The 72,089-nt window shown below is 33.3% G+C and overlaps 1 pseudogene; it reads right to left on the reverse strand.

The window, feature by feature from the left end:
* Positions 1-25,828: 25,828 nt before the first annotated feature.
* LOC149539378 (universal stress protein PHOS32 pseudogene) lies at positions 25,829-34,339 on the reverse strand (annotated as a pseudogene).
* Positions 34,340-72,089: the final 37,750 nt, after the last annotated feature.

Raw genomic sequence — 72,089 nt, forward strand, 5'->3', positions numbered from 1 at the left:
GATAAAGCATGCTTATAAACATTATAGAACCTTAACATATAACTTTTGTGTTAAATAATTCAAATTGAGAGTTCACATGAGAGTGGAAGTCAAACCCTTATCAAAACTAAAATTATTTTAAAATGGGATAACCAAGGGGTGAGTTTTTGAGATTTTGGAATGTCCCCATTTTTGAGGTAGGTCAAGTAATGCCAGAAACATGTCCCTAGGTAACACTAAGTGCCTCATCATTTCGTACTGTTTACAAGATGAAAACCCATTAACTTGCTCTAGGTGATTCATCTTCCTAGACAACTGCTTGAATTTCCAAGGAGCAAAAACTCATTTTTGTGTCAAGTGTTGTCTTCCTTCAATCAAACCTTTGATAATTACATAGAATTCTTGGTCAATGACAATATTTATGGCTAGTCTCATTCCATTTTTTAGATTTCCACAAATGTAGGCTTCTCAAAAAAGTGATGCATACCTTTGCCACATTAAGCCATTCTTACATTTAGTGATTGTTATATAAGGAGATTGAATTTGATGAGCTAGAACTACTGCAAGCAATAGGAAAGTAGTGTATTGCATTTGAGTTTGAGATAGAGCCTGTAGGCATTTGCAAATACTATTTTTGTTTGGAAAACCATGATAATATCCATTCTAGTTTCGTGCATTGCCATTAGACAACCAGTGATTATGCTTATTAATGGTGGTGCTCGCCACAACATCATTAGTGAAGGCTTTTATATTTATCATTTGCAAAAGGTTCTGTCTAGGCCTTTATGTGGTATAATTAGGTCTCAAATTCAGTAGTGAATCACTCTTAAATTTAATTTGTGAATTGGTGTTAAGAGTTAAATTTGGATAAAATCCTATTACAAAAGACCAACATAAAACAACCAACCGTATTCAAAATAGCCAATAATAAAAAAATAAAATTGACTGCTCTGGTTGTTATAACCTGGGTGCATAGTAGTGCCAAATTGATTTGGATCAATCCATATTGTTTATCGTGAAAAAAAATCCATAGAGCTATACCTTTATTGACTAAAACTATGGTTCCATCTAGGGATTTAAACTTGTGTGCATGTTCTGAGAGTAAATCAAAAGTGACTATTTTTTTCAAAATGTTAATGCAACATTGCATTCTCATAGCTATTACATATTTTTGAAGAGTGGTCGCTATTGCAACTTTAATTTAGCATAAGCTAAAAATTCTGGTAATGGGTATGAATAGTTGAAATAGTAGAAATTCATTTTTATAGTGCTGAAAGGTATGTTTTTCTTATCAAATGCCACTAAACAGTAAAATAATTTGGGTGCATATATGTACGCTATAGCTATGTTCATCCATCTTATGCAAGATTTCTAAGGAATACAGAAGAGGAAGAGGATGCATCTAAAATGCAAGGGAAAGTGGAGGTTCCTCTGTCTCACAAATTTCTATCAGCTGCAGTTGCTTGAAGAGCATGAATAAACTAATGTGACAACTTTAGATATTTATAGTAGGTTTTGTACCTTTAACAATCTAATGTGCTAGTATGTTTGAGCATCAACATTGATAATTGGGAATGAGATTCATTTTTTGTGGCCTCACTGATTTATAGATCTAGGTCAAAAACATTTCATGTATTGGAAGAGTGTTATGCGAACATCACTGGTCACCTTCAATGCTCTAATGTGCTCAAAGGTTTGAGCATTGGTATTGATAATTGGGGATAAGGTCCCTTGTTTGTGACCTCATTGATTCATAGCTTAGGTCGAAAAACTTTCATGTAAGGGAAGGGTTCCATACTAGCATCACTGATTACTGAAAAAGTTCACCAACATTTAAAAGAAAAATGAAATTCAAAGTTTGGTATAGACCTAGTTGTTAGTGAAGGAACCTCAGAGTTGAGGAGAATCATTGTGATCAAGCAAGCTTGTAGTTATGCCCCTAGGGACAATTTTTTATCATACTAGATTTCCTATCTTTTTCTTCCTCAATGGATTGATCATATGAAACTTGGATGGATGATAGAGGTTCAGCTTAATTTGATCATCGTTCTCTATTTTGGCAATGTGTATCTCTACTGTCTAGAAAATTTTCCTTGGAGTTGATCCATCCGACACCCTATGCTTTGCCATCTTCACCTAAACAAAGGAGTTTTCTCTACCATCAATATCCATGTCCAAGTATAATGTGATGAAATGTTCATGGATAACACCAATTATGTAAAGAATCTACAAATACCAAGAGAAAGAGAAAACCATAGGAATTTCCTGCAAATAGTTTATAGACAGCATACATATCCAGAATAGCAATCAACTCATTCATACATGAAGGTAAAACTAATTAAACAACACAAAGAGAGTGAGGAGATGAGAACAAGGAAATTTCATTGATTCTGAGGCATTGAACTAGTTTCACTAGATCAAAAATAGCAACAGAATCAAAGGAATTTCTCCTTTGTATTTAACTTTCAAAATGAGAAGGAACCTCTAGAAAATGAGGAATATGGATCTTTTATTCCCCTTGAGACTGGTGAGGAGGCTTAAAAATAACAACATATTCTGGAAGAATGTGTGTATTCATGTGACTACTCCAAATAATGTAATACTTTGGAATGGCGATATCGTTAATGCCAGACTCAAACTTTTCACAACTCAGATGAATTTGAAGAGAACCAAGAGGAACTTCCTCAACATTCCCCAAAATAACTCGGCACAACACATCATATTGTTCCTCATTAATGTCCAGGTCTGAAAATGGAACACTATAAAGAATAAGCAATAATAGTAAGTCAAACATTCCTTCTTAAATAAATAATATGCGTATTAAAGGAAAGAATATTCTAGAATTCAAACATTTAAAAAAATCCCCACCAAGACATCATCTTTGAACATAATCTTTCATACCTCAGGTAGGAGCAAGATAAACACCAACACCATATGCCAAACCACCATTCATTAATATATTATTGCTAAAACCATGTATTATAATTGATGATATACTTGTGAACATAAGACTTCAAGTATCAATAGATAAGTCTCGAACTAAAAAATTTAGAACCATGTACTTCATAATTACCATAACAGAATAAGTAGACTCTAGCAAAAATACTAAGAGCATTTTACTCTTGGAATATGAGATGAAATAAGTACCTCAGTAACATCCTAAAAACTTCTCAAATATAAACATTAAAATGGATCACAAATCTCAAGACTCATAAACCCAAGGATGCAGACTGCTCTACTAGTTAGACACACCCTCTGGAAACCAGAGGGCAATTTCTTTCTTTGCACTTTCCATTCAATCACTACCATGGATGACATTCCTGGAAGCATTGCATATTATTGAACAATAGGATACAATTTTTTAAAACAATCCAAAAAAGAGTTTCCCAAATTGTTATAAACATTGAACCTGAATCATTTCCTACATCAACTAGATATCTACGATTATACTTACAAGATCCATCAAAAAAACTTGATTCCCCATATTTACTCAATCATGTTTGATGTGTGTTCCCTTAACATTTTTTCATTTATGAATGCATATTACACTTGCAAACTAAAATTTGGCAAAGAAAAAACTAAAAATAGAAACAAATTTTGAAAATGACAATCCTCATTATCAAGCTTCCATATTCCATATCAATAGCATTCTATTTTCTAGGTTTAATTGTATAGTAATCTTAGTATCACAGTTTGGGATCATCTTAATTAGTTTTTGTTCACCTCAAATTTACAAAGTTGTGATGTTGATATTTAGCTATCATCCATTACACATTTACAAAAATTGGGGTTATGGCTCATTTTCACAGTAAGTGCTTTATTGAAACTTTAGTGAAGGAAAATCTAACCATTAACTCTTCTTAAATTTTTAGTGGAAGAAACATAAATATGAGATAAAATTTGACATTCAAATGTGTAAAGTTGTGCCTGCTTGACTTTATTAGCATTGACCCAGCTTCAAACTCAAGCTGTGGTTGCAAATGATGCAAGGTGTAAACTCAAAACTTAAAGACCTGGGTAAACTTCACATCATAGATGTGTCCCTTCTAACAATCCCCTACCCAAGGGAAAACACACAGTCATTTCCAAAAGAGTGGGTTCAGATCTTCAAAGTGTGTGTCGATGACTACAATAAGTAAAGCCCTAGGCAAATCTCACCACATATTCATACCCCTCATAGCTCAATCATTTACCAAAATAAATGGAAAGCACTAAAAAAAATGAGGTTAAAAAAAACCCTCAATATGGGTGAAGATGATGGTGGGGTAAAAGTCCTCGTAAATTCCACAAAATAGATATCCCTCTTTTAACATACCTACTTAGCGAAAGAGCAACATATACCTAAGTCAAGACGATTAAGAGTTGGCCTTTTAAAAAGGTTATAAAAATAGAAACAATGACATCATATGAAAACTTGATGCATTGTTAAAACTTGGAAGACATGGTTTGGGTATTTTAATTTAATCAATGGCATACAAATGGCACATCATAATCTAGATAAGACCATAAGAACTATGCACACAACAAGAAAAGTGCATTAAGAATTGATGAAGCTAAAAAAAAAAAAAAAAATTCTATGCTGCAATTTTAATTAAAGTAACATGAGCAAGAAATTTATGTTCTCTTATATTCAGGGTTTTGTTTTTAACCTTCCTATCTCAATTGCATAATGACCTCTAATTGGTCTAGGGAAAGAAGCCAGAGGATTTTTTGCTCCTATGATTGTTTGGCCAGTTACAACCAGATTTTTACCCTCCCAGACCATAGCAACCATTGGGCCAGATATAATGTACTCTACCAAACCACCAAAGAATGGTTTTGGAGACAGGTCCTCGTAGTGTTTCTCGGCAAACGATCTTTCCACAGAGACCATTTTTAGACCTAACAATAAGTTCAATGCATATTAGAATTGTTACATGATAACAATAACTTACTTTTCCTAAGGGATCCATCAAAATAATATATTGTGTTATTGCTAAGTTTGATTACACAAAAGGGTTTGATTCTTACCTTTTAGATAATATCCCTTTTTCTCAAACCTTGAAATGATTTCAACCACCTATATACTTAAGGAAAGAATCATTATCCACCCAAAAATATTCCTTCAAACTCTTGCACAACACATAGTACAAAATTACAAATGAAGACATATAGAATTAAGGAAAGAATCGTTATCCACCCAAGAATATTCCTTCAAACTCTTGCGCAATACATAGTACAACATTACAAATGAAGATATATAGAGGAAGAAACCAGTAGTTCATCTCATTTAGTAAAGTTCAAGCAAACAAACCAAAAAAGTGATACTATCAGACACATTGTACAATGTGAGTCCACTAGCGTAAGTAGAATTTCATGAACTTTTATGAATTAAAACCAAAAACTTCCACTAGGAGTCAACATTAACAATAATAGCAAAATAGATCACAAATTGCACTATCAGTTACATGTAGACGTCAAAAAACATGTCGAACATCTCTCAATTTTAAACATATTACCAATTTAATCACAAATAATTTCACTCATTGAAAATAATACAAACTACATCATTAAAATTCATTATAGGTTTGAACACTTACAAACATTAGCAATTTAGAACAACCCATTTCTATAAGGTATAACATAAACAGAACAAAGGGGTCATTCTAGTGGTATGATAGTCTAGCCAAAAGGGTATGGGATAGTGATGCTTTGATAGTCTAAATTATAACTTTAATTCATTAACTGTAGACAACATCTATTGGTATTCCCCACAAATAGTCATACAACAACTTGAAGATTCAATGCTTCTACATATTGGTGGTGATGATCTTGACAAATCAATCAAACCTAGGCAGGCCAACAGATTATGCAACATCTAATTACCTAATTGAACCCACAAATCCATCTAGTTATATTAAAATCTAGGCAGGCTATAGCTGTATATCTATAAAGGAGAGTTACATATATCTTGAGCCCTCCTCTTGTACCTGTATACAAGAATTAGTAATGCAAAGAACACTAAATATCAAATCAAAAGTATTCAAAAAACTAAATAAACATAACTTCAAGATAGACTAAGATGAGCTCTCAATTGAGAATATGAGCCATTAATGAGCTCTCTCAATGAGAAACTCTCTTGTTGAGTAGCTTTATCTAATTAGATAGGATGTATGCTCGATTCTCCAAAGGCTTCAATGGTGTTCTTGATGGATTTTGGCTTGGGTGAATGGATTTGATATAAAATGGCTTCTCAAAAATGGCATTCTGGCTTTACTTCATGATCAAAATGGTATTACTTTGTTACTATGGGTGATTGTGTTAAAATGGCTTGGGAGAGGATTCTTTAAATAGGCAAAGGGCTTGAGGGATCAAGCGCTAGGATGCAAGGATGGGAGAAAGCTTATGGAAAGTTTAGATTGAATGAGAGGAGAGCACATGGATTGTGCTTCCTTATAGCCAATCAGGGAGTGACACATGTCACAAGGTCATTGGTTAGAGCAAGAGCGGTTGTAGGGTCAACAAAGGAGGCTCAAAGCTCATAAAGACCCTCATAATGGCTTGTAAGAGCAATGAATGGGCTTGTAAGAGTCATTTATGGCTTTGTAGGCTTCATAAAGTTTTATGGTTGGGATATTTGTGAGAGAGTTGAGATATTTTGACTTGGGTTGGATTAAGAAAGTCTTAAGCTTGACTTAGGAATGTGCAAATGATTAAGGCTTAGATTTGGCTTGGGTTAAGATTAGATTAGGCTTGTTAGAGATGGGCAAGTATATGGCATTTAATGAGGGTGGGTGAAGGAGGAGATATTTGTTGGCTTTGGCTTGGGTTAGCAAGTCTTAACCCATGTTTAGGGAATGTGACAAGGTTAGGAGGGGGATTAGGATTAGGGTCAAAGATAATGATTGACATCTTCTAGAAGAGTCTAGGCTTTGGATGAGGATAAAGACTTTCTAGAAGAGTCTAGAACTTCTTAGGATGAGGATAAATAAGGTTTTTAAGAAATAAATAAAGTTTTACTTATTTCAAGGGTTTGGGTTAAGGAGATATTTATTAAAATATTTTTAATAAACACGAGGATTAATATTTAATCTAGATTAGGGGTAGGAAATGATGGGATTAGCCTTTAATCTAAATTAAAGAAGGATTAGAAGATTTTGGAAGAGGTTAGTGGTCTTAAGGAAATTGGCCAAGCTTTGGGCAAAAAATAAATAAATTATTTATTGTGAAATTTTTGGTCTGTTTATTAATTAAATAATTAATAAATAAGGAAATAATGTTTAAATAAGATTTAAACATTTTTGGGAGGGATTCCTTAATTAAATATTTTTAATTAAGATTAAGGGATTTAATGGCATAAAAATAAATAAATAAAATAAATAATTAATTAATTAATAAATGATGATGTCATCAGGGACTTTTTCATAAAATTAAAATACTTTATTTCCTAAAGGATTTTTAGGTGTCTACATTTTGCCCCTCTTTGACATAGTGTTGAAACAACACTATTTCAAAAAAGTTTTAATATAAATGACATGAGGAAGATGTTTTAGCAAAAAAGTTGCCCTAGTCTTGGATAAGAAGGAGAGACTAGACTATGAGATGCCCCCTCAAGAAGGCGGCAGGGAGAGAAAATGAGGTACAACGGCTTCTTGAAAAATACAAGAATTCAAGATAAGCAAGGGACTCAAATTGGCAAAGAGAAGGGGCTGAATTAGCTCAAACTCTCACTATGGGAGAATGATAAACGAGAATCAGATGCACAAGAGGAAGCAAGCTTAAGACTTTAGGGAAGGTGGAGGATGAAGGAGCGGAGCGCTATAAAAAGGAATCCAGGATAGGGATATGGATGAGGGGATTATAAAGCTGATGCAACATGATTTCAAAGAGTTAGATTGGCAGAATATGGGTTTCAGAGATCCCTAGGACTAGGATTGTGGATCTCGAAAGATGAGGCTTGGTGGATTGATTGGATTGATGGATCCCTAAGACTAGGATTGTGGATTCCTAAAGCTAAAAGTGAAGATTGATTCAAAGAGATACTGATGCATAAGCTAGGGTGGGAGAGAAAGATGTTGGATATGGATGGGGGATAATGGAGATGAAGGGATTCCATTGAAGCTTTTTGAGTAGGGGGATACTTCAAAGAGAAGTACCACCATGTAGTTGAGCACTAGATTTTCTATAAGACTATTGGTTAATTGCCAAGGTTACCAAGAACATCAAGACCATGTCACCAACTATCTAGAGGACTGATGGACTGACTCAAAACAAACACACAAGGATTGCCCCAACATTGCACATGAAACCTGAAGGAAACAATGTGGAACTGACACTAGGAAACCCACAAGCAAAAAAGAAACAAACAAAAGACTTGATCAAAATCATATGCTCAGAGTGCTCCATTCACAGCATACCATAATATGGAAGATCATGGCAACCTTGAGGAGGGAACAAAAATATTACTTGGAAAAGATACTTCAAGACCCAAAAGGGAAGATTCCAAATCAAAAGAAAGCCAAAATTCAAAAGAGAACTGTTTGCCAATGAGATGGGTAGGACAAGGTACTAGAAGACCAAGATAAAATATGAGGAAAGCTATATCGTGCAAGGATCTATTGAAGAGCATCTAATTTGGTGGATTTGGATGAGTGATGCACTAGGCAAGCTGAACTGAGAAGGATAACACTTTGATGATAGGAGATCTAGCTAAAGGATGCATTGGAATAGCTAACCAAGATTTGTGCATGAAAGCTGGATAGATACAATGGTACTAAGCTAAAGAGGATCTACAAGATGATGGACCAAGATATGGTACAAATGTACAAGTTGTTTTGGACAAGATTGGATATACAAGCTATGATACAAGCATTTGATACAAGATTATTTATAAGCTGTACAGGAGCTCTGGATGATAAGATAGCAGGATGGCTCAAGTTGGTGCAAGATACAGAAGTTAAGGATGAGGTGATAGTGAAAGATATGGATTTGGCAGGATGCATCTAATGATGATGATAGATGTGTGACCAAGGATGGGGACAGTGCTAAGGTTGGTGGTAGCTAAGCTGATAGATGGCACTAGAGTGAATGACTAATGAGAGGATGACATTGGATTTGCATGAGGATAGCCTAGTTTGAGATACCAATGACAAGGGAGGATGGACAAGACAAGATCTCCAAGGAATACAGTTCCCCTAGTCAAAAGATGACATGCAGAAGGAGGGCTTATGATGGGTGTGATAGGATTGAAGCTAGGATGGAAATGTTAGGAATAAGGTGTCTCAACCTTGTATAATTCCTATTCTTATTATTTGTTTTGTAAATATATTTCTTGCAAATAATGTTGATGTGTCGACATCTTGAATTATGTGTAAGGAGATCATGACTAAAATGGTTATGACGGATTCCTATGACATGTAAGAGCTATGTTAGGAAGATTCAATGACAGGTGAAGACATGTGGCAACTAAGATATTTGAGTACTGTACACTCTACCCCAATAGTGGGGTTTGAGGCATCAACCCAAAAAAATTTTTGGGGTTCCTATTTTCTCAGAGAATGGTAAAACCCTAATATGATTTACCTTTTGGGAGTAGCCCTAAAGTTAAGTGCATGTTATAAGCATTTTTAGGGTTGCGAAGAGATGCGAAAAAGGTGTATTGTTGGTACTGCGAGTAGCTACTGGAGTCTTCTATTGTTGATGTTGAACTTGCATTGCAAGTGTATTGTAATCTTGTTTTGAAGATAATACATTGTGCATGTTCTGAAGGGGTGGGGTTGTTCTACCGAAAGGTTTTTCCCCACTGGCAAATCTTTTTGTTATGTGTTTCTTTCATTGTTTATTTTCTGTATGCATGGATGGCTGCAATATTGTTGTTTACATGATATTGAATCTATAAGTGTAGAAGATTTTAATAGGATTTGCATCATACTTTCCTTATGAAATTAGTGTTGGGTAGGGTTTTTTGAGCTAATTTCAAGTTGAGTGGGAGTCTTGTGCAGAGCATCTTGAATATTATTTGTAGATTGTGATGGCGAGTTCATCATATGGAAGAATGGAGGTGGAGAAATTTAATGGCACTAATTTTGAGTTGTGGAAACTCAAGATGGAAGACATGTTGGAAGATCATGACCTATGGGAAGCAACTACAAGTGCTACAAGACCAGCAACTATAGCTCAAGAAAATTGGGATATCAAAGACTGTAAAGCTAAGGGTCTCATAAGAATCTGTTTAACAGATGCAATCCTTCTGAATGTTCTAGATGAGAAAACCGCATATAGTTTGTGGGAGAGACTTGGGGCCGTGTATCAGGCCAAATCTTTGGTGAACAAGTTGTTCCTGAGGAAGAAGTTGTATTCTCTACAAATGGAGGAAGGTGGATCCTTAACGGATCATTTAAATGCATTTAATCTACTGGCTACACAGTTGACATCAGTTGGTGTCAAGTTAGAGGAGGAGGATCGTTGCTACACACTTTTGTGTTCTTTACCGGATTCATGGGACCATCTTGTGATGGCTCTCGAAAGTACATTAGTCACTTTCAAAATGGATAATGTGGTGTCTTCACTGCTATTAGAGGAGATGCAGAGAAAGGCTTCCATTTTTGAAAAAGAAGCCCTTGTTGTTCGTGGGAGATCCATGGAAAGAGGAAAGAAAAATGACAATAAGTCTGACAATAAGGGTAGATCCAAATCTCGTGGGAAGTCAAAGACTTCCAATAAGTCCAAGAAAAAATGTTGGAACTATGATAAGACTAGGCACTTTCGTAAAGATTGTAAAGAGCCTAAGAAGAAGAAGAAAGCCTCAAATTCTAGTTCTGAAAAATCTCAAAAAGATGGCGATGCATTCATCATAGCTTTGGCAGCCCATGTATCTAATGATGTGTGGTTGATTGACTCGAGTGCATCTTTTCACATGACCTCTCATCGAAACTGGTTCTCAAGATATGAAGAGTTCAATGGTGGAAAGGTGTGCTTGGGTGATGATTCTCACCTAAAGATAGTTGGACGCGAAAGGGTCGCTATCAAATTTCCTGATGGATGAGTAAAGGGAATCAATAGAGTTATGCACATTCCAGGTTTGGCACAAAACCTATTATCTATAAGTATGCTGAATGATGTAGGTGTGCAAGTTGCTTTTTCTAAAGATGGATGTAAGATGATGAAAGGAGCTATGGTGCTTGCTAAGGGCACTAGAAAAGGTACTTTGTTTCAGCTTGATGCACGCATTTCTCAGTGTAATAGTTCTTCTATTTCAAAGAAGAGAGTAGCTATCACTTCATCCCCACCATCTAAATGAGCAGTAAAGAAGACTGTGGTTAGTGGTTCTAATGGTAGTGCAACAAGTGTACCTAAGGGTTAAAACACTTTGGAAGGAAAGCTTCCTGCAAAAAAGACAATGTTGTGGCATTTGAGATTTGGTCACATTGGTGAGAAGGGTCTCAGAACCCTGAAAAAAAAAAATCTCGTTGAAAGGTTAAATGATTGCAATCTCAAGTTTGACTTCTATGAACACTGTGTATATGGTAAAAAAAATCGTGTTCAGTTTTACTCTAGTTGTCACAAATCTTTTGATGTTTTGGATCTTATTCATTCTGATGTATTTGGTCCTGTAAAAGTTCCTTCAATCTCCAAGTCTATATTTTTTGTATCTTTCATAGATGATTAAAGTAGAAGGACATGGATTTATTTCCTTAAAAGTAAGACACAAGTCTTTAGTCGATTCAAGGAATTTAAAGCCCTTGTAGAGAATAGTAAGAAGATTAAGTGTGTGAGAACTAACAATGTTGGTGATTTTTGCTCAGCAGAGTTTGAACAGTTCTGTAAAGAACAAGGTATTAAGAGGCATAAGACAACTTCGTATACCCCATAATAAATTGGAGTTGCAGAGAGAATGAACAAGATACTGATGGAGAAGGCTAGGAGTATGCTTAGTGGAGTTGGTTTAGAACAAAGGTTTTGGGCCGAAGCTGTGGCCACTGCTTGCTATTTGGTTAATAGATCTCCTACATCAACCCTTGTTGGTAAGACATCCATGGAGGTGTGGTTTGGTAAGAAGCCTTTAGTTAGACATCTTCATGTTTTTGGTTGTGAAGCTTATGCACATGTTCCAATGGAGAAAAGATCTAAGTTGGAAAACAAAGCTGCTAAATGTATTTTCATTGGGTACAGTGCTGGTGTGAAAGGATACAAGCTTTGGGATCCTGTGACTAGTAAGGTGTTGTAAAGTAGAAATGTTATTTCTAGAGAGCTAACATCTTCTCCTATTGTGCTACAACCAGATGAAAAAGAAAAGGAAAAAGATGTTGTTCAGTTGCCTCCTACCCCTGAGAAGACTAAACAGAGAGACCATGTTGGGTCTAATGATGAGGAGAGCTCTAGCAGCTCTGATAGTTCAGAAGAAGAGGAAGAACAACCTCAACCTCAGCCCTTGAGGAGATCCACAAGAGAAAGAAAGCAACCAGAAAGGTTTGGTTATTCTATGTTAGATTCCATTTGTGCTTTTTCTTTGATTACTAACACCGATGACCCTAGATCTGTGAAAGATGCTTTGGGCATGGAAGATGCAGGTTCCTAGATTGAGGCTATGGATGATGAGATAGATTCATTAGAGAAAAACAAAACATGGGACCTTGTACCTTTGCCGAAAGGGAGAAAATCCATTGGCTATAAATGGGTGTTCAAGAAGAAATTCTGTGCAGATGGCAGTGTTGAAAGGTACAAAGCTAGATTGGTTGCAAAGGGGTATTCACAGGTAGAGGGAATAGATTATGGTGAAATATTCTCTCCTGTTGCAAAGTTGACATCCATTAGATTTTTGTTATCTCTTGCTGCATCATATGATTTAGAGATAGAACATATGGATGTGAAGACAACTTTCCTTCATGGTGATTTGGAGGAAGAGATTTATATGTCATAGCCTGAGCACTACATTGTTAAAGGTAAAGAATCCTTAGTTTGCAGATTAAAGAAATCTCTATATGGTTTGAAGCAATCTCCTAGGATGTGGTACCTTAAGTTTGATGCCTTTGTGTTGTCAATTGGATTTGTAAGATCAAAATTAAATCATTGTGTTTATTTCAGAATTGAAAATGATCGCCTTCTTATTGTTGCATTATATGTTGATGATATGTTGTTGTTCGGGAAGGGTAAGGGTATGATTTCTAATTTTAAATCTCAATTGTCAGCACAGTTTGAGATGAAAGATCTTGGGGCAGCTAGGTACATCTTGGGTATGGAAATCAGTAGAGATAGGTCTAACAAAAAATTTTGGTTGAGTCAGAGTAAGTATGTGAAGTCTGTGTTGGACAGGTTCAGCATGGCAGATTGTAGACCACTATATGTTCCTATTCCTGTGGGAACAAAGTTATATGTAGATGATTGTCCAAAATCTCCTAGTGAGGTGGAGGACATGAGTAGAGTACCTTATGCTAGTGTAGTTGGAAATCTTACGTATGCTATGGTCTGCACTAGACCAGACATTGCCCAAGCAGTGGGAGTCCTGTGTCAATTTATGGCTAATCCTGGATGGATACATTGGGATGCAGTTAAGTGAGTATTCAAATATTTGAGGGGTACATCAGATTACTCCATATGTTATCATGGTAACTCTTCTAGACCTTAGAATTCAGTTTGTATTCATGGGTTTGTGGATTTAGATTGGGCAAGTGATATTGATCGCAAGAGATCCACTAGTGCTTATGTGTTTACTATGTTTGGTGGTGCCATCAGTTGGATGAGCAAGCGACAACCTGTGGTTGCTTTGTCCACTACAGAAGCTAAGTAGATGGCTACTACTCATGCTCGTAAGGAAGCCATTTGGCTTAAGAGATTGTGTTATGATGTTGGTGTTGATGTAGAACATATTACTATTTGGTGTGACAGTTAGAGTACTATTTTCCTTACGAAGAATCCAACTTTCCATGCCAGAATGAAGCACATTAATGTGCAGTATCACTTTGTGAGAGATATGGTGGAAGATGGAAAGGTAAATTTGGAAAAGGTAGATACTATGAAGAATGTTGCAGATGCATTAACGAAACTAGTGGGCACTGAGAAGTTCAGATGGTGTTCGGAGTCTATGGGCCTTTTAGCCTATAGTGGTTAGTTCCTATTATGTTCCTATTGCTCTTACAAAGTGTTCGACAAGTGGGAAAATGTTAGGAATAAGGTGTCTCAACCTTGTATAATTCCCATTCTTATTATTTGTTTTGTAAAATATATTTCTTGCAAATAATGTTGATGTGTTGAAATCTTGAATTGTGTGTAAGGAGATCATGACTAAAATGGTTATGATGGATTCCTATGACATGTAAGAGCTATGTTAGGAAGATTAAATGATAGGTGAAGACATGTGGCAACTAAGATATTTGAGTACTGTACACTCTACCCCAATAGTGGGGTTCGGGGCATTGGCCTGAAATTTTTTTTGGGGTTCCTATTTTCTCAGAGAATGGTAAAACCCTAATATGGTTTACCTTTTGGGAGTAGCCCTAAAGTGAAGTGCATGTTATAAGAATTTTTAGGGTTGTGAAGAGATGCAAAAAAGGTGTATTGTTGGTACTATGAGTAGCTACTAGAGTCTTCTGTCGTTGATGTTGAACTTGCATTGCAAGTGTATTGTAATCTTGTTTTGAAGATAATACATTGTCTAGGTTTTGAAGGGGTGCAGTTGTTTTACTGAAAGGTTTTTCCCCACTGGCAAATCTTTGTGTTATGTGTTTCTTTCTCTGTTTATTTTCTATATGCATGGTTGGCTGCAATATTATTTTTTACATGATATTGAATCTGTAAGTGTAGAAGATTTTAATAGGATTTTCATCATACTTTCCTTATGAGATTAGTTTAGGAAGCTGTTTTCGCACCTGAGTTTCCTTATAGGAAAAGCTGAAGGTGCTAGGGAGATGGATGATAGTGGGGATGATGGGTTGAGGTTGTAGAAGATAAATGGATAGTGATAGATAAAAGTTGCAGTATGAAAGATAGGTGGATAAATTGGAAGATGGAGCTGGATGGCAAGATGTGACCAAAAGGATGAGGATGATAGGCTAAGCTGGGGATGGCTGGATTATGCCTGATGCTTGTCTGCCAATTTTTCATCATGGTACTTGTCCAAGGCACTTGAATTGCCAAGTTTTCACCTATGGATGCTTTATTTTTCTTTTCCTTTTTGACTTTTTGACTTTGGACTTAGCTGGAATTATTTTGGCTTTCTTCAACTATTTTTGTCTTTTTTAGGATTTTTCACTGGCTATTTGAATGTTCAATTTTGTTGCTAGTTGTTGGTACACCGGATGTGTGATTTATTCAATAGATCGGATTAGATGGGATTCATGGTAGGAGATGGAGGGATGAAAAGTCTAGAAAGGAGCATGGCATGGGGATGCTTGCAGGATCAACATTAGCACGTGTTGGGATGGTTGTGAAAAGAGCATATGAGGGATAGATGGTAGATGCGGGCTTGATGGAGGATTTGTGGAAGCCTGCTTGGGGATATAGGCACCCAAGATGGAGTTAGGAGATGGGGGACACGAGTCACTAGATGGGGGATTAGCAATGGTGGATGCCATTATGCATTGGGTTTCAACTTTTTTCTTTGGGATCCACATGGTTTTGGATTTTCTTTTCATAGGCTTTTGCATTGTTTTGCATTTTTGATTGGATTTTTCCTTTTTGTAGTATGTCTTTTAGAATAGACATACGATTGCCTAGGATGTGGAGTTTTAGCTTTATGCATTTTGAAGTTGGCATTCACATTGTTGTGGTAAGCTTTGGAAAGATGGTTAGGAGAAGCTTTGTGAGATGGAGAGGATATGGAAGAGCATGTAGGGGGATGATGATGGATGATGTGCCTTGATATGTGCCTTTTTTGATCTTGCATAGTAATGGAGGGAATAGGATTTTTATGATGGCTGATAGGAGGATGGAGGATGGTAGATTTTGGGACATGGGGACCCAAAATGGATTTAGCAGATGAAGGGGGGATATGGTAGGTTGTTTTGGGTTGCAAAGATGGTGGAGGGGGGATCACATAAGATTTTTTGAAGGAGTGATGGGAGGTTGGCATGGTAGGCCTGGAGATAGGTTTCATTTGGGGATGGCGTGTACCAACACTTTTAGATGGTGAGCCTTTGGATACATATCCAAGACCATGAAATCCTAGATTCTTTTGTGCAATAATATGCTTTCTTATTCCTTGCTCTTGTGGTCCCAAACCTTGACCTTGATAATGCCATCGATTGAGCATTTGAATGAGCTAAGGAAACTTTTTGCTTGTAGAAAATGGTAGCAGTGCTTTATTAGATGTACTGCAATGGGGGGATATTGTTCTTAATTCTTTTGCTAAGAGGGGGCCACCATGGATGAATGTAAGTGAACCAAGAGGTAGATTATAGATGGTGGAATAGCTTGGATAGGTGGTAAGATGGAAGCATGGAGTGGAGGAGATGGTAGGATAGGATCTTGATTTAGCTGATGGGATGAAAAGATATCCTACAGTAGAGGAGGTATGGCTTGAGGTTTTGGAGATGGAGGGGATGGTGACTGCACTATGGATGGAAGACATGGTATGATGATATCTTTTTTTATGCTTTGGGGGATGTCGACATGCTTTTGGGTAGGATCTTGATATGATTGGATTGGAGTGGATGGTGTGATAGGAGGTGAAGGGATGGATTCTTCAAAGGCAACAGATGGATAGATGGGAGATTCAGTAGTGGAGATGGGTTAGTAGAAGATGGATGCATAAAGGTCATTATGGGAGATTTGGGAAATGCTTGGAGGTGATATGGACAGGATTTGGAGGGATTTGACAGTTGGTGGGATTTTGACGCTTGCGAGAAGTGGAAGGATTTTAAGAAATTTGATGGATGGTATGGGGATGATAGCTATGGGAGATGGAGGTGATATTATAGATGGGGAAGCTTCATCACTAATTACTTCACATGGTTGGATTAGATGACATGTTTTATCGACTGTTGGAGGTGTCTTTTCTTGTATTTCCTCTAGGAGATTCCTGGGAGACTCGTGTGTCAGAGGTGGAGGTGGTGGATTGACAAGAATAGCTTGTGTGATGGGGGTGGAATATTGGAAGCTTGGTTGATTGGGTGATGGAGGAGAAGCTGGGATATGAGATGGCATGACTAGATAGTTTGGAGGAATGCTTGGATTTTGGGGAATGGTTGATGGAAGGCATCTAAGGCTCTCAAGATACCCTTCATAGTCAACAAGATTTTCATCATCATTGGAATAGAATGTAGTGGGAGAAAGAAAAATGTGACCAAACTCATCATGATAGGGTTGGGATTTCATGTTTTGATGATGAGTTGGATGGGAATGGGGTCTTGTATATGGATGAATACGAAAGCTCATGGTTGGATTTGGATTAAGCGCAGATTTTGGATTGGCTGATGAAAGATTTCCTAGGGAGAGTCAAAGCTGCATGACAGACCTAAAGAGATTGGCTAGAGATTTTTGGCTTTCATGTGGATGGAATACTTCAAGGGTATGCTATCAAAAAGTGAGAGTCTTGCTTTCCTATGTGCAGGATTGGTAGCTTTTGGTGTCAACTTGAGGATAGGAAAATGATCCTATTGGGCATGACACAAGATTGACCACTTGAGGATCCCAAGCTTTAGCTTAAGGTGATGAGGGATGACAAGTTACAAGGCTAGATTACCCTAGAAAAAGCTCTGTCAAAGGGATAACCTTGGGGTGATTGAGGGATTTGGATAGATTGGTTGGATAGCAAACTCTGGCAGAGTAACAACAATTCCTTGAAGGCTTGGATGATTTTGGATTGGGTTGCTAGCTAGCTGGGGGGATGATTTGGATGGACTTTGGATTTGGGATTTTTCTAAAGCAAAGAACTAGATAGATTTGGTTGCGGTGGGGGAGCTTGGATGATTTTATCATGAGGCAGTGACTAAGCTAAGTATGCCTTGAGCTGGGAGACTTTTTCTATTCTAGGATTTTGACCAAAGTTGGCAAACATTCATTCAAAATATATGAACAAACAATCAAACAAAATTTTGGAGCAAGCACGTCAAACACACCAACATCCTAGGAAGCTTTCTACAAGGATGAAATTTGGGTCAGCTAGGGAGTCCTTGATATACGCAAGGTACGTGAGGCCATAATCTGTAGATGAAATCAAAAAGATGTCAGATAGTCAAGAGGAGCGGTAACCCACTTCTCCTCTTTAACTTCTCAAGGGTATAAGGTTCCTTGAGGCTTAGCTCCAGAGATAGAATTTTGATCCCAAGAGAGGTGTCTTTGGATTCACCTCCCGATCTTTATACTCTGCTGGAACACTGGAGTCAAGGTCATCCTGAGGGGTGATGAAATCCTTGAGAAGGCCTCCTAAAACTTAAACAAGATTTTGGAACATAATCTTATGCACCCAAGATGGCCTCGAAAGATAACAAGGGGAGAGAAGACTTGGATGATCTTGAGCTAAAAGATAGAGTTCTTTTCCAATTGAAGCTTAAGTTTTCTGATCTAGACTTTTTGAAAACACAAGTGATTAAGATGCAAAGGTTCAATTCCAATTTGAAATGTGCCAACAAAAGAGAAGTGATCAAAGAATGAATACACTAAGGAGAGTTAGGGTCAACAAGAAAGTAAACCCGCATGCCCGAAGGCCTTCCACGTCAAGTATCAATTAATTTCCTTTAACGCATTCTAGAGTTGGTGTTTGTTCATTTTAAGGCCAAAACAAAGATGTTTGTAAAGCTTGATTTCAAGCGCATGCCTAGAGGCCCTCCACATCAAGATTTGTTCAATTTTTATGCCCAAATGAAGTGTTAGCGAGACTAATGTGCATTCAAGAAATTTTTTATTTTAGAAAAACCAATAAAAACTCAAGTGAGTGGAGTTTGATTTTTGTGGAGCATTTAACACCTTCTTAGGTAGACCCATCTACATATATGGTTTTGATATTGCAACCAATGGTTAGAATGATGGGTGATTAAAGAGGGTGAGTCCAACAACAAACTCACTCAAAGTGTCTTTATCTGTTTTTATAACTTAGAAAGTTTCTAAAATGTGGATTCTTTTTATGCCCCAAAAGATGAAATGTGATGTATGATAATGATTATTTGATCTATGGCATTCAAGATTGGATTTGTTATGCATTCCAATGAAAAAACAAACAAACTTGATTTTAATCCATGGCACTTAAGAGTGATTTTAGCAACATGCATTCAAAGATGAGTGTTTAAACATTCAAGTTCTTTCCTTCGAGAATTCAAGATTGAGATTTTGGATGTTGTTTTAAGAACTTTGAAGTGCTTTGTTTTAACCTTAGATCATTCAAGATTGAGTTTTTTTGAACTAAAATTCAAGGAGGAAGGAATAGGGATGCTTTTCTTTCCAATTTAGATCATTCAAGATTGTTTTAGACTAAAGAAAAATGACTCTTTGGACTTTGGTTTTCATTCAAGATTTTTTGTTCTAGTTTGCATGTTTTAAGCCCAAAAATGATATTCCTAGATTGTTTTGATGCATGAAAAACCTAGGAAACATTCAAGATTTTGCAACAAGACATTTGTTTGGAACAAATAAAAAAGCTTTTAGGACAATTTTGGCAACCATTTAGGACTATTAGTTTTCATGAGATTTTAAAAGAACTTTAAAATATTTGTAAATGAAGTTCATTTTATCCCTCATTGATGCTTTGAGTTTGATTTAGAATTTTCTGTGCACTTAGTGTTGATTTTGAACCTTTTGAAATGGAAACTTGAAGTTCTTTTTAAGTTTCCAAAAATTAAGTTTTCATAACTTTGCATGAATGCATCTAAAACCTTGATTTTGCAAGGATGCAAATGATTGGATTGATTTAGTTTCACTTGTTAAAAGATTTTTTTGCAAATATTTAGTTTTTTAATAGATTTAAGTATGATTTGGGGGTTCATTTTAAGCACTAAAACAAGGTGTGTATGATTTTGCTCCCCTAAACAAAATGGCCAAGATCCCACAAGAAGAAGAAGAAGAAGAAGAAGACAAAATATAAGAAGAATATAGACAAGAAGAGGAAGAAAAATTAAAAGTGCTCCATCCACCTATAAGCTTGAAAATTTTGAAAACACTCTAAATCCCATTAGAATGTTTGCAAAGAACTCTTGCTTCATCTTCTTCTTTCTTCCTTGGATCTACAAAGCCTGATTAAATGCCCCTACCAATTACCAAAACATGAAAATTAGCCAAAGTTAGTACAAAACATGCAATTTTGACTACAAATGATAAGAAGCATGACCCATGCGGGGTCCCGCTGGGCATGCCAGAATGTATACAAGGATTAGTAATCCAAAGAACACTAAATATCAAATCAAAAGTATTCACAAAACTAAATAAACATAACTTCAAGATAGACAAAGATGAGCTCTCAATTGAGAATATGAGCCATTAATGGGCTCTCTCAATAAGAAGGTCTCTTTTTGAGTAGCGTTGTCTAATTAGATAGGATGTATGCTCGATTCTCCCAAGGCTTCAATGGTGTTCTTCATGGATTTTGGCTTGGGTGAATGGATTTGATGTAAAATGGCTTCTCAAAAATGGCATTATGGCTTTACTTCATGATCAAAATTGCATTACTTTGTTACTATGGGTGATTGTGTTAAAATGGCTTGGGAGAGGACTCCTTAAATAGGCAAAGGGATTAAGGGATCAAGAGCTAGGATGCAAGGATGGGAGAAAGCTTATGAAAGGTTTAGATTGAATGAGAGGAAAGCACATGGATTGTGCTTCCTTACAATCAATCAAGGAGTGACACATGTCGCAGGGTCATTGGCTAGAGCAAGAGGGGTTGTGGGGTCAACAACGGAGTCTCAAAGCTCACAAAGACCCTCATAATGGCTTGTAAGAGAAATGAATGGGCTTGTAAGAGTCATTTATGTCTTTTTAGGCTTCATAAAGTTTTATGGTTGGGATATTTGTGAGAGAGTTGAGATATTTTGACTTGGGTTGGATTAAGAAAGTCTTAAGCTTGACTTAAGAATGTGCAAATGATTAAGGCTTGGACTAGGCTTGGGTTAAGATTAGATTAGGCTTGTTAGAGATGGGCAAGTGGATGTCATTTAATGAGGGTGGGTGAAAGAGGAGATATTTGTTGACTTTGGCTTAGGTGAGCAAGTCTTAACCCATGTTTAGGGAATGTGACAAGGTTGGGGGGGGGGGGATTAGGATTAGGGTCAAAGATAAGGATTGACATCTACTAGAAAAGTCTAGGCTTCGGATGAGGATGAAGACTTTCTAGAAGAGTCTAGAACTTCCTAGGCTGAGGATAAATAAGGTTTTTAGGAAATAAATAAAGTTTTATTTATTTCAAGGGTTTGGGTTGAGGAGATATTTATTAAAATATTTTTAGTAAACATGAGGATTAATATTTAATCTTAATTAAATATTTTGAGGTAGGATTAGGGGTAGGAAATGATGGGATTAGCTTTTAATCAAAATTAAAGAAGGATTAGAAGATTTTGGAAGAGGTTAGTGGTCTTAAAGAAATTGGCCAAGTTTTGGGCAATAAATAAATAAATTATTTATTTTGGAATTTTTGGTCATTTTATTAATTAAATAATTAATAAATAAGGAAATAATGTTTAAATAAGGTTTAAACATTTTTGGGAGGGATTCCTTAATTAAATATTTTTAATTAAGATAAAGGGATTTAATGGCATAAAAATAAATAAATTAATTAAATAAATAATTAATTAATTACTGATGATGTCATTAGGCACTTTTTTAGAAAATAAAAGTACTTTATTTTCTAAAGGATTTTTAGGTGTCTACAATACCCCTATCCATCATCACCTCCCAAAAGAGGTTTATGATGTTAAGGAAAATGAATTTGTAAAACAATCGTTGGCCTACATTTCACAGAGGTGAGACATGAAAGGAGGAAGAGATTGTGGATGAAGCAAAATACCAAAAGAACAAAAAATGGAAAGTTGATGTGCAAAAAAAATCCCAATAACAATGATAGAATAAAGAAGTTCGTGAAGGAAAATTCAGAAGTCTCATATGGTAAAAAAAAAAAGGGCACAAAAAAGACAATTATATCAAAGAGTTCAAACCCTTGAAGATCAAAAATAGAAAGCATATATTAAGGAGCAAATATCGAATGCAGAGCTAAAGTGCCCATAATGCAGCTTAGGACAAGTTCTTATCATTTGAGTGAAACAGGTAGGTACCTGGGGAAGAATGATTTAGGAGACAATACTTTGCAACATAGGAGTGGTAGAGCTAGAGTGAAATTTATCATAGAGTTCCCAACATACAATGACATCCACTCCATTTTTTGGGAGATTTTAGAAAGCGCAATTTAGGCACTTTTGAAAAAACAATGAGACATGACAGAAAACCTAGTGATCAAAATTAAATGTCCATGAACACACTTAACACAGCAATTACAAAGGGTCTAATGTTCCAACTAACCTACTTTAGAGTGTTTTCATTACCTAGGAGGTCCCATAGGCTACTTTGGCCACATTGACAACATTTGAGTCATTCATTCAATCATATTGTTAAAGGGCTAATTAATTGAATGCACCACCTTGTTCTACTATTCTAGACAATAGTTTCTTTAAACACCAGCAAACAATAGTTTCTATAAACACCCTATACATTAATATGATATTATACTAAACATAACAAAACATTGCTCATTAGACCAAGAAAAGCATTCTAACTAGAAACTTCGAAGCAGAAAGTTTAAAGGCATCCCCTACCCAAAAATAGCACTCACAACATACAACCATTGTAGAATGAAGCCCCTCCAAATGACAACCAAAAATCTAATTTTCATGTCATGTAGTCCCATATTGATGTGCATAGGGCACCCACAACATTTTCTATACCACAATAATTTCTTGTTATCTCAGCCTATTTGTTGAAAATCTACAGTCGAGCCTATCCCAACCTACCTATATGTAAATTTTGATAAATAATAGTAAGACTAGTTGTGCGTCTAATTTTATTTAGGCTAGTAAGGAAAAAAAATTTCACAGCTACAAACTCTATATTGCAATCCATTAATTTGATCAATTTGTCCCCTAGATGTTCAAATTCATGAGTCACAAAACTAGAATATTGTTGGGATTCAGAAAGAAAATTGTTATTAATCACACCATCCTTAACCTCATCACACAATACTTGGCCATTCTCCAACTGAGTTGCTTATGTGCTTGTTCAAACCTTAGTTGATGGTTTATCAAACAACTGCTTTGTTTGGAAAATCTTCATTGGTAACTCACTGATAGGTTTTGGCTTTGGATCTCTATACAATTCATTTTCAATAGTGGGGATCTCAGTTGAATATTTCTTGATCAATTTAGCAACATTCATTGAAGCCACATCAGCTACAATCTTCGAATTTGACATTCTTGCTCCTTTTCAAAAGGTATTTGTTGTGGTTAGCTACTTTGCTTGAAGCTAGTTCCTTCATTGGGTGCTTCGTTGTCTTTTTTCATTCTTTGTCAAAAATTCCATTAAGAGTAGCACATTTCAATCTTATTATTAGACCCATGATTATGTAAAAACATAAATCTTGGACATAATTATTACACTGGTTGACTTCATTCTTTTATCTGATGAAGAGTCTAGTAGTGTGACCCCGACCTTGAAATTATGAAGTCTTGTTTCATGATTGAATGGAATAATGATCAATATTTTTATAACATCAATGAGACCAAATAGCTTATAGGACCATGATAGCCAACAAACAAATAAGCTTGAAAAGCCCTAAATAGAATGTCCTAATTTCAAAATTGTCTCCATCTTATTGTGATTTATGAATTATGTTTTAAAACAATATCAAACTAGAACCCTTTATAGAACATGAAGGCCAAGAGTTCCTCAGACTGTTATAATAATAAGTGAAGTGAATAATCCTATAGGTCAAAGTAAACTAGCAATATTATTCAGCACATAAAGGATATTCTTCTACAAATAGGAATACATTCTGCTAAAATCAACACTTATCATTCATAGGAGATAAGAAAGGGAAAAAATGCTAGTAATTAAAGCAAACTGGAACATTGTGTGAAATATTTAGCACATATCCTAAGCTCAAAATTGAGTAAAAAATCCAGGGAAAAGATTAGCATGCACATCTCAATCCTATTAAGGATGTGTTTAATCCTTATAAGCCTTTATCATCAAGTTGAGTAAGTAGCCTCCACCTACATGCATTGTGTGTTTCTCAACTTACAAAAATTCATTGAGTGCAGTATGCTTGCAAAGTTCAGATCATTAAAACCATTGTCTTATATAACTGGTGTGCGATAATGAAGATTCTTTTCAAAATTGTCTATGCACCACTTTACGCACTTTTAAAGTTTAAAACTAGTGTTTCATGGATTTCAATGACATTGCAACTATTATACATGTTATTCTTTTGGGAATCTTGTTATCAAGCAACATGTAAATGTAATTGTCATAAAATTTGTTCAATGCAAGGTGAACATTTTAAGCATTTGTCCTCATGCTCACTTGAGACCATGTAGCTTGTTAAATATGCATTCCATTATATCTTGCAAAAGTCACGAGACAAAAAATATATACAACCACCACCTTGTTCTTATAATAGAAGAAAAATATATAATCGTATTCACGAAAACCTTGCTATCAAAAGTGTTTACCGGTGGAAACCTCAAAATCCTCTTTACAAATAGGACAATTGTATAAAGTATAATGAGAAGAACACATTGTAAATAAAAAAGATAAATCGGGTAATGAAAAATTAGATGAAACAAACTGATCAAAAAGCCAAAAGAGATATTATTTGATGCTTTTATCTATGCAAGCAAGAATAAATGGAGGCAATATTTTAGCTAAAAATTAGGGCAATTGGATCATCCAATTCAAAACTCACTTATGTCAGAGTGGTTGGGTTTTGTAGAGCACCATACAAGATGCCCAAGTGTTCTAGCAACAAGTTGATCATATTGGACATCATACATAAGTGATTGAGGTTCATAACATGATAGAGATAACAAGTCACATTTCTCTTTCCTCGTTGAGATAGGTATTTATTCTTGTGTCAATAAGTAGACTACAAATACAACTAAAATTGATATGGAACTATTGATCATGAATTTGACTGGGGCTATTACAAACAAGTTTAACCACATAAAGAAAATCAGCTGTCATAGGGCATACAACAAACATAATCTAGCTTTAGAGATCACTCAACAAAATTGCATATGTATTACTACAATTAATAAGGAGCTGTGATTTTGGTAATATTTCCAAATAAATTAAGGAAATGTACTAGTGATCTCATATGATGACACTAAAATAAACAATTATAGTTACACCATTCATTACAGAAAATCATGACAAAATACCCAAACAAAAATTAGATAATCTCACTATACCCTACCCAAAAAATCAACTTTGCAAGTTTTTAAAAAAATTGTATCCATTTAATGAAACATACACCATGTTTTTCATAATTCAAACCAAAAAAAATTATACCCATTGTACTTTACCTGATCCAAATTGATTCTAAATCTAACCAATCCTATTTACAGCATACATGATAGCATGGCATTCATCCAAACTTGTAAAGCATACAAGCCTATGCCAAAAAAAATCACCATAAACCCTACCACAAAACCAACCTCCCAAAACCCCTAACTTAAACCAAAACATCTCCAAGAGCCCTAAAACAACAACACTAAAACCCTAACTTGGACCAAAAGCACCAGAATTTATAAATAATTATTGGAAAAAAAACAAAATAAAATGCCCACTCTTTAAATTATCCAATACAAAACCTTACACACAAAGTCAACTCCACAAAAATCGCAACACAAAATAGCACAGTCAATCAAAAGCACAAAATTTCAAAGATAAAAAGATAGAAACCTACCTATGAATGAACTTCATCGACCTCATCCTCCTCAGGTACAACTTAATCTCCAACTCAAAATTCTTCAGCAGCTTGGTGGGCTACACTTCAAAAAGATTATACTCCTTCTCCTCATTAGGATACCTGATAACTACAATAGGACAGATGCAGAGGTAAACACAGTAGTCACTGATGCTACCAAGCCTACCCTTTGAGTTCCTCCTGGAAGCCCCAAATCATCGAATCGCCATTATAACTACACTGAGGCCAAGTCTCTTGATGTCCAAATAGAGATACTCCTTCATATCATGATCCTTGATGATGTGGATCTTAAAAGGAATATGGGCATCCACAAGGGGCTGTGCCAGATTAGTGGCCTTAGTAGATGTGAAGTTTTCAAAGTCATCTTCAAGCTTTCACTACGACTCCTCATCTATATGTTTGTCTGCAATAGAGAGATCAATGGAACCCCAGACAACATCATAAAGGACACTTGCAGGGCACACATGAACCAGAATCACATTGTCCCTAGGTTGTAGATAACAAAAGGAGGGAGTCGATGTACTGATATGGTGCCCCAGTTGATGCTAATGTCTACTACCTTCACACTGCAAAGACCTTTTACTTTTCTCACTCAACAAACATGCATTTATCTTCACAGGAAATACAACTTTTTTTATTTTAACATTATGAAGCCTATGTTGGTCAAAATTTTGACCAACACAGGCATGGATTTAAAAAAAAAGATGTATTTCCTTGCATATTCTGATGAATTTGACCCCATTTTAATAGATGGTCAAAAATTTTGGTCTAAAAATGGGGTCAAATTTACTAGTGCAATAATGTAGAAGCTTGACATTATTGAGCTTCTGATGCTTGGAACATACTGTGTTGCTTGGCATCAATTATGTATTCACTCGACATCAACTATGTTTTACTAATGCTTGACACCTATTGTGTTTTCTTGACACTCACTACTTACTCAACATACACTAGAATAAGTTTTTAATCAACACCAGCTGATTTTCTACTCAACTTGAACTAACTTTTCTTGACTCCTACTAACCAACTTGGTTAAGCTTGGTAGACTTTTTTTGAGTAACTTTTTCTTCTAAAGTTTCTAAGTATCCAACCTTTGTAACCTTAAGTAGATTATCAATACATCATATCATCACTATGTTAACTGATCCTTGTTCTTCATTACATAGGCATAACATAACCTTTCCTCTAGGTGCTTTTGTTAACTCTCATTGATCAAATCATCTTCATCAATCAAGTAAGTGATAGTAATTGAATCTTATAAGCAATTGTCTTTCCACCAAATAATAGGTTTGACATCAGTAAAAAAACAATGATTGAAATATAGTTTCTACTTTAACAATCTTCTTTAGTAATGATCCTTCAATTAGATTTCAACAATCTCCCTCTTTGGCATTGATGGCAAACCAAACTAATCAACCAAGTCACCTAAATGATAAAATAATTTATTCAACTAGACTGACTAGATTAGAATAGTAAGTCAATAACACAAAGAAAATGTCTAAATCAAAATTGCTCCCTCTTTTAGTAATTTCATTCTTTTGATTAGGTTACAAAAACTCCTTACTTATGACTTCCTTTGAGTTTCTTTCTTATAACTTACTCTTACTAGGTAGATTCTTTATACATGTGTTTTCCTCTGATCTCCCTTCGATATCCTTTCTAATCAATGTCTCCCTCTTTTTACTTGCTCTCTCTTAGAACAATAAATTAGCCAATCAATAAAATATCTCTCTTTCTCTGTAGCTTTTGATTAGTTTCTACTGGTTCTCCCTTTTGGCTACTATTTCTATCTCTATTTATTTTGATCCTTCAGATTTGATCAGTTTCTACTATTTATCTCTCTCTGACAACAATGTCAAAGACATAACATCTTAGCATCATAATATGCAGATATAGAGTTTGTAGCATATCTAGGTTTCACCCTCTATCACCTTGCTTGTGACTAATTTGGAATTCTAGTACTTTAATTACTTCAAGCAACACCTAAAGTAAGATCCTCTACACCAATTTATAATATTTTGCAATCAACCTATTTGATGCAGGGAAGTTCTTTGATTACTTATATTGCCTTTGATAGGAGTATTACCCTAATTTAACTCTTAAGTACTCATGTGCTTCCTTAGGTAGTGGCTTTGTGAAGATGTCAACAATAGACTCCTTTATATAGACATATTCCATCTTCACCTCTTTGTCTTCTACAAGCTCTCTTAGGTAATGATACTTGATTGCAATGTGCTTTGTCTTTGCATGCATTACTAGATTCTTTGATATGTTAATAGCACTTGTATTGTCACAATAAAGTATCCTTGGAGTTGTAATCTCTTCCTTCATACCTTTGAGTGGTTGCTTGATCCATACAATGTTTGTGCAGTTTATATCAATAGCAACATATTCAGCTTCAACAGTTGACTGTGATGTACAACTTTGTTTCTTACTAGTCCATGCTACTAGTCTCTTGCCTAAGAAAAGTGCTCCTCTACTAGTTCTCTTTTTGTCATTTATGTTACCAGCCTAGTTAGCATCAATGTAGGCTCTCAAATCAAACTTTTCATCCTTCTTATAATATAGGCCAAACTCCTTTGTTCCTTTCAAGTATCTCATTATTCTTTCAATAGCCATTAAATGATTTTCCTTGGGATTTGTAGAAAATATTGCAACTATCCCAACAACTAAAGCAATATCAAGCCTTCTATGTACAACATATTGCAACTTACCAATCATACACCTATACATTGTTTGGTTCACCTCAACTAATTCATCATTTTTGGACAATTTGAGTCCTATTGTCATAGGTGTGCTTACTGGTTTTGAATCTTCTAGTCCAATTTTTTATAATATTTCTTTGATGTATATTGACTAAGTAATGTATATCCAATACTTCATCTAATGTACTTGCAGTCCTACAAAGAGTTTGCTTTCTCCAAACATTGATATTTTAAATTCATGCTTCATCTATTTGGAAAAATCCTTGTAGAGAGCATCTTGTCCTCCAAAGGTTATGTCATCAACAAATATTTTAGATAACAAAACTCCTTTACCTTCTTCTATCTTCATATACAATTTTTTTTTATCATGTGTTCTCTCAAATAAATTTTTTACAAGATACTTGTGAAGTCTTACATACCATGCTCTTGGTGCTTATTTCAGACCATATATAGCTTTGTGCAGTTTGCATACAATATCTTTATTGTTGACATCTATAAATCCTTATGGCTATTCTATGTAAACCTCTTCTTCTAGTATCTCATTCAGAAATGTAGATTTAACATCCATTTGGTAGACCTTAAATCCTTTGTAGGTAGCATAAGAAAGAAAAATTCTTACTCCTTCTAGTCTTGCAACAGGGGCAAATGTCTCTCCATAGTCAATTACATCCTTTTGATTTCTCCATTTTCATATAACTTGTTTCTAAACTCCCACTTGGTTCAAATCACATTTTTGTCATCTAGCCTAGGAACTAGACTCCAAGTATTGTTCTTCTCTATTTGCTTAATTTGTTTTTCCATGGATTTGTACTAGTTACCATCTTCTAGTGCATCTTTCAATATCTTGGGCTCTTTTATGCTTAGTAGACATGACTCACTTCTTAGTTTCTTCCTTTTCATTAGCCTTGCATGTTTGTTTCCAACAATTTTATCAATAGGATGGTGTTTTCTGACATACTTGGATAGTCTTGGTTCAATCCTAGTTTTCTCTATTTGTCTTTCAACTTCGGTGACACTATGTGCATCTCTATTAGGTATCTCAACATCTATTTCATGTGTATTGACCTCAGAATTAGAATATACAAATTCTTCATTCTACAACTTGGCATCTAAATGCAGCTAGATTCTTGAATGCAACTCAACATTCATAGGGTGAGACTCAAAAATCACTAAAACTTGTTGTTGACTTCCAATTTGATTTGTGGTTTTTTCTTCTGCGGGCATTCCTTCATAGAAATATGCAAATTATTTGTATACCTTTGGTTCTTTCATTGATTCCTCCTCATGAACTTCTATATACTAATCAAAATTTAAATTTGCACTTTCCACAATCTTGTTAATGTTAGTATTTCAACACTTGTAAGATTTACTTCTTGTGGAGTAACCAAGGAATATTCCTTCTTCACTTTGAGCATCAATTTTTTCATTTCTAAAATCCTTAAGAATGTAACATTTTCTTCCAAATACCTTAAAGTATTTTACATTAGGTGGATATATGTACCGTAATTCAAAAGGTGTCGAATGTGTATCTTTCTTGAGTTGTACTTTGTTCAGTGTATAGACAACTATAGTAATAGCTTCTCCCCAGTATTTCAAAGCAACATTCTTTTCCATCATAAGTGTTCTTGCAAAGTCCATTATAGACTAGTTCCTTCTTTTAGCTATTCCATTTTATGCAGGTGTTTTAAGATTTAGATGTCTATCTTTTGATTCCTTTTTCATTATAGAACATCTCAAATTCATTTGATGTGAATTATCCTCCTATATCTAATCTCAACCATTTCAGACTTTTTCCTATTTCTTTTTCAACTCTAGCCAAGTACCACTTAAACATTTGAAAAGCATCAAATTTTTGTTTTTAAAAAATGAGAGCCATCATCCTAGAATAATCATCTACAAAAAACATTATGTACTTGTCTCCTTTGTAGCTTTTCACATCAATAGGTCCACATAAGTCAGTATGAACAATCTCTAGTATCTCCTTAGAGGTGTAGGTTTTGCTTTTGAAACTTGACCTAGTCATCTTGCCTAGCTAACATGTTTTTTCATATTAAATTTTTAGGCTTTTTCAACTTAGTAAAACCTCTAACCTTTCTCATGTTACTGATACTAATTAGTTTGTCAAAGTTAACATGAAATAACTATAGGATTTGAGAAAATATGAAAATAAAATCTAGAAGCCCTCAAATAACATGCACATAGAAAACCTATCAAAAAGAAGAAAAAGACAAGATGAGGCAAGGGTTTGGTCTAAAAATATGAAAATTGTATTCTCAGATAAAGAAAAGATATGTACAAATATACTAGAAGTTCCTGTATATAAAGACCTCTAGAATGCTTCTAGAATGAGCTAGAAAGAGCTACGAGATAAGTATGACAACTAAGAACACATCCACCAAAAGTGGATTATCCTTAATTGTAGATGAGAGTATAAGTATGACAAGGTGTATCTTGTGTAGAGATTTTGTAGGCACCATGTGCTTAAATAAAGTTCTAACCTCTTTTTTATCAACAAGACAACACGTAAGAGTACACATACTACTAGGTGTCAAACTAATAAATAATAAAATAATGTACTCATCCTAAGTAAACTTAAGTAGAGTGTAAATAATAATTATTTACACTAACACCCCCCCTTAAGTGAAACTTTGAGGAATTTTCTTAAGCTCACAAAAGATATGGTGAAATTCATAATGGGTCCCAGATGCTAGGCCATGTTAGGTACCCATGTAGAAATGCAATAAAATGCAATGCAATCTTTGTAAACTAGATACAATAGAGAAAACCCAATGGGAAAAACCCTATTCCAAAAAGAGATAGAACAAACATGCTAAAACAAAAATGAAGGAAGGAAGGCCTGAACAAGACCCCCCAAGGACAACTTTCATAATCCTAAGCATAGATTAGAAATGGCTCAAGAGGCTCTCTCAAAACCATAAGTACAACCAGCCCCCCCATAAGAGAGAGAAGAGACACCAAAGCCCCTCGAGAATGATGGAGCCTCTATAGAATTTATCAAACCAATAAAACTTGAATGTGGAAGAAACAAGGGCATAGAACAAGGAAACCCCTGAATGAGAAGTGAAACTAGAAGGCCTAATAGATGTTTAAAGGAGAAAACATGAGGATCCTATAAGGGAATCACTAGTGTAGGTGTGTTGACACTATCATGAAAGAGGAGATGAATGTCCTCTGTAGAATACTCAACAAGTGCTCATAGAGGCTTGATGAATGGAGTTGGAGGTTCAAGTAGAGCTAAAGAAGAATCCTATTGAATAGAAAGGACATCAACTAGATGTGGTGTGGGAGGCAAGACAATGATCTCAGGAACAATACAAAGGTTCAAGTGTCATGAATGTACCACATGATGCTCTCAAGAAAGAGAAGAGTTATGCTTGGAAAATGGAAATGGTGGACCAAAGTGCAAGAAGGTGTAGAGACTGGTGGAATGATCAACTATCCCTATAGCAATAAGGCCTCCTATTGCACTATCTTGAATGAAGACTAAATCTATAGCGAACTCAACTGTCTTCCTTGATCCACTATGTATAAACTAAGAAATAAAGAGAACGTTTATAGATAGAGATGGAACATATAGTACATCATTGAATAGACTATCTTGAATGCCAACTAAACCTTTCTCATAGACTCTTAGGGCAATGTTATTGCCCATTAGCATATGAGGAATAGGAGAAGCCTCAATAGTGGAGAAGACACCTTGAGAAGATGTCATATGAATCTAGTATCCAAGGTACCTTGGAAGGGGATGCAATGGATGCTCATAATGCATGACCCTATCCAAAATCTAGTGTAGATGTCGATGGAAGAAGACTGAAAGGGAGACCCCTGTGAGGTAGATGAGGATGGAGAGGAAATAATGCTCTTCTAAATAAGAGCTTGCGAATTTGCAATCTATTTCTCGTAGCCACCAAATCTCTTTTGAAAACAATGTGACTCATCATGAGTTCCCTTTTGACAATAAGAACATGTAGGAATCCCAATTTTATTTTTCTCCTTCTTAGAGGAGGATGATGGACTAGTAGATTACTAGGAAGAGGAATATGATATTTTCTTTAGCTTCTGCTCCTGTGTATCTTTGGAAAGCAATGCTTGTGACTATCAACCTATAAGTGAATCCATCTAAGTGAGATTGGACTTCTCACAAGTTAATCTATCACAAAATATATGAAAAGAAGGCATCTATTTTCTTGTACCCAAGGCATCCATAGTGGAGTAGAAAGTGGAAGAGAATATTTGATACTATCCTTGCAAATTTGAGGGTATCAAAAAAATACACTCATCATCTATTTTTTTTTTCCACATCCCTACAAAACTAAATGCAAAGATTTCAATTTCATCAAGAAGTCCTCAATGGTAGGAATGTTAGTAGGTGTCAAAGAATTCAACTTTGCATCAAGTTGTAGTGCCCAAAACTCATTCATTGTGCCAAAGAAGTTGTAAAACTTGGTCCAAATAGACTAAAGAGTGGTCAAACCATACATATGAAACAATAGACTATCGAAAATGTTTATTGTAATTAATCCCATGGCTTCATCCATTCTATTTCTATGCTAAAGAACCTAAAAGAGGCACTATAGGATAGGTTACTTCTCATCTAGACATGACCGTAAGCCTCTTGACATAAGAAGCCGAGTCATTTTTTTTTCCAAGTGTAATAGTTGTGTGGCATTAGCGAGGCCATAGAGGGGTCCAACATTGAGAGAAGAATATAGAAGCAGAAGGGTCAATTCAAAAGTAAATTACAGAAAAGGAAATGCTCCCCCCACAACGTATAAATATATCTCTCAAAAACCAAAGAAACAACTAAGGAAAGCACAAAACTGAGAAGAAAATCTAGATGCCAAATGTAGAGAGGGAGAAAATTGAAGCCTCTACTTCAATGCCAAAAATAGGAGCTAAAATGGTTGAGACATGAAATGAAACTAGCATCATCATCTATTTTTTGTAGGCCAAAAAATAACAAAATCATGAAAGTATTATTTTCACTCAATATTACTCCAAACTCATTCTAGATCTAGAAAGTAGACAATAAATCATGCACTTTTTTAAAAAATAGCATAGGAATATGTGTCCATATCAGCCCAAATGAAGCCTTTGAAGTTGCAAAAAATGGGATTTGTGATTTGTAGAAAAATTTAGGAACATAGATCTCAAACAACCTGCACCGTTGTGTAGATCATGAAATCCTACCCCAAAACAAAAAAGATTTCTCAAAAAAATAATTTTTGTATGAAGGAGATATCACTATTTGAAAATCATCTCTATAGTTTTTTTTTCTGAATCATTGTCATCATACCTTCAAAAAATAAAGAAAAAAGCCCAAAAAATATCAGATTTGTTATGTCAAACCTTCGTTCTCCTTTTTTTCAAATATTGAACAAGCTACAATAGATCTGGCTCTAATACCATGTAGGATTTGAGAAAAAATGCAAATCAAATCCATAAGCCCTTGAATCACTTGTACATAGAAACCTCTCACAAAGAAGAAAAATACAAGAGAAGGCAAGAGTTTGGTCTAAAAATATAAAAATTGTATTCTTAGATAAAGAAAAGATATGTACAAATACACTAGGAGTGCTTCTACATAAAGGCCTCTAGAATGCTTGAAGAATGAGCTAGAAAGAGCTATGAGACAAGCATGACAACTAAGCACACATCCATCAAAAGTGGGGGTAAAAGCACAAAGCTCTGTCACCGTTTGTGATATCTTGTACCGTTTCAACCGAAACACTTTCAGCTGTAACGGCTCCAACGGTACACACATGGCAGTTTTGTGTGCCTACATGGCACATACCATTTTGATTCAAACCCATTTGGCTGAAAGGGTTTCGATCGAAACCTCAGGCCGGTATAAAAACTGGTGCAAACCTCTAGTGGCTATCATTTTTACTATTGTAGTTCATAAATGTTTGGAGAGCAGGTTAAGGGTTTCGGCCGTAACTGGTTGGTGGTTTTTTCCTCCCCATTTTTTAATAGTTTTTAAACATATTTTTTGATTAATAGATGTCAATCGTACTTAAAATAGTTGTTTTTGATGTATTTTGTGAGTGAAATGCTTTAAATTGTTTATTTTTTAATATGTTTAAATTATTTTAATTATTTTATATTATTTTAGAATGGTATTTAAATTAATTTTTTAGCAAAAATGTAGTTAAAAATGAGATAAAAATGTAGAAAAACATTAATTAAAAGTGTAGAAAAACACTAAGTTAAAATATAGAAAAATATTAGGAAAAACATTAGGTTAAAATTTAGAAAAAACATTAGGAAAAACATTAGGTTAAAATATAGAAAAATATTAGGTTATGAGGTAAACATGTAGAAAAATATTAGTAAAAAATGTAGCAAACCTTTAGGGGACATTATTTAGTTTCTAACATAACCTGATGGATCTAGAGTTGAAACAATAATATCTTATGGTGAAATTAATTTTGACATTAAATACACCTTCTAACATAACCTTATATTAACTACAATCATAACCCATACCACATTCTAACCATAACATAGGCCCTCTACTAACCGAATGAACCACACTTAGGTATTGATGATGTTCATTTTAACAACTAATTATTGTTAGGTAATAATGATTCTTAAATTACCAAATGACACATAACGACCTCATGATACATTTCTAGGTATTTTTATCCATATATATGTTAAGGGGACCTAGGGACTCCTACTAGGTCATTATGTCTAATATAGGTTGTAATAGGTATTCATATGTTTACTAGCACATAATAGGTATTGTCAAGTAATAATGAGTCACGCATTACCAAACAACACATTGCTTGATCACTTATGTCAACTGCATTTTTCAATACGTTATCCATACAGGTGTGTCTTAAGGGGACATAGGAGTCGTAATAGGTCATACTATTTTTTATAGGTTCTAATAAATCTTAATATGTATTATTAGGATATAATAGGTCTTATTAGGTAATGATGATTCTTACATTACCAAATGACACATAATGACCTCATGATACATTTCTAGGTATTTTTATCCATATATATGTTAAGGGGACCTAGGGACTCCTACTAGGTCATTACGTCTGTTATAGGTTGTAATAGGTATTCATATGTTTACTAGCACATAATAGGTATTGTCAGGTAATAATGAGTCTTATATTACCAAACAACAAATTAAGATCACTTATGTCAACTGCGTTTTTCAATACATTATCCATACATGTGTGTCTTAAGGGGACATAGGAGTCGTAATAGGTCATACTATTTTTTTTAGGTTCTAATAAGTCTTAATATGTATTATTAGGATATAATAGGTCTTATTAGGTAATGATGATTCTTACATTATCAAATGACACATAATGACCTCATGATACATTTCTAGGTATTTTTATTTATATATATGTTAAGGGGACCTAGGGACTCCTACTAGGTCATTACGTCTGTTATAGGTTGTAATAGGTATTCATATGTTTACTAGCACATAATAGACTGGCCTTACTATAAACCTTAATAAAACTATATCCCATTTACTTTATTAACATTCTTAACTCTAATTCAAACTACTAAATTAAGTCATGAGTTCTAAATTGTAAACTAACATTTTCTAACTAAACTCATTTACTTATCTAGTAACAAATTTTTCTATCCCTATGTCCGAATTCTCATCTACACTCCCCATAATCATCAAAGCATTTACATCAAAATTTAGATTTTAGTCAAGAATTATATTTTTTTATTGCATGTATGTACATGTGTACAATTAATTATCATTTAATAAAGAAATTTTATTTTATTTTTATTGCATATACATGTACATGTACGAATATTTATTTTTCACATTTGCATGAGCACGTTACAATGTACATTAGATATGGTCTCTAAGATAATTTGTTTTAAAATACATATGTATGTTACATGATTGTTCATTTAGCACCATAAATTTAATGTTGTGTATTTATATGTACATGTGTTTCAAATTAAATTTAACTTTTAATTATTTTAATTTAAATAGACTTGTATGTTTATATTTGTATATATATGCATGTGCAGATCTCTAGATATTTATCACTCAGATTGTAGCTTCACATTCATATTCTCATATTTATTTTCATATATACATTATGGCATCAGGTTCTGGGGATCGTGCTCCTGCATCCTTAGGGATGCCAGTGTTCATGGTGGGGGTCAGAGTGCCGAGTCTGGTATAGTACATAGATCAACCTCCTCCACCCATGATAGACAACAGTTATTTAGAGATACAGTGGTGAGATTATCTCGTGCTATGCAAGTTTTGGATACCTCGCTTTCCTCTTCTACCACCCTCCCTAATAGGGAGAAGGTCATAGCGATGAGAGAGGAGTTATTTTGTATGATTCAGACAGTTGAATCATACAACCCTTTTGATGATATGAGCATTGAGACATTTTATTCTTCTTTATCTCACAGTGTCATTGGCACTATGAAGTACACACAGATTGACACTAAGGTTTCCACTGGCATGGTGAAAACTATGTTTCCATCTTATGCAGATCGTCACAAAGTCAGAGGCTACTCTACGATGAAGTGTGCTAATCAACTTGTTGCACCATTGATGTATCCTCGTTGGTTGGCTACTCATCATAGATGGCCACAGAAGGATGAGTTCCCCCTATATTTTTGTAAACAATTGTTTGCAAAATTTCATTTACACTATGGTGTTGACTATACAGATTATCCAGGGCATGTTTGGCAGGGTCAGGGGAGACTTTCTGATAGATTTAGACCTGCGGACACTCCTGTGCCCATTAACAAACGAGCAATGGTGGGTCAAAACCTTTTGGTTATGCCGAGGGGTCCACAGATGGCTACTGCAGGTGAGAGTGTTCCTGATGACATAATTAGGACACAGATTTTTTCGAGCATCACCACCATCACCACATAGTTACATGAGATTTCTTCTAATCAATGTAGTTGATATATGCTATGGTCTCGAGGTTCCGCTCCCACAGCTACATCATCTAGCACACCTGTTGATGATGATTATGGAGTTGTAGACATACCTTCTCCTGTAGACATTTATGTAGTCTTAGAGGTGGATGCATTGCATCATTTGGCATCATATTTAGCATCTAATCTTTTATATGCATATTGAGCATTATCTACACTCTCAGGGATTCCACTTTGTGACATGAGCTCTCAGATTAGACATATTTTGTCACGTACAACAGTCCCAGAGGATTCACAGAGGCAGGAGGACATTCTTTCACCTTCTACTACTCCTACTGCTACATAGGCCCAGGCTACAGCACTAGCCCCAGCTACTCAGGACCCTATAGCACACCTCCTACTCAAGATCTCAATGGCACCATACAGCCTGGTCTATTTACTTCCATGCTTTCATATTAGGGATGCATTATTGACTTGGATGCTGATACTATTTTTTCATTACATGATTCAGATATCAGTCAGATCGGCAGAGCATTACATAATGCTATGGTAAATATCTCTATATGTTTAGATTTATTTTTATTATAGTAAATAATATGTCTATGTGTTTAAATTAATGTATATGTGTGTGTTTGTGTATGTGTTATAGGGTTTGGGTGATAGTATGTTACATTTTGTCGATCTACAGACACCGATAGATCCTACATGTAGATCTTGATATAATTTGTCTATACACATAATTAAATGGTTCACTTGTTATCATTTGACATAGGGTTCAGATGCAGCTGATAGACCCTTTTGGGGACAAGGCCCAGGATAAGGAGGGGGGATGTAGCTGATTAGATCATATGTGGCCTTTTATTTTATTACACACATGCTATTTCTAGATACATATTGATATGGATAGTTTGATGTTTTATATGTTATTTCCATATGCATACATTTTATATCCAGACACTTTGATGTCTTATATGTTATTTTCAGATACATGGTTTATATGGACACTTTGATGTTTTGTATGTTATTTCTAGATACGTGTTTATATCATGGACACTAAATGATGTTTTATATGTTATTTCTAGATACATGTTTATATGGAGATTTTGATGTTTTATATATGTTATTTCCAGACATTTGATCTACATGATCTATTTTTATACATTTGATATGGGTACATTATATTCTCTAGATATATGCACATGTATGTTATTGATCTTTTAATGTAGACATCTATTTTATTGATCTTTTGATGTCTTCATCTTTTATGTAACTTATGTATGTGTTATGCACATGTTTCTATATGTTATTCACATTTTCAATAGTCAAGTTTACATGTATATGTATAGTTATTCATCTTAATGCCTTAATCTAAGTGTAATTAACTATATAATTTTAATGGTCGATGTACATAACAATATAACATATATTTAATGACATGTCTTAATTAACTGTATAATTAACTATATTTAGTCTAATTATATTTAATTTTGATCATGTATTAACTATATTTAATGACTTAATTAACTCTATTTAATGGCATGCCTTAATTAACTATAATTAACTATATTTAACCTTTAAATTAACTATATTTAATCTAATTATATTTAATGTCTTAATAATTAACTCTATTTAATGACTTAATTAACTATATTTAATGACATACATTCTTAATTAACTATAATTAACAGCATTTAATTAATAAAATATAATGTACATGTAATATGTAACATAGTTCATATAACATATACATGTAAGTGTAGACACCTGAATTTGATTACACTACTTTGGTAATCTAATTTAGCCATCTCTAAAGGAAGTCATCATTAATTAAATTCTCATTTGATTAATCCTTTGCCATCCCTAGTTGATTAATTTAATTAATCATCTATAGTCCTAATTGATAAATCAAATAATCTATTATTTATCAATTAAATCCTTTTCTCCTATCTAATTCCAAAAATCCCCATTTATTAAATAAATCTATTTGATAAATGAAATCCTCAAATTCAAAAACCCCTAACCTATCTCTAATCTTCCATTTAGCCTAATCCACCCCATCCACCCATACTAACCAAGCTTAGCCACTAACTCACCCACCCTCATTAATGTCATCCACTTGCACATCTCTAACATCCCTAATCTAATCCTAAACCCAAGCCTAATCCACCCCCTAATGTTGTCACATTCCTTAAATAAGTTTAAGACTTTCCTAATCCAAACCAAAGTCTCTCCTCAAAAAACCCAACCACTAAGTCATGAGTGCTCTTACAAAACATAAAAGACTCTTACAAGCCCACTCATGACTCTTACACCCATCTTCCACACTCTTCCCTCTTCCACACTCATTCCTCTTACATCCCTCTTACATACTCAACCCCACTCATCATGCCTTTAACCAACCCTTTACCCTACCCTCTCACACTCATCCTCCTTGTGACAAGTGTCACCTTCCCATTGTTGCTAAACAAGCACAATCCATGTGCTCTCCTTTGAGTGCATCCTAGCCCTCCTTAAGCCTTCATCCATCCTTGCATCTAAGCCCTCCATCCCTCTACCCCTTAGCCTATAAATTGAATCCCCTCCCAAGCCATTTCATCAATAATATTTGAGCTAAAGTTACCATGCCCTTTTGAGAGCCAAAAGCCATACCCATACCCTTATAATGCCAAATTGAGAGCTCACAAAGCTACCAATTTGTCATTACCCATCTCCATTGAAGCAGCTTTTGAGCATCTTGAGCATACATCCACAGCAAAAGGACACATCTACAGAATCAAGAAAGCATGGAGTGTTTTCTCTTGTGAGGTTTGCACTTCTTTTTTGCTTTCTTTGTCTAAGCATATACGTGAATTTAGTTTTTGGTTTGTGAATGTTTACTTTATTTGTTAATGTTCTTTGCATACTAAATCTTGTTCTACAGTAAGAACATAACGATTATATTCAAACATAAAGAATGTATCATATAAGAACATATAAAGATTATATGTACATACAAATACATACAAATACTAAAAAGGTTGTCTTAAGGGGAGGTCCTAAGAGACCTGGTCTTAAATGAGATATCCATGTCGAATTTAAATAAAAGTAACAATACATGTCTAATTTTGCATATGCAAGATAAATGATCCAATGTACAAAAATTTATAAAAAAAATATCCTATCAATATTAAATATGAAAGTATAAGAGCTATACAGGCATAACTCAACTAGAGCTCCACAATAAGTACATAGGTAAACTAGAGCTCCACAAACAATGTATTGTTAGGATCCTCTCTACTTTTTATTATCTCTAGAAGTTTTTCATGTTCTTCAATATAAAATTTCCACTTTTGATTTCCGTGACGTCCTTTTCTTTGTACTGCTTCAAATTGTAATTTGGTTGCTATAGCATGGTTACTGTAGTGTAAAACCTTTTCTTCAGGCTTGTATTCAATAAATTCAATACCACTACCAATTACCCTTGTTTGTTGATAATATGTTCCTTCAATAACAACTGATCCAATTGGATATGATTGTTCATCAGCATCTATAGTTCCTTCTAGCAACTTGTGTTTTGCTTTTGTGCATCCTAAAAGATAATAGTCCACATTTTCTGCATTATCTGGTAAGGCTTGAACTGCAAATATCTCCTGCATGTATATAAAAAGATAAATATAAATTAATTTTAAAACAAATATACATGTATATTAATTTATATATATGTATATATGCACACAAACCTGCCACAACTAAATCAGAAATGTGCTCATAATCAACTGAATATACAAGATCATGAATGTCAATGTAAATGTCAACATCTTCAAAAGGAGGCTTGCTAACTATCTCCTTCAAATCCCAATGTGAAACATATCCATTCTCAATATTTTCACATGCACTCACTACATTGTCCTTAATGCAGTCATCACAAAAACATGTTTTCTCTCTTACTTTAAGTACTAGAGGTTTATGGTTTCCTGTAGTCATCACTTGATGTAAACTTCTAATTCCAAGAATCGTTTGACAATTGTAAGGATTAGATCGATCTATATCTATTATAAATACAAAAACTAATTTTCATATTTCAAAATAAATATTTAATTAAAAACTCAACTTGATTTGAAAAAGACATTAAAAATAAATATAACTTAGTTCACCTTCCACCTCCCAAAAGTAACACTTATTGTATTCAGTATCTTGAGTAGCAAAATGAACTTTGCACCATTCAACAATTTGATTTGCGCTCTCTATCCTATTCCCTATATGTACATAAAATATGCATGTATATATAAAATTTAAAATATATGCTATTAGAGTATTAAACATGTACATTTTAAAAATGCATATATTTACCTGCAAGTTCATGTTGTCAAAGTGCACGTTTTATACATGCTCTTGCTCCATCATGCTCTCCTTTTCCATGTCCACTTTCAAAGAAATTCCATAAAAACTTAACATTGGTTCTAGCATGTTGCATTGCTAACCAATTAAATGCTTTTGCATATTTGAATTGTCCTGTGAATGTGAAACATGATAAGTATCTACAATTATCCAAGTACATTTATTAAATAGAAATAGACATGTCCAAATAAATACAAGTTAAAATAAAGTTAAATAAATGTGTAACTATTTCGTGTATACTAACCTACACATCCATCAGACCAAATCCAGTGCTCTAAAACATTTATTCCACCATTTCTGATATCTTTAGAGAACATTGCAAAACAATGAGCCACATAACTCGTTTCATGAACTTTATCATCACTAATATAGAAATGAACCTCTTTGATGATGATGTGTTCATTTTCATCCAATCTTTCTATCTGATCCACCTCAAACTGTGCATGTCTATAGCTCACTTGCACAAATATTGCAACTTGTTCAGAATGATAATATTGGCTTTCGAGCTTTGTATGAGGTGAAAATGTATAATTCTCAGAAAAATCTACAATTGAAAGTATACAACCAGGTGGAAAACAATTTTTGGAATCATGAAACTGTTTAGCTTGCCATCGTGCACCATGACAATGTTGGATATGTGGATATATCAATGGACGAAACTTGGCCATGAACTCATCATAATGCAATTCACTCTCCTTCAATACAATTTTTTTGGATTCATCCCCTCTATTATTTTGGTATGTCTCATATTCATATCTCATCCATGAAACTGGTGTGGATTCATTAATATTCTCAACTTGCATAATTTCAAAAAATTTGTGTAAATTTGCACAATCTTCACACTAATTTTTGATGCATTGCACTTTGAATTCATCTGAATCTTCTAATTTATCACATAATATGGACCTCAAAAATTGTGTTGTACTGTTAGGGATGACAAAATCAGGATCAAGTATTGCTATAACTTTTTTAAATGATTGCAAGTGTAGACCAAATTCAACATGATTTCTACAACAACAAGTTTCTCGCATCTTATTTATGCGTACAAAGGAAGGATGTAAACTCTCAAAAATTCTTTGACATATTTTGACATTTGAAAATTCTTGTTTGAATGCTTCAAAAAGTTCACTTTGAGTTATATCTATGAAATGTTTTGGATGTTCAATTTTGGCCCCTGTTTCTTGATCTTTAATTTGTATAGTATCATGCCTGTTGGAAGAAACACGAGAATGTGTGGTCCAAAATTCAATAACTTGTCTTTTTACTTCTTCAAAAATCCTATCTTTTCAAGGAACTCTACAAATATTCACCCAATTATTCTCAATGTTATCATCTAGCATATTTCTCCTCTTGATGTATCTCTGGACAGTTTTTCTAGATATATGTAGTACATCAGAAATTGCATGTACCTATTTTCTATGTGTCAATTTTTTACTAGATATAGTAGTCATCAATGCTCTACGTGCATTACTCAAATCACCTCCTCAAGTTGTGTTGTCAATTTTGTTATAAGCATTTTGCAAATTTTCAACTATTGTTTTATTAATATTATGGGCATGGCTTTTCCTATTATCAACACCCAACAACTCTAAAACAGGTCTCATATCTCTTCTCCTAAATAACTTGACAAATAATTGTGCTTGTCCAAATATACTTTTATCCTTGAAATATTCATCCCACATGTTCTAACAATGCTTTTTGATAGTGTTATCATTTATCATATCTTTAGATGGAATTTGGTTAAAAAGTAGTTCTTCATCCAAATCCATCAAATTTTTTATGCTTTCTAATTTGTCTCTGTCAATAGAACTGCCAATTTCTTCCTCTTCATTACTTTCATTTTCTTCATGAATCTCATCATGTTTAGGAATTTTAGTAGGTTGGTTTTGAGCATGTTTTGTATGACCTTTCATTTTGTCATCTCTTTTTCTATCATATTTCCTTGATCTTTTCCTTTTACTACCCATTGAATATTTCAATCTATAGAAAAAATAAAAATAAATTTAGATTTCACTAAATATCAGCTAATGGTTCAATATATAATAAATAAAAATAAAAATAATTAGAAGAGAAAAAAAGCACCTTCAAAATATTCGATCCTTTGCAATATTGATTAAATCCGCAAAACAGGTGTTGAAAATTGCTTCAAAATTAATTGCTTTTTGCAAATCTTCTTCCAATTTTAGCTATCCCTGTATATTTAATTTTTTTAAAAAGGGAAAACAATATTTTTTTATATCAAATAGTCACATTAACCGCTAGCGATTTTTCATGCCAACAGGCATTTCGACCGAAACTGTTTTGGCCGAAATAGTTACGGTCGAAACAGTTTCAGCTGAAACAGTCTATGTGGCAGACAAACAAGCAAAAATGAGAACTTCTATAAACATCTCACTTTGAAGGCCAATTTGACCTACTAAATTGAAGTATTTTTTAAAACTAAAAATATACTTTTTTAGTTCTCGGAGTCATGATTATGATTGTATAATTTTTTAAAGTTTTGATTATGAATAATATTTTATAATTTGAAAATATTACAAGTAGGTATCTTAAGATTCAGGAAGATGTCTATTCAAAAATAAGAAAAAAATAATAAATCATGTTAAAATTTTAATTTTTTTTTATGGTGCACTAGAGGGGAGAGTCTTCTTCAAGAATATGTAATTTTTTTAAAAAAATATGTAGATTTGATGAAAAAAGTTTGATGGGAGAAAAAAATTGTCTATTTCTGATAACTTTGACTTTGACCAGTTATAACTTCAAAAATATTAGTCAAATTTCAATTTTTCTTTTTTGGTGCACTAGGTATACATGTTAACTCTAACATATTCTAAAATCAAACCAAAATATGAATATTTGCATATATTTGTTTGACGGGAAAAAAACTCTATATTTTTAGTATTTTTTAAAAATTCAAAAATACACTTAAAAAATTCAAAAATTAATAAAATTTTTACTCAATTTTTTGAAAAAAATTATAGACATAAACTTCATCCAATTTTACACATTTCATTAGTTTACATCTTCTTCAAATTCTAAGCACAAATGCCACTTTTATTTCGTTAAAGTTGAAGACTTTAAATTCTGATATCACTTCTCCTTTATAAAAGGTGACACAGGTTTGTGCTTTTACCCATGGATCATCCTCCATTATAGATGAGAGGATAAGCATGACAAGGTGTATCTTGTATAGAGATGTTGTAGACACCATGTGCTTAAATAAAGTGCTAACTCTTGTATTGTCAACAAGAAAACATGTGAGAGTATGCATACTCCTAGGTGTCAAACTAATAAATAATAAAATAATGCATTTATCCTAAGAAAACGTAAGTAAAGCATAAATAATAATTATTTATACTAAGAATAACCTTTTATACCATATCCATACATCACAAATTTTGCAATAAGACAAGTAGCATCTTCTTTATCAAGGTAAAATAGATTTTTTCTAATCTGATCTCGTTTTCCTATCATTTTCCCATCTATGTCATAGATCTTGGCTATCTTGTTTTCAAATTCAGCTTCACATCCCAAATTGTTTAATTGTCATACACTCAATAGATTATAATTTAGCCCTTCAACATAATAAGAATTATAAGATGAGATTCTATCTATGATTTTAATGGCACCCTTTCCTTTTATCAGACATGGAGCATCATTACCAAACCTAACACTATTTCCATCATAATCACTTAAGGTAACAAACTTACTTTTATCTCTAGTCATGTGATGTGAACATCCATTGTCAACGATCCATATGTAATTTTTGTTCACACATGTCACAAGTGCAGTTGCCTCATCTTCATTTGATTCATCTTTCATTGCAATATAAACAACTTCATCATCATGTTCATCTGAACCATCTTCTATAGCAATTTAGCATTTTTTGCCTTTATCTGTGTAATCCTTGCTATCTTCATTTCCTTTTCCTTTGAATTGTCACCACCTCTATAACTTTTCTTCTCTATACATCTAGTAGCAATATGACCTATTTCATTACAATTGAAAAAAATAATATGCATCTTACCTTTGAATTTTCTTTTTCCTTTGTGGAATCTCCTTGCTAGCAGTGCTTCCAATTGTTCAATGTCTTCATCATCTATGTAACAATCACTAGACACATTTTTTATCTTTCTTTTCTTCTTCTGCTTCTTTTCATCAAAATCCTTTAATAGGATTTTAGCCTTGAAAGTTGATTCAAGAATCTATGGTTTGTAGTTGTCAAAATTAGATAGCTCAAAAGTAGTGATTCTACCCACTAGACCTTCAAAAGTTAGGTTGTTCCCTAAAATACATATCAATTCTTGAATCACTAATACTCTAATGACATAGAAAAGAAGTAAATTCCTTAGTACTTTTCTTAGAACTATGTCATCATTAATTTGACTAGTTGCACCCTTATTTGCACTAACTACTTCTTTTATTCTAGCAACATACTGAGCTATGTTTTCACCTTCTTCCATTCTCATGTCGTCAAACTTACCTCTCAGACTTTCAGATTTAGCTCTTTGTACATTCTTGTCTCCTCCATAGATGGTGTATAGGGCATCCTACATCTTCTTTGTAGTGTCATGGCCTTTGATTTCATCGAACTTGGCATAGCTTAGGATAGAGAAAATTTACAAGATTCCCTGATTGTGTTCCTTCTTCTTTTTCATATCTTCGGTAGTAGTAACTCCAGCAGGGTCAACATGTTCTACTATGATGGTGCATTTTTCATGATCTCCAATTGCTCCACGATGCATCTTCATTAAAGTTTGCCATGTAGGAAAGTTGTCTTTGTTCAGCTTTGGTACATCTCTCTTTGACATCTTGATCTTTTTTCTTCTAGTGCCTTTAAACTAGTCTTCCTCATTAGATGGCTCTGATACCAATTGTTAGATTTCTTTAGAATAACTGGGGGTGGGGGGTGAATCAGTTATCCAAGTCCTTTTTTACCAATAAAACTTTTCCTCTCCTTAGCTCAGTGAACCCATAAGGCATTCATATATGTGCAATTACTAAAACTTATAGCTTGTTGTTAAATCAACCATACAGAAATGTAAACATCAAGCATCAACACATTTGACACAATGATTTAACATGGAAATCCAATTTGGGAAAACCACTAGTAACATGCTATTCATTTCTCACTTTTTTGAATTGATTCCTTGTGAGAGGCCAACCTTGTTAAAGGTTACAACACACTGTTAAATGTGACCCAATTATGTGATTTTAGCACCCTATTAAAAGTGAGCCTTGTTAGAGGACTTTAGGCCATTCACTTGGAATGCCACCCTGTTAAAGGATTTTCTAATTACTATTAAGTCAACCTTAGTAAAATAGATTTTACCCTAACTGATACAATTGTTAGACAGTAACAATAGAGCTTGATCTAATTTGACTTACAACTCCTTTGTAGATTTCAAATCTTAGTTTAGTCCTCAATTAGCTTGGCTTTCATTGTTTTGTAGTTTTGATAGCTTGTTCTCCCTTCAAACATATGTCTTCTTTAAGCCTTCTTGCTTGATACACCAATGCAATCTCCCTCTTGGTCACTAGATGAAGTAGAGTTATTATCTCCATTCTTCCCTAGTCTTCTTTGATCTCCTCCTAAACACCACACTCTCATACTTGGACACTTTTCTTCATAACTAGACATTCCTTTTATAGGAAATTAGAATACTTTTCCCCCTCTATTTTCCATTGTCCATATTAGGGTTTTGACAAATTAGGTAAGATACAATGTATCTACCCATATCTTGTCTCTTCTAGAAGCTTCTCCTAGAATCCACTTGAATCTACCAAAAAAAAGGTTTACCTCAAATTCTGTGCCACTAGCTCATCATCATTATCTTCCACCTATTTCACAAAATTCAAGATAACAAGCTTGTCAGCTCAGATTTGGTGAATCTTTGACTTTTCTAATAATGCAATAGCTCAACATTATTGAACTTTTTATGCTCAACACATATTACATTGCTCAACATCAACTATGTAATCACCCAGCATCAACTATGTTTTACTGATGCTTGACACTTGTTTTGTTTTTCTCGACACTCACTACTTACTTGACATGCACTAGAATTAGCTTTTACTTGGCACAAACTTATTTTCTACTCGGCTTGAACTAACTTTTTTTGGCTCCTATTACCCAACCCGGTTAAGCTTGGAAAACTATTTTTTGAGTAACTTGTTCTTATAAAGTTTCTAAGTGTATCCAACCTTTGCAACCTTAAGTAGATTATCAATACATCATATCATCACTATCTTAATTGATCCTTGTACTTCATCACATAAGCATAACTCAACCTTTCCTCTAGGTGTTGTTGTTACCTCTCATTGATCAAATCCTCTTTGTCAATCAACTAAGTGATAGTACTTGAGTCTTAGAAGGAATTGTATTTGTAGCAAATAACAACTTTGACATCAGTGACAAAACAATGATTGAAATATGGTTTCTACTTTAACAATCTTCTTCAGTAATGATCTTTCAATCAAATTTCAACACAATTACCTCTTAATTCATCAAGAGAGTTTATTGCAAGCGTACTATGTAAATAAGATGATGGGTGCATTTATTATAAGACCATGTGTTTGAAAGCTTTTTGTCCTCAACGTGGTTGTTTGGAAAATTTGTATTAATGCCTATATCTAGATAGCACACATGAAATTGGTAAGAAACTAGTTTCTCTTGGAAAGTACAAGTTAGTTATATATGGTGGGTATGTGCAGGATTATGGTGTGCCAAAAAGTGGTGATCTAAAAAATCTATAGCTTTGAAATATCTCAAACCATTTCAAAATATATTCCAACTTTTTTCCCACCCACCCTAATACTAAATGAAAACAATTAATACCTTTATAAGGTCTAATATATCTTTTGATACCAAACCTATATGGTCAATTTTAAAAACATCATAAAAATGTGCTTTTGACCTAGATTTTTATGTGATTTTTACTTCAAACATGTAGTTGTTGACTTTTTATTCACCAAAATTTGATGAAATGAAAAGGGTTTCTTAAGAATGTTCTTATCTTTCCATAAATGTATGGTTTGTCAAATTATGAGTTTAATAAGTAATTATTACTCATTTTCTAATGGAGTTATGTATAAAGTGCTAACTGACACACTACTTGAAAAACAACTATAACTTTCAAATGGTACAACATTTTTTAAATCCAAAAGATGCATCACATTCTATGTTTCTTCTACTATAAGGGAAAAAAATGAAAATTTGAATTTTACAAGTTTTGAATTAGTTAAGGTGGTCAGACCTGAGAGTTTATTATTCCAAAAATACTAAAGCCAAAAATTAATTAATTATTATTTATTTAGAATAAAAATACCCAAAAATATGTGTCACATCTAGGCATGAGTCTAATACTTATATCTAGAATATTATTAAAAAATGTTTTTTAATATTTTGATTAAGGTGGTCAGACATAAGTCTACTTCTTGTTTTTGTTCTAAAATTTTTGTAATATTGCATTAAAATTCAAAATTTTGACCAATCAATTTTTATTTTTTTGAGATAAGTCCTAGTAGTTTATAAACTAGACTCAATTTTCTAGAGATTCTTTTCTCTCAAATTTTTGATATAAAGTTAATAAAAAGTAGAAAATTGCACGTCAAGTTGACATAACCCTAATTTTCTAATTTTTTATTGCCACTTAAGAGCATAGTTTGGTTGACCATGATCCTGCACATATCATGGTGTTAAAGATGGAAAAGAATTAAAGAGATGTGAATTACTGAAAAGTGATGTATGTGCAGTTGAATTTATAAAATTATTTGAAGAGAAAATATTTTATGACTACTTATTTCATACACACAGGGCTAGATGGTTAGATGAGAAATTAAAGTTGTGCAAGGACACTTTTCCCTTGGGTGTGATTGTTGTAGTTGTTGACTTCATTGAAAACTATATACTAAACCCTCAAAATAAAGTGCAACCAATGTATTACAACTCTATACAAGTGTCAATTTTGTACACAGCATATGTTCATGCATATGATAGCATAGAGGATGATAGAAAAGTATTAAGAGAGTATCACATCTATATTAGTGATGATAAAACTCATTCATCAGAGTTTGTGCAAGGATGTTTTAGAGTTTTCTATGAAAATTTGAGGGAAAGAGATGAAAGATACAATAAACACATTATATGGATAGACAATTACACCACACAATTCAAGAATGCAATGATGTTCTATTGGTTGAGTAGGATGCATGTGGAAAGTAGAGTGCAACATTTTTGGAATATCATTGAGGTGAGACATGGAAAGGGAGAGCATGATGGTGCTCAAGAATGTGTGAAAAGATGCCTTAGTATAGATGAATTAAAGTACAAAGGTGGCACAATATTAGAAAATATTGAAACCATTATCCAATGGTAGAATTCTATGATGGGATTGGGCACTAGTAGATTTTTCATTGGTTTTTGACAAAAGGACATTTTGGCTTATGATTTTTTTTCGCACATGTTCTGAAAAGGTCAAAATTTTGACCAACATAGGATATAAACAAAGAATAAAAATTGATTCTTATTTCATTCCTTTCTAGTGCCTATGCACAGGTGGGAGAAAGGTTTAAATGCAATAGTACATGTATGTAAACAAATTGAATTGACCTAGTGATTTCATGCATTTAGGTTAATTATATTGGACATGAACATTTGTTAACCCAAAAAACACAAATAAGAGTCATAATAGTGATGGCTAGAGAGTTGTGTGGAGCACCATTTGTTAACCCAAATCCATATCATTATGTGGTATACATTCTATGGAGTGCCATTTGTTAACCCAAATCCAAATCATAGGAGCTGAATATTGACTTGAGAGTTGTGGAGCACCATTTTGTATAGTTTTTGATTAGTCAAACCTATGAAAATATCATGTGGTGGAGGTACTTGAGCTTCCCTCTATATTGTTATTAATTAATTGAAATACTCACTAGACTCATCAATTATTCTCTATATGCAATGGTTTGATTATTCTCTTTATCCTTATAGGAATACTCTCTTCCCTAGTATTGTTACAATATATATCTAAGAAAACTTGAAGAAGCAACAAAATTGGCAACCATTTCTAGGTCTCTGCATCTTCAATTTTTTAGATATTTGTGGATGAGTCATATCTTCCTTGGTAAAAATGTCTCCAACCAAATTTGTATCCTCCAACCTTCCACCAAATTTTCCTTCAACTTTAATCAAATCCAAGATAACATCTTTTCTTTCCAAATATGCAACAACAAGAACTACTTTACTAGTAATCTCTACTAACATTTTTTTGCATATGTTAACACTGCATCAAAGGAGAATAAAAAATTTAATACCAAAAATTTGACACTCAGAAGAATCATTTGTTAACATATTTGTAGGTAGGATAGAACTTATTCCTTTTGAAATGAGCCTACAAAATGATAAGATGTCAGCATCTCCAAATGTCAAAAAAAGTATATCAAAATCAGAACCACATCTAATGTATAGTTAAAGTTTATCCAAACTTTGATAAAACAAAATTTGTAAAAAACGTGTGAGCAATTAAAATATTTACAATTTATTTTGTACCATTTCTCCTTCTCACAACACTTCACTAATGCTACCCCCATATTTATCTTGCCATTGTTATTACTGATATCCAAATTTTACCAAGTTGAAGTTGAACTTGAACCATTTTCCCCTTTACTTCAACTTCAAATTCAAGTTAGTATTATTTGCAAAAGAACAAATTCCTTCTTTTGGTTTACCCATCAGCCCAACATGTCCTATGCAAAGAGGAAGTTGAAGTTGAATCAAGAAAGTGTCACTTCAACTTCACCTTTGATTGCCCTTTTTCTAAAATATTTCTCTTGTTTCCTTCTTGTAGGGATTTGTTAAGTAAACAAGTACATTTTCCTAGAAAGGTGGCACCACATTCTTGTAAGGAGCCAGAGATGTAAAAGCTAATAAATGGGTATGTGCGAGATCATGGTGTGCCAAAAAGTGTCGATTTGAAAAATGTGTAGTTCAAAAATATCTCAAACCATTTCAAAATCTTTTCCAACATTTTTCCCACCCACCCTGATACTAAATGAAAAAAATTAATATCTTTACAAGGTCTACTATATCTTTTGATACTAAACCTATATGGTCAACTTTAAAAATATCCTAAAAATGTTCTTTTGGCCTATTTTAATGTGATTTTACTTCAAACATGTAGCTGATGACTTTTTTCCACCAAAATTTGATGAAATGAAAAGGGTTTCTTAAGAATTTTCTTATCTTTCCATAACTGTAAGGTTTGTCAAATTATGAGTTTAGTAAGTAATTATTACTTATTTTCTAATGGAGTTATGTATAAAGTGTTGACTGGCACACTACTTGAAAAAAAACTATAACTTTCAAATGGTACAACATTTTTCAAATCCAAAAGCTGCATCACATTCTATGTTTCTTCTTCTATAAGGGAAAAAAATGAAAAATTGTATTTTGTAGAGTTTTGAATTAGTTAAGGTGGTCAAACACGAGAGTTTTTTATTCAAAAAATGCTAAAGTCAAAAATTAATTACTAATTATTTATTTTGAATAAAAATACCAAAAATATATGTTACATCCAGGCATGAGTCTACTACTTATATCTAGAACATTACAAAAGAATATTATCATTTTATTTTGATTAAGGTGGTTAGACATACATCTACTTCTTGTTTTTGTTTGGAAATTTTTCTAATATTGCATTAAAATTCAAAATTTTGACCAATCAATTTTTATTTTTTTGAGATAAGTCCTAGAAGTTTAGAAACTAGATTCAATTTGCTAGAGATTCTTTTCTCTCAACATTTAGATATAAAGTTGATAACAAGTAGAAAATTGCACATCAAGTTGACACAACCCTGATTTTCTGATTTATTATTGCCACTTCAGAGCATAGTTTGGTTGACCGTGGTCCTACACATACTCAAATGTGATGCGAAAGTGGCATATGTCAAAGTACAAGTAATTTTTGAGAAAGTAAAAGTAATGATTGACTAGTATCATTGGAAGTGAAATTGAATGCTGATTTGACAGGGATAATTAACTGAAAATGGCTTAGAAGTCTTGTCAAGTAAATACACATGTTGATATTAATGGTTTCACACACTTTCCCAAAATATCACTCCTTAAATTCTCCCCTTTTTTGGTTTAACTGCTTATCTTACCTTGTTAGGGCCCAAAATATCAAGCTGGTAAGAACAGACCTAGAGTGCTTGGATTTTCAGAAATTGATGAGTGTATAAATTATCTTTCTATCTATATTTTGTTTTCTTGCTCTTGGTTTTTTAAGGTTTCTTTTCAGCATTTATTTTTACAATCATCTGTTAAAGAAACCATGACTCTCTTTTAGCCCAATCTTTCTAAGCCTAAGAAAGCCTTCTTATTGAGCCCCTTATCTAAGATTTGGGACACTTTCCTAGTCAATGTTGATCTAACCAAAATGGTAGAAAGAGTTAAGAATGTACAAGGTGTACCTATATACTAGAAACTTGCCAGTAATAGTTTGGTAGAAGCCACAAAATTCCCAACTTCCATAGGATGCCCATAATTGATTGTTGAGTGTGTGAACCATTATGAACCTCTGACTAGGTGTATCAAGAAAGTTACATGTGAAGTTTTGGCCAAAACTAATAGGGTTATAGTTGGCTCATCCTTGAGAAAAATCATAAAGAACCTTATGAACCATGGACATTTAAAGAAGTTGGGCACTTTTATGGAGAAAACAAGAAGGATTATGACTCTATTGGGGCACAAACTTGGATTTTTAGACCAGCGCTAGGACACTCAAGGTTACCCAAACCATTTACCTTTGATAATTTTATCAAGGAAATTGTTAACATAGTTTTTCTTCTCAATAGAGTAAGAGGGAATGATCATGCATTTTAGTGAAATGATTGGATATATTTCTTCATTTTTAAAATTGTTGAAGGAGAGAAATTCATAGACTGGGTAGACTTGATAGTTGAAGGGTTGTAAAGAGGCCCTGTGGGTTTGAATAACTTTGTCCCATTCTTCATGTCCTCCATTTTGGTCTACATCCTAGCTATGTCTAAAGAATGGTAAGGTCTCCCACATGAGCCTTGGACATATGACATGACTATTTACCAATACTATAGAAACTTGTAGACTAGGGAACCTTATAAAGAATTCTGAAGAATTAATGATGTGCTTCTAGGGAAACTAGGTTTCAAGCTTTAAGTTCAAGAGAATTGTTGGCTTCCTGAAGAATCTATGTAGGATATTAAGATTTATGGTTGTTATTATATCCAATTTTCTAGATTCACTTATCTTAGAGTTAGAAGCTTCACTGGTGAACCTTTTAAGCTACCCCAATATTGCCTAGATAATGTCATCCTATCAAAAATATGTAGGCAACTCATCAATGCTATGGATTTGTTTGAGAATATTAAGATGACTCAAGGTTTTCTATTTCCTATAGATATTGGCCACTACAGATGTCCCAATATCAAACAGGTTATTTTTACAAAGTTGGCGATGTCTAATCTATGTCTCAAGCCCTCCTTTTCTAGAGAAAACTTTAATTACATTGGTTTTTCCAATGAAAACCACAAACATGCATCCTCTCTCAAGCATGTTCCTCACTTAGAAGATTATTGGGCTAATTGCTCTGATGAGTTTGAAGTAAGAAAAAGATTATGGTCAATAATGACTATAGGCCAAGTACAAGCATTCAAAAGTAATCTTGACACCAATGGGGTAGAAGAAGATGATAACAAGGAGGTGGCATATTCCATATATATTGAACAATTTGAGTGTCTCCCTATCCCTAAACTAGATTGGAACAAGAGAGATGAAAATAGTACATGTATTGAAGAGGACGTAAAATTGGCTGAAAGTAAAGATGAATCGAGTATCTACTCAAAAATTCCCCAAAAAGCACTCAAAAGTTGGACAAAAGAAGCCTTTCGAAGAGCTAACTGTTGCCTCTAACTATATCATTGATGATTCTATTATAGGTCAAATGGAAGATGAAGTTGAAGCATCTATTCCTTAGGTTCAACTTCACATAGTAAATACTAAGAGAACTACAAGCTCAAATACCAAGAGCAAAAATTTCACACAAAGTAGAGTAGGGAGCAGAATCACAATAGACTTGGATTCTCCAAAAGTTGAGATAGTAACAAAGAAAATCATTTGTCTTGATATCTTTGATACAATAGGGGACCAAAAAAAAATGGTTGAAGGAGGAAGTGTAGCAATGGATACTTTGGCCCTAGTTGTTATCACTCCCACACTGCGAAAGGAACCCATGACACCAAAATGGTTAGAAACTTTTGTACAAAGAAAGTGAAGTATGCTATGACTCACCATGCCAGTGGATGACTTAGTAAGTAAATTCCTTGGAAAAAGCTCTAAAGTAAAGAATTCAAAAATAGAGTCTTGAATTGACTTTGATAAGAACATAGGGCGATGATTGGTAGAAATCACCAAACCACCTAAAGATTAGCTTCAATAAGAGATGACACCTCAAGATTATTAGGTATCAAAAGTAAAGCCGGGAAAAGGTAGTATAAAAGTGGATACAAAAATATTTCAGGCATCTAACAAAAATATTTATGCCTGTGGAAAGATGCTAAAGATAAATAGGACATAAAGAAAAGATATGATAAACATGGCCCAATATATCAATGTCATTTTGCACCTAGAATCAAAGCCAATCAATGAGATGTCCTCTATTGTTGACATTAAATCTCCATCCAATCAATTTATTTTTATATAACTTATAGAAGTGCAAGCTTATTGTCACAAAATTTAAGGAATGGGTCCAAATTGTATAAAATAAAACAATAAAGTAGGTAAACCTTCAGACTAATACCCAAAAGGAGACCTCTACTATTGTAAAGAAAGTTGAATCAAACATTGAAGAATATGATAAGGAAAAAGGTAATTGGGCAAATGAAGTACTATGAACTGATGAAGTACAAGAGGATGGTCTACAGAAGTTTCTCTTTGAGTGCCCTATAGCTGGTTTTAATGATAAAACTTTCTATGTAATCTGGGAATGTACTAAATGGAGAAATGAAGTGACTACACATGGGATAACCAAAATCAAAGAAATACTATCTCAACTTGAGATTATAGATGACATAAACTTGGGAGACTTGAAATGGTTTCATAAGACTTGAAGTGGTTTCATAAAGAATTTGCAGAAGAAGAAAGATACTCTATTGCATCCATAAAAGATACCATATAACACATATAGAGGAAATTCATCAAAGTCCAAGAAAAGAAAATGACTGTGAGATAAGTTTTTTGTAGCATTGCACATGTTGAAGCCATGCTAATAATCAACTAGAAACACCTGGAGATGCATGAAGAAAAAGATCATGAAGATAAAGAAGGAGAAGGAAGTTTGGGAATAGAGGATCACTTATCTTAGCCATCATCACCAATCCATTATCCTATCCTTTACTATTGCATACAAAAGATCAAAATCTAGAAAGATTCCCGCTATCATGGACAAAGCCTTGGGACACCTAGAATCTTCTAGTTGGATGTTAGCTAGCTTTTAATTTCTCTATTTTGGTTTATTTCAATTAGTTATCATGGTTAGATAACCAAAAAACTATCTACTCCTAGCGGGGTAATTTTGGATATAGTTGTCTAGCCCATTTCAATTACTTAGCATGGTTAGATAACCAAAAAACTATCTACTCCTAGCGGGGTAATTTTGGATATAGTTATCTAGCCCTGAGGAGTATATATATGTAATGACTGACTTTTGGAAATAGTCAACTCTTGGTAGATGCAAAACCAGGACAATTTTTATTAAGTATCTACACTTTGAACTTTGATGAAGTTTTTGGTTCTGATAAGTAATATAAAATTATGTAGTTTTATATTTTGAATTCTTTTTGGAATATGTACTATTTTCTATTCTATAATGGTTAATTTCCTTGTGGAGATTAGTCATTTGTAAAAAGCTTTACATTATCTTGTTACAGTTTGAAATCTTGTTTTGAGGTTAAAAGAATTCAAGGGAAGAAAAAATAAATATTAAGTTGCTTTCATCTTTAATGATTAGTCATGTGGATGATTTTTGTTTTTAGATTTGAATGATTTTTTAGCCTACACATTCTCTTCATTTTTATGAATTGATTGTTTAAATATTTTTAGTATTTTCTTAAAAAATAATCATTGGGAAGGTTTTCCCTTGAAAGAGAAATTAACGAATATCTTTTCAAAGTGGTAGTTGCACCTAATAATATGTCAAAGTAATATTAAGCAGAGAATTCCTTGCACCTCCATGGGAATTAAATCAATTGATTTATCAATAATTTCCCTCTTTATGATTTAAAATCAAGGGAAAACTTATTAACTAATGACTAATCTATTGCACACTACTATGAAAATGGGAGATACCGTAACACGATTATGATAGGAATAACTATCCAATTATTAAGATTAAGGAAAGAAGACACATGAGTACCATTTATCCAAATACTAGTCCATTTTTTAAGTAGCACATGCCTTTAAACCCTCCCTGACTCAATAGAGTGAGATCATATAATCATTGGGGCACTTCATTCTTAAAATATACACAATTTGTTGTCTAACCATTCAGAAATGAGATCTTGACAATAAACCAATGATGCTAGGCACACATTCAATAGTAAAATTAGTTGTGGAATTCATTGAACTATATAGAAAGATTAAGAACCATCCTATCCATGAGGTAAGGGAGAAAGTACCAAAATTCTAGTCAAATACAAGTACCTAGACTGATTTCACCAATAACCTAAAATGGGTTAACTTATTCAAAAACCACACCATATCCTTCTACCCCTCTTCATTACAGTGGATTTCATAATATATCCATACAAAATGATTTTTCAACTTCCTAAAGACTCTTATCCAGGTGTACAAGCTTGATGACCCTTTACATTCCAAAATTGTCATTTTGCAAGAAAATGTTATCAACAACATTTTTCACAACTTTGCAATATTTTACAAATTTTTCTACTTTTCACATCTTATTCTACCACATGCTAGTTGGAATCTAAAATAGGTAAAATGGCTTAAACTGAGAATTCTAACATTAAATTTTAATCCATTTATGGCCTTCCATTATATTTTACACGTTTAGAGTGAAAGGCCAATAGAGTGAAAGCAGAGTAGCTAGGTGTGGGCCGATAGACTAAAAGCAGAGCAGCTAGGTGTGGATCAAGATGGTAGGTGTTAAGATTAAAGAAAAATGTTAGCAAACTATTCCAAGTAGTCATTCCTAGAGAAATCACCAGGTTAATGTCTAGGAATAAATGAGTTTGGAAGATTCCATGTACCTAGAAAATAAAAAATATCCACTGGATGACAACATTGCATTGTAATTTCAATAATAATGATTTTTCGTGTAGAAATATATAGAGTAGTAATTCTAAGAGATACATACAATCACATGGTTGATCAATGGGGTTTGAAAGAGGATCAGTGCTCAAGAGACTACATAAAAACTAGAACAGATCACTATGAGTAGTTTGCTAAAACTAGATGTACAAATGTGTAGGCTTTGGAAATTGTTTAAAATACATTTTTAGAAATAAAGGGTATATGAAGATGATTTTGGAAGGAATGTACAAGTTGGTTGACCTAATCTTATGAGCATGATTTTTGTGTGTATTTGTAAATCTTGTATAATCTTGTAATATTTTTTTTTAAAAATTTATATACAAGATACCACTAATGCTTGTATGTTTACAATTTTTATATTTATAGCTTGAATATTTTCTTGTGAAGAAAGACCAGATCTGACAATATTATCCCAAATTAAAATAACGAGACAATTTCTAGATTATGATCTTAGTTCTAAAGAAAAGTTGATAAATGTAATTATCATTGCAAAAAAAATTAAGGGATTAAAGAATCAAATAATTCTAATCACAATAGCCTAGAGTCATTGTAGGCAATATGGTCACTTTGAAGGGGGCACATTTTTTATCAATTGGTCAATGTGGATTTCCAACTGGAGGAACATGGATGTGTGAATATCCAAGCTAAGGATAATGCTCCCATGAAAGAAGATGATCCTATGGTAGAGAAAAAAATTGAAGATGCTGGTATTGGCATAGTTGATAATGTGCAAGAAGAGATGATTAAAGAAAATAGTATTGGTGCAGCTCATCAAGATGATCATGATGATGGTACTAGCATGTTTGATAATGAAGATAAAGATGGTCTTGATATACCTATACTTGAGAAGGAATAGAAGCCCCTATACCAAGGCTCCCAAACATATCTTCTCTCCACTATAGTGTTGTTGGTGAACTTCAAGGTTATGAATGGTTTATCCAATGTAGCAGTGTTACATATGCTAAGGTATGCCACTTTTTTCATCTTCAATGTTAGCATACCATTTCTATTCATTATATTAAAAAATCATATGTGTTATTGAAGGTTGATTGGTGAGTTTTGTTTACCACCATCAAACATTCTTACTCATTCGTACCAGGAATTATCTACAATTATGAATCAAATTAGAATCAAGTATTAGACAATACATGAAAGTCCCAATGATCACATTCTATACCATAAACAACATGAATTTGCAATAGAATGTTTTAATCATCATATTAGTAGATATTGATCATATCAAATAATAGAAAGGGTGCCTCATGATATTCTTCAATACATTCTTATTATTTGACATCTTGAACGATTATTTAGGTGCACTAGCTTGGCACAATTTATGGATTACCATGCACAAAATAGAAATTAAGATGACATTGTGCGAATGCATGTGAATGGTTTTTCATTTAAGGACATAGAAGATATGTGGTTAGTATGTGAAGAAGATCCTTGTAATATGAATCTTTCATTGACAGAAGACAATGTCAATCCATTTTGAGATATGCGATCACTATTGATTGGTAACAATCACTAATCGTTTTCGCAAGGGGACATGGATCCACTAGAAGGCACAACCAAGGATGTTCCTCACACACCTTCAGCAAAAATAAACCTCAATTAGTGTAATTATACAAATTATATAGAAAAAAATATTGTATTATTATGTTCTTTATGGATTTGGAGCTATTTTGATAGACTTTTACTGATATTGATGTCACAAGTTGATATTTATTGATATAAGGAAAAGAAAAAATTGTAGCAAATAAAATACAATCTAAAATTGAGGTAAAACCTTTAGATGACATCACATGTAGTAATGACCCTGACTTCATGATGACTAAGATTATAAATAAATATAGTGAACAAATTCTTACCCTTGCCATGGAACAAAACAAAACTAAGGAGACAAAGCCACTAAAAGATGAATTGATAAGTAGACTCAATTGTATGAAGGTAATAAATACTTAATCTTAAGAAATAGTAAAAGTTCAATAGATGTTTATATTTTATACTATCTTACATGGATCATGATCTAAAATTTGGTGTGTTCTTCTTACAAGAATTTTTGGCACTTGTGAATTGTGGTCAACATGGTGAGGATTGTAGCGGTGCACAACCTTCATGTAAATTATCCTTATACCTTTAACCATTCATTTAACCTTTGCATGGATTATGGACTCAACTTATGTTTGCGATGCTTCTACTACCCTATTTGATCTTTATCAATTGCAAATATCTTTTATAACAATGTATTCTTCATCTCATGATGAAGTACAAAGGCCTCCTTTGATCACTACTCTGATGCTGATGAATACAATATCAACAATAAGGAGCTTGCAGGCATGTTTCTATGCCAAGTACAACTAGTAAAACCTTGTTTTTCACTATTTTGTTATGTGTCAATTATGCATTGGTTTTTTTTTTGGGTGCATTTAATATTCATGGCCCTATTATGTGCACTAATATATACACCTATAGTTGATACAAGAATAGAGATCACTACTACAAAAGTTGAATGATTTCCTAGATTAGCCTATGTTACTAGTACTAGGTCATTTGTGGGGTCATTGTTGTTGAGCAAGAACACTATATTTCTGTTGAATGTATCAAAGCTTCTAGGTGCTTAAAAATTGTTATTATTTATATTTTAATTGTATTTTATGTTGGAATTAAAATTAGGAGAGGTAAACTTTTGAGGGAGGGGGGTGGTGAATCAATAATTTATAGTATGACCCATAAAATTTTCACCACACATCCATCTCATACATTCAATGAATAACATATAAAGCATGTACATCTAAATCATGTAAACACAAATATGTAATCACACACATATAACACCAAGTATGGTTACCCATAAACCTTTCAAGTGAGAAGGTAAAACTGGGGTGGGGATGACACCCACAAATCTTCACTACTATAGCAATAAAGTGTATCCTATAAAGGTTACAATTATTTGACCATAAAACATGATCTACCCTATGAAAGGTTTTCCCTATTTAAGGATTACAAAGACTACTAGGTCTCACAAATTGAGGATTTCAATACCTTGTTAGAAGTGTACCTAGTTAAATGACTTTAGCTTACAAATAAGTAATCTCCCTATTAAAGGATTTTATACAACCTGTTAGGACTACTCTGTTAAGATATTTGATTGAAATCGCCTATTAGAACATCTCAACATAGATCCTAACATTAACACTTGATTTCTTGATAACAGGTCACCTCTAAATAAATTTCTTGATCCTTCTTGATCAAATGTCTCTTTATTGTATCTTTTTCTCTATCCTCTATTCTGCTCCAACTAATTCTACAACGTAGTTTCACTTCATAACCTATAAGCCACCATGAATGATCTGTTTACGCATGAAAACTATTCTCTTCTCTCCTTCAAAAATCTCATTCATGCTCATGAAAGTTTAGGGTTTCTTCCTCCTTAAGGATAATTTGGCAACTTAGGGTTAGGTATGAATCTATGGCTCAGATTCATACATTTTTCCGCTTAATCCTTCCTATTTTATGATTGGTTTCATGTAATTTCATAGGAAATCCAAATAGAGATTTGTCCTTATATCCAAAATATCAAAATTCAATTCTTAAGTTGGCTCAAAAATGGTTTACATAGTTGTTTGTGCCTTTATAAAAAAATATTTCAAAACCATCTTACTCAGTATCTAAAGTTTTTGATGCTCGGCATGCATTAATCTTTCTGCTATGTCTCAACACCTATAATGGTTGACATCCACTATTTACTCAGCTCATATGTCACTCGGCACATACTATCTTCTTGACACTTGAGTGACTCCACACATTAGTGGCTCATCAGTTACTATGGCTCAACATGTACTATTAGTTTGGCATGAACTAAGTAAATGGCTTAAGTGTGTTGACACTCACTTGTCAAAACCAATCTGAGGTCAACAATATCCCCCTTTGACATGAGTGTCAAAAACACTTGAGTATACATTATCATCCTTAATCTTATGAGCATAACATATCTAAACTCGACTTATATACAAAACTTCAAAACATCAAAAAATTGTAATAACTTGTACACTTGAAAATTTGATAACTCCCCCTGAGTTGATAAGTCTATTATATAACAAAAAATTTGTACTCCTTATGAGTAAATGTGTCTCTACTAATACTCTTTGATTTCATGCTCTATTTTTCTGATACCCTTTCATCTTATATATTTTCTTTCATTCTCCCCCTTTTTTCTCTATTACTCTCAATTTCTTCCCAAAAATATATCTCCCTCTTTCTTTTAGAATCTCCCCCTTTCTTTTAGTCTTTTCCCTTTGACACTTATGTTAGTGTGCTATACACTTATTATGTGTTTGTCCAAAAAATATTTATGGACATCCAATATTATCTTGACGGTTGTATCCTAGTTATCACATTCAATATCCAATGACTTTATTTGGATGGCAAGCTCGAAAACAAGGTGGACTAGACCATCTAAAGTAGAAAGATTTGGGTCTTTTTTCAACATAGTTTCAACATAGCCTAGATCCTTGTACAAAATTTCTATATGCAGGGTAATAGTTGCTTGGATTATAGTCAGTTTGGCTCTTATGGTAGCCTCATCTACTTTGAATATAGCTAACTGACTCTATGTTTGAAGTAATGTCTTGAAATGCTTCTCACTCTGAGTTGGATTCATTGGTAGTTTTGTACTTGATGCAATAATTTGGCTCTCCAAACTCAAAATGTGATTTCTGGTCCCTTTGGTGAAGAGTGAGGGATTGCTCAATTTTTTTAACAATGAGAATATGTTCTCAAGTACCTTCTTTACTTCCTCAAACTTAGTTTCCAATGCAACTTGTGTTAGTACTATATCAATAGATATTTCCTCATTCACCTTTTTTTGGAACTTCTTTTCTAACCATTCAAGTGATTTTGCATTTGTATCCACGTCTTGATTACTGACCTTTTCCAGTATATCTGTATATTATTCCACTAGTGGCTTGTTCTCTTTAGAATTTGGAAAATTAAATACATCTAGAAATATGTCTTTAATGTCTTGTAGTGCTTACTTCTACCTTTTCTCTCTCCTAAGGATTTCTTGATGCTTTTTCCTTTCTAGGGCCTACTATAATATGTCTATTTGTTTTATTTTCATGGTATCATAATCATTTTTGGGTATGAAAATTTCTTCATCGCGTCTCACATCTCCGCATTGAGTTACCTTTTCAACCTTTGATGAACTTGGGCTCAACACTGAGATTTGCAATGGAATAGCATAGGTGTCTGGCTTTTGAAGATTATTACTAGATGGAGTGCCAGCTACTGGTAAGGTTACCAAGGCTTGGATGGCAGTTTGCTCCTTTTGTTATGGTATTATTTTTCTCTCTTTAGGCTTGCCTTGTTCTCACATAGTGCCTTTTCTTGCACCTTATCCTTGCACTATAGGTGTAGATAGGTCTATCTGACCTATTTCTTGCTCTTTTACACTAACGTGTGTTCCCACTATGTTGTTCTTTTTAGTATCAATAATAGAAATTGTATCAACCTTGTTAGATTTATCTTCTTAAATTTAGATCAAAGGTTGTACATTCATGAGTGCAAGGATAATAGAAGGTGATTTTTGTGGATTCACCTTTTCCCTTGTAATATCAGTCATAGACTTTTGAAGATCATCCATACTAACCAAAATAGGATTGTTTCAAAGTTTAGCTTGCAGTGTGGAATTATCTAACATCTTCTTCAAATAATCTTAAGTAAAGGGATTGATTTTTTGAGCTGATATATCAGAAAAATCCTTGATAGTTACAGTTGCAATGGTCTCAGTTGTGACATGTGGAGGACTAACATTCAGGAATTGTGTGTCTAGCACACTCTATTCTTCTAGCTGCTACTCTGGCTCAACTATTGCCTTGTAATGTATGTTCATTTCTACTCCTTCCTTAACACTTTCATCCTTTTTATCATCTTCTTCATCATCCTTAACCTCAATAGGTTTAGATTCTCCTTTCTTTACTTTAGTCAATCCATATGTTACTTTCCATATTTGTTTACTTTTTGCTACATCATTGATATTATTTTGCAAAATGCTAAAGGCTCTATATTTAGGTGTGAACCTAAAAGGATAGTTCTTCACAGCCTTAGCAATCTTTTCCTTACTTAATCCATGCATCACTTGGGCCATTGGGGTCTTCCTGATTTGTTTCTCCAAATTTAGACAGTAAATGCCATTTTTGCTCAATTATGTCATATAGGCCTTTTGGCATAGAGTTGGAAAATTCTAGTAGAGTTGTCTCAAATTCCCAACAACATTTTACATCTTTATTTACTCTAATATAGTGTTTTTAGTACTAGAATCTTATAGAACTGATGTATGATATAATTTTTAGATATCAGTCCCTCATACCTTTCTATTGCCTAGTTTGATGAGGTGTGATCACTTGACCCATTAGGTAAAGTGATCCCTTATGTATTTGATGTGTTACAATCATATTTCTTTTTCCATGTCTTATTCATCTCATCTCTAATGCGTTCAACATTTGCCTTTTTTTTCCTTTATCAAATTCACAATTTGATGCTTTTGACTTTGTTGGAAAATACTTGCTAATGTGACTAGTCTTCAAATAGCTGAAACTTTTGGTTTGACTAAAACACCTTTGGTAGTTACCACTGAAGTGTGTCCTCATACAATTTCATGAACATGTCCATATTCTTGACAATAATGATAGCTATACCTTGTATTATAATTCCAATTATAAGAGTTGTCATTGTTCCTTCCCTTTGCTTATCTGTTTGATGACCACATGGGTTTGGATCTGCATTCAAAAGCTCTATGTCCATACATCTGATTGTTGTAGCAATATCCTTCAAATCTTTGTGTATTCATGGCCTTGATTCTACATTCATTTTCTTGATGACCTTTCTTGTTGTACTTATGACAATGAACTATTCTCTTGGGCTTAACATTCTGATTTGTAGTCTTGCTCCTGCACACATTAGCCGTATATCCTTTCTTACCATAATTATTACAAGTAGGTTTGGAGTTCTTACCTTTTTTTCCCCTTTCCTCTACACATTTGGATGATTTTCCTCATTCAGTACTTGTATAACCTAGTCTAGATGTATCATTATTGGATTTAGGAGATCTCAATAATTGCTCAAAGTATTTGATGGCTTCATTTGGCTTGTTGAAACTTTTAGTAGATTCATTTTCTCTCTTTAGATCACTCTACAATTGTTCATACTACAACTTCAATGTAGTTATCTCAAAATCCTTGCAATTTAACTCATAGTTGAAATTCATCATTTGACTTAGAGTATCCTATTGCATATTGGAAATCTTGGTTATCTCTATTAACTTTTCTTCCAGTCTGTTGGCCAAAATTATTTTGTCATTTTTAATAATATTTTTTTCTTCCCTAGCCTTCTTCTTTTTTTCAATCACCTAACATAGCAGTATGGCTTGTGTTTCTTTCTCTAACTTGAGATTTCTAATTTCCTCAGCTTTGACTGTATTCTTTTCCATAAGATCTGCAATTGCTGCATCACATTCATTCGAGTCACCATTGGCAAATAGCTTGGTAGTGTCAATATCTTTATATTGTGTGTCATTCTCTGTAATAGAAATTTCTTTCCTTCTCTTTAAGGACTTCTTTAGTTCTTCTCTTGCTTCATCCAGTTGATGTAGAATAAGTTGTATCTGAATTCCCTGATTCTCAATAATCTTTCCCAATCTATAGACTTCTATTTTGAGATCTTTCCTTGAAGCTACAAAGCTTTTCTTTTCAAGAACAAAGATATGCTAGCAATTTTTTGAATTACAATTAGGAAAGGTAAATTTTTGAGAGGGGGGGAGGGGTGAGTCAATACTTTACACTAGGACCCATAAAATTTTCACCACACATCCATCTCATACATTAAATGAATAACATATAAATCATGTACATCTAAATCATGTAAATACAAATATGTAAACACACATACAAATCATCACTACTGTAGCAATAAAGTGTATCCAATGAAGGTTACAATTTTTTGACCATGAAACAAGATCTACGCTATGAAAATTCTTCCCTATTAAAGTCTTACAAAAACTATTAGGTCTCACCTTGTTAGATGATTTCAACACCCTATCAGAAGTGTGCCTAGTTAAAGGACTTTAACTTACAACTAAGTAAGTACCTTCTTAAAGGATTTCATACATCTTTTCAAGACTACTATATTAAGATATTTGACTAAAATCACCTATTATACTATCTTAGCATAGATACTGTGGTTGGCACTTGCTTTTCTAATAATAGATCACCTCTAAATAATGTTTTCTTGATCCTTCTTGATCAGATGTCTCCTTTTTGAAACATTTTCTCTATCCTCTATTTTTATCTAACTTAATTTGTAATGTAGTTTAATTTCATAACTTCTAAGCCACCATGAATGCTCTGTTTGTGCATGCAAACTATTCTCTTCACTTTTTTAACACTCTCTTACATGATCATGAAATTCTAGGGTTTTTTCCTCCTTAAGAAGAGTTAGGGAACTTAGGGTTAGATGTGAGTCTATAGTTGAGATTCATCCATTTTCTCACTTAATCCTTCCTATTTTTTTATTGGTTTCATGTAACTCTATAGAGAATCCAACTAGATATTTATCCTTATCACCAACATATCAAAATTCAATTCTTAAGTCAGCTCAAAAATGGTTTACATAGTCATTTGTTCCATTACAAACAAATATGTCAAAACTATCTTACTCAACACCTGAAGTCTCTAATGCTTGACATGCATTAATCTTTCTATTGTGTCTTGACACTTGTAATGCTTGACATACACTATTTACTCAACTCCCATGTCACTCAACACATACTATTTGCTTGGCACTTGAGTGACTTAGCACATGAGTGACTCGACACTCACTATGACTCGACATGGTCTATTATTTATATGTTGCACTCAACATGTACTATTAGTTCAACATGAACTAAGTAAATGGCTTAAGTGTGTTGAAACTCACTTTTCAAAATCAATCTAAGATCAATAGTTTACTTACACATAACTCATTTTGGATTGATAATCCCATGATTTTTTTGTAATGAATAAATTTTTTTATGATACTCTTTTTGAAATGACATTGAAGCTAATTGGACCCACCATACGTAAAAGTTATGTAGCTTCATATCATTGGTACAATATTCTTCTTTTCTTCCATTTATTATATTATATTAAAGTTATTGATCTAAAAATTCTATTTTTTAAAAATAGGGGGAATGAATAGGGTCCTAAATTAAAAAATCAGCTCATTACATCTTTTATAGACCTTTTTGGAAAAAATAGTTTTGACAGTGTCCTACTTCTTAAAAGAACATTCGAATATATAAAGAATGTCAGGGACCAATAGAGAAGGACTCTAAAGGGTAACCCAAGGTAAAATGATCCTCCTATGATTGCACTAATGGAGTTGAATGAAATTGTAGAAGATGCAAAAGAGAAAAGGCTACAAGATAAAGGAATTAAACCAAAAGAGGGAAAAACAAGGTATGTCATGATAGTATTAAGTAGAATGTAATCATGTACTAATTAGTGATTTTTGTAAATATATAGTCAAACATGTTTAAATTTTTTCTTATATTACAAGACACATCAAAAGCTATAGAAGCAAGAGTACAAAATGTTGGCCAACACAAACTTGGTTTTGGTGGCTATATGAAACTTCACTCTCGACTTAAAAGTAAAAGTAATGGTTTTTCATATCAATTTTTTTTTTTCATATCAGGTTGAAAATAATTTATTTTAATCAGATCATACATGCCAAACTAACAATATTGAGAAAAAAAAATACAGGTCTTGAATTCAATATAAAGCTCACAAATGAAGACAAAAAAATTGCCTTGAAGGAAGGCTATAAAATTGTGGCTGTACACCTATGCCAAAAATTTGAAAGCCATACCCAAGAATCTAGCACATGAGATGAGACATAGGTAAATTGGTCAAATGTGAAATAAATTAAATTTAATAGTTTAGAAATTTCATGTTTGGTGTTAATTTCCAATAGAAATTGACAAATTCCATGATGTGCATCAAAGTGGTGGAGGTATTAATTTTCTATTGGAAATAAATTATGTAATTATTAATAGAATTAAACATCTTCAATTATAATTGGCCCTATGTGTAACCTTTTTTTGAATATCTTAGAGCATGTTGAACAACATGGTGAATGAGTGAAGCATGTTCAAAGTGTTCAACATGTTGATGTGGTGGCTGATGAAAATGTTACTATACATGATGTGGAATTTTTAGGTAAAGTAAAATGCATGTTATGTTCTATTGGTTAATGAAATATGTGTACTAGTAAAAAAGAAAGAAAGTGAATTTAACCCATTGAACTCTTATTGCAAGGGACCCTCCTTTAGTGTAGAAGCCTCATCATCCTCAAAGCAAGAGGAAACATCATAATTTGAAATTACATCCACAAGAGGAGGAAAATAAGGAAGATATTGATGCTACTATCAGCCTTTTCCTCAAGAAATCTAAGAAAAACAAAACAAAAAAGTAAAAATTAAAAATACTCTTGATAAACATTGTTCGATAATGAAATAATATTATTTTAAGTAATTATCTATGAATGTTGCATATTAATAATGAATTTTATGTCATGTTAATCAATATTGTTATGTGTTTTAATGAGTTCTTGATTAGTGTTTAATATTAATGAATTTTATATCATATTAATGGACTTTATGTGATCATATTGATTGAATGTTATAGTTCATAAATGGATGAATGAATGAATGAATGAAGTATGTAATCAGATGTTAATGAGGAATTTAGATTACTATTAGTGGGAAGAGGGGTGAGGCTAGATGATGTTGCACCTTCATGTGGTTGGCCTTGTTAAGTAGAGAATATTAAACTATCCTCAAAATGAAGTGAAGCTCAAACGAACATACCTTCAATACTTATTATACTTCATTCATTTTAGGTATTTTCTCATAAGTGCATTTTGAATGTTTCATTGTCAGGAAACTATCAAATAACATATAGGAAGCGCCAATATTCAACTTGTCTTGCATGATTCGGCTTCATTTTATGTAAGTATTCTCTTCTTGAATACATCAAATCTTCATGGTTTATGAAATATTTGAGATCTTATTAATCTATTTCATTTTTTAAAACTCCCTTTGCAACAAAAACCACTAACACTAAAATCATATTCTATTTCAAATGAAAAATAAATTAGTATATGGACACATTGACAAAGCTTGCACATAGGGGTACTCTATGCTTAATCTTGAACAATTAATTTGTGCTAAGTGATGATGCTGATGTGATTTTATCTAGATTTGACTATAACTACTCTATTTACACTTATGCTATACTAAACTAATTGTATTAGAAAATCGTATGCATGATGCAAACACCATAGTAATTTGATAGAATTTTAGATTTGGGTAGATTAATTTAGTAGCTTAGAATTTTAGATTTGGGTATATTAGTTTAGTAGCTATTTTAATCAAAGAATATGTCAAACCAAAATCAAAAGCGTCATGAATACAATTTTAGTTCATTCAAGTTGAAATTTGTACTACATTTGAATTCAAGAATAGATATGATAAAGTCCCTTTCATCTTTTTTTATAGATATTTAATGTAAATTTGAAGCAAGCTGGATGGTTTAGTGTTATTCCATGGGGGACAATGGCAGTTGCAGGGTATGGTGTTGGTGTTGTTGAAGACATTTTGGTTCAATCTGGTTATTCAATCACTACGGTGCACAAAATCATGCAGGTCAGTTAAAGCTTATTCTAGTTATAGCTAAATTTCTTATGTACTCATGAGATTTTCAAGTAAAAACCTTGAATTCTGACAATTTTAAATAATTCTTTTGCAATGGGTTTGGTTGATTTATACTGTTTAAAAAATACATATTAGATGATTTGTTTGATTTCATAAAAACATCAGCAAACATTTTATTAATTATATTTTCTTAAAATTATGAGTATTCATAAAACTCCATGCCTTCAAATATTATGACTATTTTAAGTTTTCTGAAGTAGAGAGCTCCACTAACTATTTTATACATTTTAAAGTACTAAAGCTGATAGTAATTGCTCCCATGCCTCCAAAAAATGTAGCATAGGTTCAGGGTCTCGTGGCTCCCAATAATTTGATTATCCCAATAATACAACAATAGACATTGAGCAATACATACAAAATTACTATTTAACGAATATTGAAATAACTTAAAACATTTAATCAATTGTATAGTTGATCAAATAGGCTTGAAGTTTAATCTAAGGAACAAGATAAATAAGATAGAGATGATATCACCAAAAGATAAAATGAGCACACAAAATCTTGTTATTGAAGTTGATATTGTTCACCACAAATACATGTGTTGCTAGTGCATATAGATAACACAATCTAGAGTGGACAAGAAAATTTATCTTTCTATTGGAAAAATGTCTATATGAAAAAATATGGTTGTTTTATCTCCAAATTTGGTCTTTATATTCATATACAATGAATTGGTTACAATATGAAAAAGGCATGAACTTTGGTTTACAAAATAAACTAAGTTCACTAATTGATAAACCCATAATTGTACATTGACTTAATCAAAACAAGGTTCTAAAACATAATGAGTTTCTCAAAAGGAATCTTTTGTTGGTTCCTCCAAAAAATCATTGCATTCCTAAATATGTTCTTTATATTTGTCATCATTCAACTAGTATACAATAGTTATCACCTCACAAGCCTTGATCTATGGTGTGAAGTACCCTAGGGTTTTACTCCAAACCCTAGTTCATTTTCATTCTTGTGTTTGAGGAGTGGATCACAAAGAATAAAGAGCCATCAAATAAGCCACCAAAGACTTCAAAATTTCATTAATTTGACATTCACAAGGTCACAACCAGTTAGACACCATAATACCATAACTGTGTAAACTGGTGAGTCAGTCAAAAAGTAAGCTTAGCGCATGATTCGAACTTGAAATAAATAACATCAAATGAAGCTAGTGAAGTTGCAAAGCAAGGAATGATAGTGGATCACATCATCATAACCACTAGTGGTTAAGGAAATGTAACTATAGTGAAGTAGTGACAAACAACAAAGTAGACCATTTCACATTATCATGAACAAAAGATGTTAAGTTATCAAAGAAACAATGAAGCTACGATCAAAGGAAATGAATTTTTATTCATGGTCATGACTTTCAATGAATAACCATGAAGTAAGCTAGTGAAGGTGCAACTAAAGGAAGAATAGAAAGTTTCACTTCATTGTGAACAAAATATGTTAAGTCAGCAAAGTAGTAGCAAAGCAACGACCAAAGGAAATTAAATGATTTCACAAGGTCACAACTTAAGAAAATTATTGTTTACAAGGTTGCAAGAGTCCATAGACAAATAAGAAAAAAATCTATGAATTTTTGCATGTACACATTTTCATGGTATCAAGGTAGAGTAAGTAGTTACAAAAAGAAGTGTGAAGTTGTGACCAATGTTCATTGCATTGCAATGATGAAGTAGAAAGTTAGAGGATAAGCTAAAAAGCCATGATGCAAAGCCATGACTAGTGTTTAAAACATCACAATGATGAAGTAGACAATTAAATGATAAGCCAAAAGTGTTAAGAAGATGGTTGGGCACAATGTTAGAACTTGGAATGTAGTTAAGGAAGAAAGAAGTGTGAAGAGGCAAGAAAGACTTGTTCACAATGTCATAGCCAAAAAAGTCGAAAAGAGACAGAATACATGACGAAAGGACAAGGAAAAATCAGCCAATAAAAAATTAGAAATGAAGAAAGAAGTTTCAAAGTTGAAGAAGGTGATTAAACATCGAATCTTGATGATTTTCTAAACAAGATGGCACAGAGATAAAAGATAAAGGCTTTGGGATGGCACATAAAAAGGGAGAG

The sequence above is a fragment of the Cupressus sempervirens genome, chromosome 9 (assembly GCF_028749045.1).
Source record: "Cupressus sempervirens isolate cs-2001-9-10 chromosome 9, ASM2874904v1, whole genome shotgun sequence".
Classification (NCBI taxonomy): Eukaryota; Viridiplantae; Streptophyta; class Pinopsida; order Cupressales; family Cupressaceae; genus Cupressus; species Cupressus sempervirens.